Source organism: Sciurus vulgaris, assembly GCF_902686455.1.
Source record: "Sciurus vulgaris genome assembly, chromosome: 5".
Classification (NCBI taxonomy): Eukaryota; Metazoa; Chordata; class Mammalia; order Rodentia; family Sciuridae; genus Sciurus; species Sciurus vulgaris.
The window spans coordinates 49638016-49710104 of NC_136465.1; the positions used below are offsets into that span (position 1 = coordinate 49638016).

Below are 72089 nucleotides of genomic sequence, written 5' to 3' on the forward strand. Positions count from 1 at the left end.
GGGCAGGAGGCATTCAAGGGCTGGCAGTGCCTTCAACAACTTTTTGTTGTTGTTTTGTCTGTTTGTGGCGTGCTGGAGATCAAACCTAGGTCCTCATACATGCTAGGCGAGTGACCTACCCCTGAGGCACACCCCAGCCCAGTCGTCTTTTGAACAGCAGTTATTAGGTGTTCATCATGCCAAAAACTGTTTGAGGACTGATACGTTGCTGCTGATGCACCTAATTTAGCGATGTCTTGGATTTGCAGAATGAGTTGACTTCTGAGACCTTCATCTAGGGTCAGGGAAAACAATTCGTGACTGGTGGAGTTTAACAGTAAAAGTTAAAAGACAGGGCAAAATGGGCCAGAGCCCCTCCCAGCCTTAAACATCTACTGCTGCAAAGTACCCTTCTAGGTAGTGTCTCTTCAGCAGAGCACAGATCCCTGCAGAAGGCAAAGCAATTGTGACAGGTACTGAGGGGCTGGAGCAGGGGGCACGTTGGGTAATTACAGGCCTGGTCGAATTACATCAAACTCCCCAGATGCCCCTTAGCACATTCACTGCATCTCTGCAGTTGATTCCGATGATGTCTCTTTCTGGGCTTCTGTTTTCCCCTTTTGTGTCTGTTCCAGATGGAGCTTCTCTCTCAATTTCTCTAGTTGGTAATGAAGTAAGATCCATTCAGATGGGTTTACTCGGTCCTCCTTTTTGAGGTTGGGTGATCCTGCATGAGAGTTCCTTGGTCTCCACTGAAACATTTCACTAAATTAGTCTATTTTTCCTTGCCTCATTGTCTCTGATTGTTTTCTGAGTTGCGACTATTTCAAAAAAATATGTTCCATTTTTCAGGTCTTTATTTCTTTTTCTTTTTTAAAGATATTTTTACATTCACTTGAGAAAAGTCTTTTTTAAATGTATGATCCCACTTTTTTTCTTTTTTGACAATGGTGATGAATTTTATTCAACAGTCAATGAAGCTACAGCAAAATAAATAAAGAGTAGTTGAGTAGTATCACCATCTGTTCAGGTCTTTACTTCTAATGAATGTATCCTGATCTTTAAAAATGCTCTTGGTCTTCTGTAGTTTTCTGAAAAATCTCCTTTCATACCTTAAAAGAAAAATAAACAAGACCTTATGCCATTTGAAGTTATTCAGGAGGTATGCAATGGCGACCTTTAGAAAACAGGGTTTAAACTAAAGTTCAAGCCAACTTTAGATCAGGTCTATGATGGTCCCAGGCACCAATAGAATTGTTTTTGAGAGTTGAGGTGATTTAGGGTTGGCCTAATGGGCAACTGTAGTTTGGATTCTGCCCTAGAGTTATTTGTTTATTTGAGGTTTGCTGTGTATGTGCAGCAGTGTGTGGAACTGGCTTGCAAATGCTGATTTTAACTTCCCAATTCCTTATTCAGTGATGTCACATTGAAATATTGAACTTGGCTACACTGAGAATAGTGTAACTATAGACATTGGCAAATGCTGCAAATCATGCTTGGGGGAGGGGGCAAATTGGAAATAAGCAATTGTAAACATTTCCCAGATAGCACTACATTAGCTTTTCCTAATGAATTTCCCAGAGATGGTTATTTGTCCCTTGGTGAGAAACATACAGAGGTAATGGAAGAGCCAAATTAACCAGGCTAGTTATTCAACCTGTTGTCTTGAAGTAGTTCCAGGTGTGTTGGTCACTGGCTTACTTGATGCCTCCACTTGGATAGTCACAGGCACCCAACTTAACACGTCCAAAGTGGTTACTCTCAGTAAACTGCACTGGAAGCCTCGCTGTGCTCTCATACCTCCTCTCTCACCTCCTCTGCTCCAATCAAATTACGTCCTCCTGACAACACCTCCTGGGGATATACACATTTCTTCCATCTACATGGTATTTGTATTCTCCTCCTAACTACTGGTATCCATCTCTTCTGCTGACTGTACCCTCTTCCAGTCCATTCTCTTGGCAGAATATTTTGAGAATGCAAATTTGCTAATATCATTTCCAGGCACTAACCCCTTTCTTTATGCCCTCCTCCCTACAGAATAAAGTCTAGACCCCATTCAGTGCTTCACAAGGCCATTTCCATCCTCAGAGGCCTGCCTTACCAGCCTGGTCTCTAATTCCTGGGGCAATTTCATTCCATCATCCTACATCTTGATCATACTGAACTCACAAGGCCTGGAATGGACTGGTTTCCTTCTCACATGCTGGTCTCTCTGCCCACAGCTACTTGAGCAAAACAGTGAAGGAAACTGCTTAAAGAAAGTCAGACCCAATTAATTAAGGTGCAAATGGAAGATAAGAATCAGTTTGATAAAATTGGGACTGGGCAGAGAGATCAACATGTAAGAAGGAGAACAGCATTCCAAGGATGGTGATTTTGAGAACCTTAGTTGAGTGCACAGGACCCTCTATGCTTACAACATATGCTATGTCCAAGACTGCTCACTGGAGGCTCTGTGGATATCTCTCTGTGACCCCAAAATGTATATCCCAAATAGGAAATATTAAGAGCCCTTTGGATCTAGCTGTAGTTTTAAGGGCTCCCTGGCATTGAGACTGCCCTCGGACACAGAAGCTAAGACAAATACAGACAATGTTCAGTTTAGTTCTTTCTGACATGTTATAGCCCATGGAAAATACTTCCATTATTCACCCAGAAGTCTCCACATTTAGGTTTAAAGATCAGGGCTAGGGTGGTGTGTAGCTCTTTAGTAGAGTGTGTGCTTAGCATGACTGACATTGGATTCAATCCCCGGCACTGCAAGAATAAAATCAAATAAAACTCAGGGTTTTTATGGAGATTGGTGGTGACAGAAATGAATCATGAGTTTCTGTACATGGGACAAATGCAGAACACATTTGGGGTATTACTGCTACATTTTCAATGAAAGTGGCAACATTTGAGACCTTGTTTATTTTAAAGGATCATATTTGGATTAAAATGTGAGTGGATCAGGTATAACCAGAGAGTGGGCATGTCAAAGAAATACTGGAGCACTTCTCATAATGCTGGCCAGAGAGAGGTGGAACTGGATTAAGGTAGATTGCTGGGTCAGCCTGCCTTCTTCCTCCATGCCGCTCACCATCTGCCACCTCACTGCATCCACTCTGGTGTTTAAACAATTTCCCAGTGCGATCCTTTAAAATAAAGCTTAATATATTCACATCTGGTGGTTTTCCTGCCCTAGTTTATGCTTAGTGTTAGCCTTCATTTTAACAAACTATTTGGTGATTGCTTTGTGTTGCTTTGGAAGAGTTTCTGGATCAGGGATTTGTGCCTCTGTTTGATTGCATTGTGATTGCATTTGCAAGTGACAGAACAGAAAGGAAATCTGAAGTCTGTTTTTATCCTGTGTCTGTGGGTACCAACCCTGGCTGCAGATCAAAAATCAGCTGAGCAATTTTTTTTTTTTTTTAAGTACAGATTGCTGAGCTCTACTCCAGACCTAGGGAACAGAAGCCCAAGGGAGGGAGCTGGGCATTTAGCTGAAAAATCTCCCCAGGAGATTTTTGCAGGAGGTGCAGTGGCACACCTGTAGTCTCAGCTAATTGGCAGGCTGAAGCAGGAGGCTCGCTTGAGTTCAGGAGTTCAAGGCCAACCCGGGCAGTATAGCAAAATCCTGTCTCTTAAAAAAAAAAAAAAAAAAAAAAAAAAAAAAAAAAAAAAATCAGGTGATGCTGATGTGCGGCTAGTACTGTGAACCATGGATACATGTGACTTACAAAAGTCCTATCAGAAATGATCAGCGTGGCCTCTCTTAAAGAATCCTTTCTTCTGTTCTAGCAGATGAGGTTTTTGCTCTGAGTGTTCATAGTATTGAAATATCTGAGTTTACTGTCTAAACATCATGAAAAATGGCTCAATAATAAGGGACTGTGGCGCACAGCATTTGAACTGGAACTGTCATTCACACTGGTTTCCAAAGGTAGAAACTAGTGGCTTCCTGTGAGAAGTCTGTTCAGTCACAGTGTACAGAGAATATTTGTTCCTCTCTTTCCTGCAAAGAGTAGACAGAACACCAGCTTTGGAATCAGGCTGAGTCAGCTTTGAGTCCAGGATCTAACAACTTTTTAGTTGGCCCTATCTTAATTTCCATAACTGTAAAATAGCATAGAATATTTTTCTTGCAGGATTGTTCTGGAGCTCTAAGTCATGCCTGGCATGTAGGAGTTAGTTGCTAATAAATGATTTTACCCTCTTCTCTGGTATAATGCAGATCCTAGGGTTAGTATGGAGTAAGATCCTTGTTTAATGATTTCTGTTTTAAAGCACCACTTTTTTTTTTTTTTTTTTTTCTGATCTGATTTTCCCATTTTATATTTTCCTTAATCATTTAAAAATGGGAATGAAATAGTTTTTTCCCCTTTGGGATGGTAACACTTTTTTTTTAGTGTCTTCTCAAACTAAAAGCATAAAACACCTCGTTTAACTAAAGCAAGCTTCTGGGCACACAAAGGCCACCTTAGATATCCAGATTAGGCTTCTTTCTGTCTCTGCCCATAACAAGCCCCTCCTCCTTCACCTGTGTGCCTCACTAGGGAACACAGTCTCCTCTCCTCTTCTCACTTTGCTCTGCAGCTTTTTAAAATTGATCTTCTGAACCTTGGGGCTTTCTCTAGCACAGCTGCCTTTCAACAAAACTCCTCCTTCGCAAACACTCCCAGGAAAGGTGTTACACACCTCTGCAACTAAGTGAACTGGTTAGATTATTTTGATTAAAACTCTTTTCTTTGACAGGGCAAAATCCCCCTCTGAGGGAGAGGGGAGTCATTGCCATTGATTAAAACATTTCATTTTCAATGAATTTACATTTATGAATTGTAATGTTAGGCCATTTCTCTGGATTTTATTTAAAATAAAAAAAAGCTGCTACATGGTATTATTCAAATACCCTACAACCCTAGAGTGACGTGTGTATTCCTTGTAACCAAGCAGTTTTGACAGATGGCAATTTTAGAAGATGAGAGGAGGTTACCAGATGGAGAAGGGTAGGAGGGGTGTGGGTGGGTGTCTGGGGTGAAAAACCTTCCCAGGAGAACACTTTGGATAGAAAATTAAAAGTGTGGATAAAATGAACAAAAAGATGGAAAAAGGCAGGAGTAATTGGGGGCCTCAAATTGATGAGTATGTGACCAATGATTTGGGCTGAGACTGAAATAGCTGTAAGTCATATTAGAAAAGGGAAGTGCATTAAACTTGAGGCTGTTTAGCCAGAGAGCCGCAGAGCCAAATGAATAAGATGGTTTAAGATGAGGAAATACTCAGAAAAATCTACCATGGAATAGCACTCCTCTCTCCTTGTCAACCAAAATGAATGTGTGACATCCTGGAGTAAATTTCTAAAGGAAAGGAAGAGAGGGAAGAGGTGGGGAGAGACAGAGGAAGAGAGACTAATTCAAAGAAAAAAAATAATGAAATTCAGAACTTGAAAAAATTTAGAGAAGGGATAGAAAGAGATTTTGCTGACACCAACAGTAAGTATGTACACACACACACACACACACACAAAGTTGATAATATAACAGCCAGGAAATCCATTTTCTTTGCAATTAATGCTATAGGAATGGTAGTGCCATCAGGAATGATTACATTAGTGACAGTCAGACAAGGTCAGAAAGCTCTGACTTGTGGATGAAATGGATCCAGATTCCATCTCAGTTCGGTTGGAGTTTCTATTTCCCTTTTCTGCCTAACAGGGATAGCAGTGCACCCCCACTCAAAAGGTGGCCAGAAGGGTGAAATGAGAGATTCCACTGAACATTTAATAGGTCTGTGGGTCTCAGCCAATGTGTAACGATGCACTGGTGTCCTCAAATTCTTTTTAGGGCTGTCCCTTATGCACTGTGAGCCTAACAGACACCAACTATTTGCCAGATTTTGAAATCCAGTCCAACACTTAGGCTAATGGGACTATGACTTGCTATGATTTGCTATGTATTGTTTTTTTGTTTTTGTTTTTTTCCTCTTGAAAAAAAATTATGTGTTTACTGGGCCATGTGAGAACTTTGCCTCCTGAGCTGTCAAGATGGTATTCAGCTCTTTTCAACGGTAACAGAGAGTAGAAGGGTATGGGGGTGGGAATCAAGTAAATACTGTGAAAATCATGGATGCTTTTACAGACAACTTGCTATTAAATGATATGTTCAAATGGAGCACTGGATAAAGTAGCCACATGACTTCTTGAAGTTCCTACTAGTTCTCATGGCCAAAAATAAATTTCTTGGGATGCTTCATATTGCTTTGATTTCATCATGACCTTCCCTGAAGCCTATGCTTAAATTTTTTTTTTTTTTTTTTCGCTTTGGGCCTAGCATTAAGCATTTATGGCCTGGTGTTATCTGTAACCTGGAAAAGGGGAATTAAAGTTGCAGATGGAGTTAAAGTTGCTCATCAGCTGACTTTAATATAGACAGATTATTCTGGAACATCTGGATGGGTCCTGTTTGAACACAGCATTCTAAAAAGTGGAAGAGGAAGGCAGAAGGGTAAGTCAGAGCAATTCAGAAGGACCCAACCTGCCTTTGCTGGCTTTGAAGACAGAGGAAGGCACTATGAGCCAAGGTATGTGAGTGGCTTCTAGAAGCTGGAAAAAGCAAAGAAAATGATTCTGCTGTAGAGTCTCCAGAAGGAACAGTCTAGTTGATACCTTGATTTTAGTCCAGTGAGATTCATTACAGACTTCTGACCTCCTGCATTGTAAGATAATAAATTCTATCATTGAAGCTACTAAATTGGCAGTAATGTGTTGCAGCAACCATTGGAAGCTAATACAATTTGTGTCTCCTACAATGTTAGCTCGGTCAATACAGTAGCATCAGACAGGGGTCTGGGTTCTAAAAATGAGGCCCCGGCTGCTCATAGAGGTCCTGGCTGGCGCCTTCATGCCAAGACCTTCCCAGCTAGTGGGGAGATGACCATGCAACTAAGGACCTCTGGCTGGAGGAGCATGAACTGCCTCCTGGAGGAATTTCTCTATCCTTCCACACCCTCCAGCACATTCGCACTTCCTGTTTTGGTCCTTCATTTATCAGAAATGTCTTTCCCTTTCTGAGAAAAAGCCCACTTGACCATGTAGAGAAAAGCTGTTCAGGAAGCACGTACCAAGGTTTCATTTTGAAAACCTTAACGTGAGCACTGAGGTTGGAAACCTCAAAGACCCCCAAGTTCAGTAATGGTTTAGAGAACTAGTAAGCATGAAATGTCCTAGGGTAAACCTTCAGAAACTAGTGTTCAAAATATATATTCCAAGTCAGGCACAGGAGTACATGCTTGTAATCCCAGCTACTCAGGATGCAGAGGAAGGAGGATTGCAAGTCTGAGGCCAGTCTAGGCAATTTGGCAAGACCCTGTCTCAAAATAAAATTTAAAGATGGCTGGGAATATAGCTCAGTAGTAGAGCACCTCTGGATTCTGTCCCCAGCACAACAATAAATAAATACATGCATAAAAAATGAGTGAAGTCTTTCAAGAGGCCGCTGTCGCCTGTGGTCGTTTTCCGTCAGCTGTGGTCAACCCTACCATGTTCTTCCACATCGCCGTTGAGGGCCAGCCCTTGGGTGGTGTCTCCTTTGAGCTGTTTGCAGACAAAGTTCCAAAGACAGCAGAACATTTTCGTGCTCTGAGTACTGGAGAGAAAGAATTTGATTATAAGGGTTCCTGCTTTCACAGAATTATTCCAGGATTTATGTGCCAGGGTGGTGACTTCACACACCATAATGGCACTGGCGGCAAGTCCATCTATGAGGAGAAGCTTGATGATGAGAACTTCCTCCTGAAGCATACAGGCCTTGGCATCTCGTCTATGGCAAATGCTGGGCCAAACACAAACAGTTCCCAGTTTTCCATCTGCACTGCCAAAATGAGTGGTTGAATGGCAAGCATGTGGTCTTTGGGAAGGTGAAAGAGGGCATGAACATCCTGGAAGCCATGGAGTGCTTTGGGTCCAGGAATGGCCAGACCAGCAAGAAGTTCACCATCACTGACTGTGGATGATTCTAATATACTTGACTTGTGTCTATCTTAATCACCAAACCATTCCTTCTGTAGCTCAGGAGAGCATCCCACCACCCCATCTGCTCGCAATATCCCATAGTCTTTGTGCTCTCGCTGCAGTTATTTGGGTTCCATATTTTCCTTATTTCCCTCCCAAGTCTAGCTGGATTGCAGAGTTAAGTTTATGGATCATGAATAAAAACTAAATGACAAAAAAAAAAATGAGTAAATAAATAAAATGTGTATTCCATCCTCCACTCTAAAAGAAAGACAAGTAATTTTTGAAAACTCCTTGGGGTTAAAGACCTGCTGTTCAATCATATTTTTCCTCCTGGGATTCACTTTCATAGAACTCTCCCTCCTTAGCATCTTGTACCTGGAGTGGCCCTGAGGTTTATGAAAGGGCTGGATTTCAGCCTTAGGGTTGTATAAGTGTAATGCGGGGCATGTTGGAGTCATTTACATGAATGAGAAGCATGGCTAAGGGCACTGGGAGGCTCTTACCTAAATGTGAAAAGAAGGATTTCAGGTTATCTAGTAGAACCTCACTGCCTGGCCACAGGACTTCAGGCAGCACCAAGTTATGTTTGACTGATGCTGGTGGGGGTGGGGGTGAGCAACTTCAATACTCTTCTAGGAGGAACAGGCCTGCAGGTCTTTCAGAATGTCTTAGTTTTCAGTGGGTTAATGATAAAATTTTAGATTTTCAGGGAAAACTGAATTTTGAGTAAAGCAGAGACCCTGGAGTATACCATAAGGGGAGGCAGAGAATTACACAGTAATTGTATTAATGTGATAAATGATAAATATTAGGAGTTGCTTTCTCTCTCTCTTTCTTCCAATTTCCCCTCTCTCTTTCTTTCCTTGATTTTTCTTCTCTCTGCAGGATCAGAAGCTTCGTGAAGAGAGATGATGCGTTTTACTTCCTGTTTTCCCCTGAGGGCCTCACCTTGTAAGGGGCTCCCTGCATCTTAATTATTCTACTCTCAGCTATGAGTCTTTTTTGAATGTATTTCATTTTCTGCTTTAACTCGAGGGTGGAGTGACTAGTTTATATTTTGGAAGAACTCCTGAACACAGGGCAGTTAAGTCTTTCACGGAGAAATATCACACGGAGGGGAAGATTAAGGGCCAGGCTTTCAGGATCTCCTCTGACTATAAAGCCAGAGCCTATTTGCAAAGCCCGTGGGAGTACTTCCAGAGGCTCTGAGAAGAAAGCCAGCGTTAACCAGAAAGCCCTTTAATGCTGTGTATTATTTGTTACGGGGGGGGGGGGGGGGGGGACACGACTAAAAAGAAAGAACTGAACTGACGGAAATATTCCCTTCCCAAGTGGAAGGCGTGCTTCTCCTTACCGCTGTGAGCAGTGGCAGGCGTCACCAGGCCTGCAGCAAACATCCGGGAGCCTCTGGTATTAGGCAGGATGTTCGGATGCCAGCTTCATGGAGGAAAGAAACAATGGTTGTTTAATTTGCTTTTTATAGCAAAGCCCATTTGGGAAGAATGAAGACAGGAGGATCTCAGAAGGGCTTCCTTTCCCCGAGGCTTGGCCCATCTGCTCCGTGGAGAGGCGATGTGCTGATTCAGGAAGCCCCGCCAGGGAGCCCGGGCGCGCCTTGACCGGGATGCTGCTGGCCGGCGCGCTCGTGGCCGGGAACAACTGGCGTGCTCCCGGGAGCAGGGGCTTTGCTAGGGCTCCTTTCGAAGGGCGGCACAACTAACTATTCTCCGGGGATTACTGGAACATATGTTCCGTGACCACCGTAAGCATCCATTTTCTAACAAAGCCTCTTTCATAGGCTCTTGTTGGGGGAAAGAAAGATAACCGATGCTCACCCCTGCAAGAGCTTAAGCATTTCAGAAAAATTAACCAAAATATTTCTAAGTATTATCTTTATTCCTTTTAAAACAGGTTCAGGAGATAAAATGTAAACATTCATAAATGCGTTGGGTCATTGATATGAATATAAATTTTTAAACACCACGAATTGTAGCTACTATTTTAGTGTTTTAAATACTATATTGGAAATTCTGGAATACCCACCTTCTAGAAGCTGCTGTGCTTTTTGAGTTCATGAAACTACGTTTCATTATCTTTTACCTTCTTTTTTTCCCCCCTTCTTTCATTTTTTTGTCTGGTGTTGGGGACTGAACCCAGAGGTGCTCAACCATTGAGCTGCATCCACAGAACTTTTTAGTTTTAATTTTGAGACAGGATCTGGCTAAACTGCCCAGGCTGGCCTTGGACTTGCAATTCCCAGCCTCAACTTCCAAGTAGCTGAGATTATAAGTGTGCGCCACAAAGCTGGACATCTTGCACCTTCTTTCCCTTTCTTATTGCTTAAACATTTTTTTGGAGTCAGTCTAGAAATGCTTTCCTAGAACCCACCCCCCCAACCCCCATCTACTGAAACTAATAAATGCTATTGTCACAAGCCAAATAAGAATCAGCAAGCTCTGGAAAGAACCTGAGTTTCCTATGAACTTAACTGATAGCCCTTCAGGCTGTTCACAGACTTGGTTTTGTTTTTTTACCTAGAGGTTCCTGCCAGTCTTGCTAAGGATTTTGCATCAGTAACCTCCAGATAAGGAAGGCATTTTAGACTGTGAGAGGCTGAGCCAGGGGTCTTTACTGAGTGGCTCTGATTAAGTTCAGGGTTTGAAGGTGCCAGCAAGATCTTTCTGGGAGAAGATCTCTTCGTTGGGAGCATAGGCCCCAAACTCGGTAGCATTTGCCACACTGGTTGACAGTGTTGTGTCTAGCATGGACTTTCCCTCCTCAAGGTGGAGACAAAACCAGTTGAAGTGCACTTCCTCTTCCTCATATTTTCACTTAGATGCACAACACATACCCACGTGAGTACCTATGCAAGATAATGATCTTTTCAGTACCTTAGATGACATCATTTGGGGATTTGTTGAGTGAATATCAGCCGCCACCCAAGTGCTATTGATAAAGAGGAGATAACAGAGTGAAAATATTTGTCATACAAGTCTCACTATTATTCTTAGTCATCTACATTTTGAAGTGGTAGTGGGGTAAAGTATACTCTCATGACTGCTCTAGACATAATGCATGGAAAATTCCTAGGCCATTTAGATGACCCTTCAAGATTCAGAGGGTTAGGGATCCCTGCTAATCTTCTGGTCTTCTTTTATGTCTCTGTGTGGTTCCTTCTCTGGACATACAGAGTGATAAATGAAGATCTCAGTTTTGGAGAGATGTTTTCAGAGAATCATGCCTGATTGTACAAATTCTATTTCATCTGGCTACATTCCTCTCATGGGTGAGTCCTGCCCAAGCTGCCAGTCATTGATCTTAGTACTGACCTTCCATGGAACCTACAGCAGGGCACTTGAAAATATTTTTGTGCCTCAATTTTCCTTCTTTATTAGCACTGTCCAATACAAATAGAAAAAAGATACACTAAAAACAAAGCCAGCAAAGCACGGTGGCACACACCTGTAATCCTAGCAGCTCGGGGGCTGAGGCAGGAGGATTGCAAATTCAAAGCCAGCCTCAGCAATTTAGTGAGGAACTGAGCAACGCAGTGAGACTCTGTCTCTAAATAAATACAAAATAGGGTTGAGGATGTTGCTTAGTGGTTGAGTGCCCCTGAGTCCAATCCCTAGAACCCTCTCCCCCCAAAAAAATGCCAGACCCAAAAGACAAATCCTGTATGACCTCACTTGTACATGTAACCTAAATAAGTCAAACTTCTGGAAACAAAGAGTAGACAATAGTTAAAAGAGCCTGGAAGTCAGGGGGAAATGGGGAGATAAGGGTGAAACAGTGTAAACTTATAATAAATTATAAGATGAATAAGTTTTGGGGATCTCAGATTCCACATTGGTGGTGAAGGATTTGTAAAGAAAAGGACTAAAAAGAAATAAGTGGAATTAATTTGAATATGTATTATTTAAATATACTTCCAAATTATCATTTTAAAATCTATTTTAAAATTGAGACATTTTACATTTTTTTATTTCATGCCTAAGTCTTTAGCATTTATTGTATATTTTATACATACAGTACATCTTAAGTCAGCCTGACCACATAGTAAGTGCTCAATAACCATGTGTGTCTGGTAGACAGAGCAGATCTACATAATAGAGGACGTATCTTTGCTTTTTGAAGAGTATTATGTAGTATTTAGAGCTCATTGAATATCTGCTTTAAATAATTTCACAGGTACAAATAAGAAATCATAGTGGTGTCAAGAAAAAAGATGAATAGGAAAAAAGATGAATAGGTTTTTTTTTTTTTTTTTTTTTCTCTCTTTATGGGCTGGAAGCTCAGGAAAACTTCAAAAGATCAGCTGGTGGGCTGGGGATGATGTAGCTCAGTGGTAGAGTGCTTGCTTAGCATGTGCAAGGCCCTGGTACTGATAAAAAAATAAAAAGAAAGAAAGGAAGATAGGAAGGAAGGAAGGAATAAATAAATCAGGGAGGACTCTGTCTTAGTCTATTTTCTGTTGCTGAGATAGGGTAATGTATAAAGATTAGAGGTTTAATTAGCTCATGATTCTGGAGGTTGGGAAATTTAAATACATGATACTGGTATCTGGTGTGGCCTTCTTCCTTCACCATAACATGGCAGAGGGCATCCCATGGTGAGACAGAGCAAATATGCCAGAGAAAGCTCACTTTTATAACACAGTCACTCCTTCAATAACCCATTAATCCATAAATAGTTTAATTGATTCTCGATGACTTATGATCCAATCACCTCCCAAAGTCCCAACCTCCAAATACTCTGAACAGATGATTTTGGGGATTACATTTGCAACCTATGGATACTGGAGGAAATACACAAACCGCAGTAGGATCCTGTGAATTACAAGAGACCACTGAGGCAAGATCTCGAATAGGTCAGGGAAGTCCGATATGGAAAGGTGGATCCTATGGAACTGGCAAAATCAGCATATTAAAAACCACGAGCATACCCTGTGATGACCCATTCTACTTTGAGAGATATTTTACCATTTCGTCCAAGTAGCCACTTAGATGTTATTAAGAAGTAGTCTTAATAATTTAATAATAACTCAACTCTGATTGAGTTGCTCAGAGTTTGAGTTGGTACTTAGTGATTGAGGCATGTTAAATGAGATGCTGATATGAAGGGTTGGCCAAAGAGACAAGTATAGACAGGAAGGTGATAACTTTAAGGACAGCCAGCAAATCTATCATTGACTTTGCAGTCTTGTCCAAGGCAGAGGGCATTCTTGCCTGGTGGTACACCTGGTGGCATTCTAGGCTGCTTGGAGAAAGACTTGTCAATGGAGGAGGCTGGCTCAGCCAGCAGCCTCCATCTGGTAAAGATCTCTATCAGGTTGACCCCATACCCTCTGCTTGGATAGCATGAAGATCTAACCCTTGTCTGATACCTACTGTGTGCTAGGCTTTTCAACAATTCTTATGTAAAGCAGATTGTATTAGTTTTCAAGGGAAACTGTAACAAAAGACCACAGACTGGGTGGTTTAAAAAGCAGAAAATGATTTTTTAAATTGTTTTGGAGCCTGGAAGTTGAAGATCAAGGTGCAGGCAGTCTGTGCGAACGTGTCCCTGGCATCTCTTCCTTTGCTTATAAGGACACCAATCATATTGTATTTAGGCTGCAAACTGATGACCTCATTTTAACTCAATCACCTTTTTAAAGACTTTATCTTAAAATACAGTTACATTCTGAAGTCTTGGGGACTGGGAATTCAATATATTAACTTTGAGGTGATACAATTCATATTGTGGATATTTCCTATTTTTAGGTGAGAACACTGAGGTGCATTCAGGGTAAGTGACTTGCTTGGGATCAATAAACTCAGTGAAATTTCACTTTGGGTCTCAATTTGGTGTCCTTTACACATGAACACTTTGTCTCTTGAGCCAAAGTGGTACATTTAGCCCTAAGACATTTAGAAAATTCACATTTTTTATTGCCTACCAAGATTACCGGGGGAGTGCAAGGTGACCTACGGAAGTGGTGGGAGGCACAGAGACAGCTGATGGGATAATGCAGCAGAAGCAGTTTGGGGATTGTAATCTGGGTGTGAGTCTTGGCCCTGTCATTTACTGGATGTGTTGCCATGGTCAAGTGTGCACTCTCTCTTAGGTTGACTAATATTTATTAAATGCTAGTGCTTGGCATTGAGCATTTATCTTCTCATCCTATGTTCACAACCACCTATAACCATCCTATCCTATATGGCTATTAGTACTGTATCTACATTACAGTTGAGGAAAGAATCTCAGAGAGGTGAAGTGACTTATCCAAGATTATGAAGCCAATAAGGTCCAGAACCAAGACTACAGCCAAGTCTGTGGATTCCAAAGCCCGTTCAATTAATCATTACCAACTTCAAAAATGAGGTTCAGGGTTACAAAATCTACACAATCTTAGTTTTATAAGACAGGAAATTCTGGGATTTAAAGTAAAATCTCACAGGTTTTAAATGTTGACTAATGCAAGTTAGGGAACTTCGAGTTCACTGTGTTTCTCTTACTTCCAAAATGGGAAGGTTGAACTAGATAAACCTGAAGTTCTTTGCCTGTTCTGATAGTTTGTGAAACTCTGATGCTGTTTTGAATTTATGAAAGATTTTGGTGAATATGGCAGAACTGCTCAGCATTTGGGATTTGAATGATTGGTTTTGAATCTATGCCTTGACACTTGGTAGCAATATGAGAAGGCAAATTATTTCATTTTTCTTAGTCTTAGTTTCCCTGTCTGGAGGCTGGAAATTATACTAGGCATTAATGTGAATGTTGAGATAATATTTAAGTACCTGGAGAATGCCTTGCTGGGCAATCAGAAATTTTTTAGTGCCACCAACAAACACAATGTCCCTCTCCATAGGATAGTGCCTTTGCAAGAAGAGGGCCTGAATGGTAATTACTACCTGAAAGTCCCATGTACCCAAGGGTCTGCTATTTTAACTCTAGTTTTGGAATCTTCAAGAGTTGCTTTTTTAAAAAAAAATCGCCAACTCTTTTGTGGGAGGGATTAACCACTACCTTAGCAGGCATTACTTGGGAATTTTTTTTTAAAGCAGGGATTTGTACTCAGGGGTGATTAACCACAGAACCACATCCCCAGCCCTTTTTTAAAAATTTTTTATCTTGAGACAGGATCTCAGTAAATTGCTTAGAGCTTGCTAAGTTGGGGAGGCTGGCTTTGAACTTGTGATCCTCCTGCCTCAGCCTCCCAGGTACATTGCTTGACACTTTTTATTTCTCTCAACAAGAATTCAGTGAGCTCCTAATGAATGTGGTGAAGGCAAAGTGCTTTTCAAGCTCTGGAGAGTTTTCGAGATGCCACTTCTAGAGGGTACAGTGGAGTTGGCGTGGGATGGTAAGGAATCTGCCTTTTCACTCCTCTCTGGGATGCTGAGGCACACAGTCTGCAGACTATAAGGCCTGGTGTAACTTCGCTATATGACAGCTGGTTACCTGCCCACCTAGAGGAGCCTCCTGAACTGCTCTGGCCCCTCACTGGTGCAGCTTCCCCACAGCTCAGCCACACCTGGGCAGACCATCAGTCAGAGAAGCCTGCAAGGCAGCCAGGCCAGGGAGGAACAGCAGATAGATTTGATCGTCCTGACTGGATTCTTTCCAGCAGAACCAGCCCATTCATTTTTAATAACTTAATAACTTAAAGGAATAAAAGAGGATCGTTTAAGTGTCCCGAAATAAGCAATAACAGCTTATCATACATATAACATAGAACATGGGAATATGAGGTGTACTGACCCTTCAGGACCCTAGGTACCATAAATAGCTCAGTGTGCACAGGCTGCCCTGAAGGGTTTCCTTTCCTACAGGGACCCTGGGCAAGCGGACGGTTTTGCCAGTAATGAAGGCACTAGTATACGTGTGGCCAGGCACCATCAGTCATTTCTCGGCTTCCCACCCACGCACCCCTGTGGGGCGGATGTGTAGGTATCCCCTCTCCCTTGCTGAGTCAAGCCCTCAAAGAATCAAGAGAGAGGATGTGGCCTGAAGCCCCAAGCCCAAGCCCAGGGTCTGATACCTGTTTGATTCAGAGAAGCTCCAGGTGGCTGTACTTCTGGTGGTTGGAGCTGGAGTCTGGGCTGCGACAGGTTGGGCAGGGGTTTTTCAGGCAATATCTAGAGGAGATTTTGGGAGGGTCCAAGGAAACCACAAGGTGTACTCTGGAGGCAGATCTGAGGTGTGGGGGCAGAAACAGCCTGGGGGTTCTCTCTTTCCTTTCAGCCTGAATGCAGCAAATACCACAAGCTTTTTTTAGAGACTAGATAAATTTGCATCCTTCTCCCCAGCCCCACCCCCAAGCCAGAGGAAGTGCTGGAGGAAGTAAGGTATTAAAAGAATATGGGGGAGGGATGCTCTGGTCCAGGAAGAGGGACTCTTCCGCTTGCTTTCCTTGTAGCTAGAAAGCCCCCCCAGTCCCTCACCTTTAAGATCTTAACCCCCTAAGGATGTGGCTCAGTGATATGCAAAGTTAGAGTCCATTATTTATCTATGAAAGCCCCCACCTCTAATACTGAGCTTCAAAAGGATCGTTACAATTTGCCCAACAATTCAGTTCCCATTCCCTGGGATCACTAGTGAATAGCAGCAGCTGCTCCTTACCCTGAAAGTAGAAAATCCACCCAGCAGCACCTGGTGTGTTGATCACTCTGAGGGAGGAGGATTGAGGGCCTCCGTTGGGCCTTCCCTCCTTGCCTTGGGAGGGTGGACGAGCTGGTCTTTGATGCCTTCCTTATTTCTGCACTTCCACCCAACTCAACTCTCCTTCAGAAATCCAGTGAAGTGATATATATTTAAAAGACAAATCTCAAATTATGCTGTCTATAGAACTAAATCACTGCGAAGGAAGCAGTTAAATTACTGGAGGACATTAGAGGTCACGGTGTGGAGAAGCCCATAGTAAGTGGGAGGAAACTACTTTGGAAGAGACTGGTATCAGTGCTAAGAAACTTCGGGTATATATCCAAACTATTTTTCATCAAACTTGAAAATATAAACCTGTATGTCAGAGATTGTCAGAAGGGATTCCCTGATCTCCTACTCTCCCTGTATTTAGTGGGAGTCCTGGATTACCAAGACCTCTTCTTAGCTTGATTTCCATTAGGAATTCCCTCATGCTGAGCAAATCTGAATTTTAGTAGCATGTGGTCCCATTGTGGCGCACTCAGCCTTCCGCCATCCCATCTCCTTTGAGGTTCCTTTCCCTGATCTCTGGTCCTCATTCATTACAACCTGGATTGACTCCCTACTTGCTCCAAATTCCTTCCCCCTTCCTACTTCCTCTGAGGCCTTGCTGTATAGACCAGCATGCCAGAAAAGTCAGCTTTTGCCCCCAACTTGTTTTCACGAGCCCACCAAGCACTTGGCAAAGTGAAGACTTTCCCATGAACACCATCTGTCCTTGTTAGTGTGCACTGCGGGGAGGGGGCATGGAGGAGGAAAACAGCCCACTACACACATGGCAGGTATATCCCAAATTTTTGGTCCACTAGAACAACTTGAGCCTGTGACACTGCAAAAATTCCAATCTTCCTCCACCTCTGTAGTTTTGAGGCTCTCTCAGGCAATGTGGAGAAAAGCCCCTAACTCATCATTTTGCTCTCCAATCCCATTCCTTGAGTACTCTTGCTGGTTAACTCTGGCTGTTTTGCCCTAGCAACCAATCTATGCTGCAGAGGCCCCCTCCACTCAGCTTCTCCTTCCCGTTCCCCAAGGACTGACTAGCACATTCACTACTGACCATCTCACACCTCCACCCTAGCCTGCTCCCATCTTGTCCAGATCAGCTCACCTCCTGCCCAGAGTCCTTTTTTTTTGGGGGGTGGGTAACTGGGGATTGAACTCAAGGGCACTCAACCATTGAGCAACATCCCCAGCCCTGTTTCTTGTTTTATTTAGAGATAGGGTCTCTCTGAGTTGCTCAGCGCCTTGCTTTTGCTGAGACTATCTTTGAACTCGCGATCCTCCTGTCTCAACCTCCGGAGCCTCTGAGATTACAGGTGTACGACATGGTGCCTGTCCTGCCAGAGTCTTTTCCCCCTCCCTGTCTCCTGGCCCTAGCCAGAGGAAGCAAAGTTGCCTTCATGACATAAATAATTTCTGAAAGACCTCCCAGTCCAAAGTGAAGATAGATTTTTCACTTAACTCCTTAGTCTGAAGCAATGTCATTTGGATTATACCCCTGGCTTTTCCACAGCAAGACTTGCTGGGAAAAGGAGGTTGTCCCCATTCAGATTCTGCAGAATTCTACAGAAACTGAATGCAGAAGCAGTCACAGCTTTTTTTCCACCCCCAATGTTTTAATTTTAAAGGTTTTAAATATACAGAAAACTCATAGACTAATTCAATGAATAAATGCCCACATAACCTGTACCTAGACTAAACAAATGCCAGGCTTGTGGTGTGTTTGCCTGGATCCTTTAATAAGAAATTGCAGACTTGATACTTTATCCCTGAATACCTCAGCTTGCATTTCCCAAGAATAAGGGCATTTTATAAACTTCGACATCATTAACGCCTAAGAACAAGAACAGCAAGAAGTACAAACATCCAACACAACAGCTTTTAAGATAGCACTTTCATTATTTTTTTCTGATCTTCTTCCTTCACTCTGTAGGCCACGCTTAGTGGGCTATGTTGTCGGTGCTTGGGGAGGCCAGGCATTCCCCCATACAAATGTGGAAACAAGGTTGTGGATCAATGTAGGATCGACTCATGATCAGAGCAGAGATGTGCAAAGTTATCTTAAAAGGCATAAACACTGCCATCCAGATTGAATGTATTAACATATCTAAAGAAAAACCCAGTTCATCGGAAAGGGCCAGAGGCAGATATTTGGACGTTCATCATGTGCAGCTAAGACTTCCTGCTCTTCAGGATTTAATCAGTCAGCTGGGGATTTTAGCTTTTTGTTTGATAAAACAAAATACATGCTTTTCAAAGGAAATCCAAAAATGTCGATCAATGTCAGTGTGTTCTGAATGGAGCTCAGTACTTCTGATCCCTGGGAGGGAGGAGAGGCCCAGAGTGAATATTCCAACTTACCAGAATTACTCTCCCTGTGGCTCTAAAAGTGGGAGTAGCACCTCATTTTCTGGGGGTACACTCCATGTTTGGTGAGCTGTCTCCATTGTGAACATGTTAGAAAAGGGTGTCTGTACGGGGGTGGGTGGGGTGATGGTGTTGGATATTGGCGAGGCATCCAAATATGCATATTTTTGACAGGACCCTTAAGTATTCTGAGTAACACTTTGAAAAGCTGCTCAGGGTGGGAGACAGGTAAAGTACATTTCTACAAAATACATAGACTCCTGAACTTCACGGATGGTGTTACATCCTAATAAACCCATTATAAGCTGAAATATCCTAATTGAAAGTGTGTTTAATACCAAACACATGTGTTTGATACCAAACCTATCAAATATCATAGATTGAGCCTAGCCTGCCCGAAAGGTGCTCAGAGCTCTTACAAGAGCCAACCATTAGATAGAATCATCTAATGCAAAGCCTGTTTTATGTAAAGTGTAATTAATCTCATGTAATGTATTGAATACTGAGTTGAAAGAGAAAAACAGTGATTATATGGGTGCACTCACTATTGCAAAGTGGAAACATCTTAGGTCAGGAACATCTGTACTTTTTTTTTCTTAATTGAGGAGAGCTGGCAGTTTCCCTAGGAGGGTTTGAAGGTGACTTTTGAGGGACTCTGGGAAAGAATAGAGGAATTTCTGTTTAAAGGACCAATTTGTAACTATTTGGGTTTTGACTGGATGTGTCATGATGGTTGTGGGCAATACTTGGGTCACATGCCTAGTGGCCATGTCAGTCTGGGATTCTTTTACTTATGATAGTGTCTAATGAGGAGTCATGCCTAGATCTTTCTGGAAGAGAGCATGAATAGCCTCTGTTTGCTCCCTCCATCATGTTTTTTGATGGGTCCAGCAGGGCAGCACGCCATGTCCTGCTGCCTAGAGGGAGGTTTCTAGGGCTCATGGATACCTGGGGGAACCTGGGTCTTATCAGTGGCCACCAAAGTGGCACACGGTTTCATCTTTCATTTACTCCAACTGATCACATGAAAAACTTAAATTATAAGCCTAAAATTATCCATGTGATTAGTGTAAGGAGTCTATTCATCAGCTAACAGTCTGATAGCCTCTAAAGGAAGCCTCAAAACCCAGAGAATAAGAGCTGTAATGTGAAACTCAGGAAGATTTTTCTAGGACATCTGCCAGCTAAAAAACATCATCCAAATATGGTGTTTACTTCCAAGGGTGAGGCAGGGAAGAAAGGAAGGAAGGATGGATGGAAGGGTTGCCATTAAGTCGTTTTTTAAGGAGTCTCTTTGTCTAGTCGTGAAGTTTGTGTTCTAAGACTTAGTGGCCCCTTTGCATCATGGAGGACTGTGAGGACTGGGACTCAGTGTATAGGATTTCTGTTAATCTTGAAACATGACCCCAAAGTACTATTTAATCTCCTAAGTGCTGTCCACATAAGATTGGAATTTAGCTAAAGATTTAGAATATTCTGGACTTATTTGAAAAGCCCTCTCTAATAAGAAAGGCGAGTTGGTGCTCATAACCCAACACCCTTAAATATGGGAGTCTCCCTAATTCCCTTCCTTCAGATTCCATTTTGGACAAGCAACTATTATAGTTTCCCAGGCTATCATAGCAAAGCATCAAACTTGGTGGCTTGAAACAACAGAAATTATTCTCACAGTTCTGGAGGCTGGAAGTCTGAAATCAAGATGTCCTTGGGCCCATGCTCCCTCCAACACCTACTGGGAAATTCCTTTGTTCTTCTACCTTCTGGTGTTTGCTGGCAATCAGTGGCATTTTTTGGCTGTCACTTCTATCCCTGCCTCTGTAGCTACGTGCTATGCTCTCCCTGTGCATCTGTGTTCTAATCTCTTCTTATGAGGACACCAGTCATATTGAATTAGAACCCACTTTGATGACCTCATCTCAACTGAACATCTGAAAAGACCCCTAATTTCTGAATCAGGTCACATTGGCAAGTAGTGGGCATTAGGACTTCAACATACTTTGGGGGACACAATTCAATCCATAACTGCATCCCTGAGATTATGGTGTTGCTTCCCATGGAAACTTCCTATCAGAAAACGATGTCTTAGTCATACATAATTGAAGTATTCTAGTTCCCATGTCAGGGATTTCTTATTAGAAATTTATAAATTCGTCTCAAGGAATGGTTTGGGTTCCCATGGAATTGAACTATATAGCAATAATGCATAGATTCTATATGGATCAGGGTGTTCCATTTTCAGGTGAATGTCTCTTCAAAAGCTGATCAGTTGGCTTTCTGCTTCAATTTATCTGTTTCAAGGTGCATCCTTGAAATTCTGACTGGAAGAGGAGCAGCTACCACCTCTGTGCCAACAAAACTACATTTCTGAATTTAAGAGACTGATAAACAGACTTGGTACTAATTTACCAAGATAATGGCTATTGCTCTAAGGAGCCAAGGCGGGAAGACGGTCTGGGCATTCCCCAGGTTAAGAGCCCCATGTGGTCAAACGTGAGGGCCATAATTTGTCTTATTGTGGATTTCTAACATACTATGCAATATATTATACTTCTAATATATAACTACATTAGCAATTCAAAATTAGGCATGTATGTTATAGAAGATAATAGATATATAAATAAATTATGTAAAGACAATAATATTATAATGTTACTTAATATATTTATATAATATATTTTAATGTTTGTTTGTTTCTGTATTGGTACTGGGGATTGAATCCAGGTACTCTACCACTAAGCTACATCCCTGCTCCTTTTCTCATTTTTTATTTTGAGAGAGGTCTCATTGAGTTGTCTAGGCAGACCTCAAACTTGTGATTCTCCTGACTTAGCCTCTTGTTAAAATTTTGATACTGGGGATTGAACCAGTATCAAATACTTAACCATTGAACCACATCCCTAACCCTTTTTAATATTTTATTTAGAGACAGGGTCTTGCTTAATTGATTAGGGCCTTGCTAAGTTGCTGAGGCTGACTTTGAACTCACAATCCTCCTGCCTCCGCCTCCTGAACCACTGGGATTATAGGCATGCACCACTTTACCCAGCTTGGATTTTTAATATATGAATTTTCTATAAGAAAAAACATCTTGAAGAGAGCTCAGTCCCTTGGTTAAACAAACAAAACTCCCAAATAGAGACAAAAAAGATTTAATTAAAACCAAGGCTATCTCAGATCTTCTGTAAGATTCAAATTTCATAGAAAGAGAGAAAGAAGAGTTTTAAAGGAAAGTCAAGGGGATTAGTATAGAGGATAAAGGTGATAATCTTAATACCTTAGTTGAAAGAACCCAGATCAGATTTTAGCTGATTCCCTCAGGGTCATTATTTTTTTCTTCTCTAAATTTAAGCCAATCAACTATGGAATGGTGGAATGAGACGGACATCATTATGGTGGAATGAGACTGACATCATTACCCTATGTACATGTATGATTACATGAATGGTATGAATCTACATCATGTACAACCATAGAAACGAAATGATGTACCCCATTTGTGTACAATGAATCAAAATGCGGTCTGTAAAAAATAAGTAATTAAAAAAATTTTTAAGCCACTTAACTATGGAAGAGATGACAGGCGGTGAATTTGGCACCTTCTATGGGATGAAAATGGAAACACATGAACCTTGTTCAGAGGAGGCAGAAGAGACTTTTTTTTTTTTGCGGTGCTGGGGATTGAACCCAGGGCCTTGTGCTTATGTGCTTACAAGGCAAGCACTCTACCAACTGAGTTATCCCCCTAGCCCCAAAAGAGACCTTGATGGGAACCTTGTGCTTAGGTGAGGACTGAATGATGAATGATGCTGTTTCCATAGGAGGGTTTGGAAGTGGGAACTGGGTGGAGGAGAGTCGGGGGGAGTTCATGACTTAGGGTGTAGAACAACGGCTGACCTGTCTGAGGGGAAGCACTGCTAAGAGTTTAGCTGATTACAAGCAAGTCTCCTAGGAACCCTGCTCACACTTGAGTGTGCCCAAGAGTATGGGCAGTGGAACTTGTTCTAATACAGTTCCCTGTTCCAATTCAGCAGGTCTGGAGTGGGGCTCAAATATTTACATGTCTGTCAAGGTGTCACAAGTGCAGATGGCTGTGGGCCTGTTTTCTGTAGCACTGTACTTCAGAAAACACTTAAAATCTTAAAGTATTTGGAGAGCAGACTTTTTCCTGCACTGATTTGTTCCGTGATGTATAAAAGAGTAGTTTTCAGGCTGTGTCTAACCTTGAGATATTTCATTTTATAAATTAATAGTTTGCCATGAGTTAATCCATTATGAGTACAAGTACCAAGGTGGAATGACTCTGTACCTTGTTTGTACCCTCAAACAACCACCATCTACACAGCACGATCGTAAGGTGCAAACAGAGAAATAAATTAATTGTGCTAATAAAAAATGGCCACCTGCAAATTTGTCTACTTAAATCATAAGTATGTGGGTACATGGATGTATCAAACCCATATCAGAGAAACTAACCCATTAGTCTCACGAGATATGATCCTCTCACCTGAAACACATAAAGGAAAGGTGCCTGAGACTTCGGGATGGCACACATGACCCTTCATCAGACCATCTTGTGAGTTTTACACAAAACATATAAACATCTTTAAACAAAACATAAAAACAAAGGTCATGTATTAATTAATTGACAAAGTATTGTCACCAGACTCTTGCAGGAACCTAATCCTGTGTCTCACCTAGGAACAATGTCTCAGTCATGGAAAATTCAGTAATTGAGACAACTATGGAACAGATCTACCACAAATAACAAGAATTTATTCTACTCTTAAGATTTTTAAGCCATAAGGATCTCATTGTTAAGATATTTCTTCTAACTTAACTATCATGTGTATACACAAATGATGGAAATAGTATACTATAGTTTTTGATAATTATTAAATATAAAAAGCAAAAAAAAAAAAAAAAATCATATCACAGAAGAGAAGACCAAAAATCAAACACTGCACCCAGAGTCCAGAGGAAATTTTATTTCCTCTCCCCCACCTCTCTAAAATTTCCTACATCCCCCATTTCTCTCTCCATATGATGAAGGGTACCCCACTAGGTTATTGGGTACTCACTTTTAATTCTTGTGATGCCCCATTCTTATGCATGTAATAGATATGTAAATCTTCTCCTTTTAATCTGTCTACTGTCAGTTCATTTCACTAGACTAAATCATTAGAACTTCAGAAGGGAAGTTCCTTTGGTCCTCACGAGAATATGGCAGGTGGTTTTAAATAACTGTCTCTTAAAAAAGAAACGATTGGGTTACTCTGACTGTGAGTTGCTAGGACCTTTGAGAAAGAATTGTTTTTGTCATCCTCTAGTTTGGCATTTCTCCCTGATACTTAGGGCATTATGATTAAACAATTATATGAGTCATAACTACCCTTTTCTATATGCCAGCTATAGATCAGTTGGGGTGCTTACTATTTATAGTGGGTTCATCCTTCTTAGACACCTGTTGGCATATGGTATTGTAGCAGGATGTGGACAGAATCACAGGATATCATGGTGCTTCTGTGGAGGTACTCTAGGAGTGTAACTATTACTTGAAATCTTAGAGAAAAATAATTTTTATTATAATAAACATGCATAGATTATATCATAAAAGGCTATTTTTTTTTTATAAACTCCAAGTCATAAGTTTTTAAGAAATTTTGGGTTTGTAAGGGACTGTTTAATGGATGCACCTCTAGACTTCTAAAGTGGATGTGTTCCTTCACTCTTCTTGCTGATCATGGTAGTGGAGTGGAAATACTTGCAATGTGTTCTGAAAGAGCATCAGCAACTGTGCTGGTTGGTTGATTTCCTTGCAGTTCTTTGGCTCCTCCCTTTGAGGGCCAATCAGAGTTGCTGTGATTCTGTGTTTTGCCCTTAAAGCTGATCTTCAAAGCAGATATCTTCCTCTGCACCATTGAAAGTCTATTATATTGACCTTAAGTGCCCAAACAATTGGTCTCTGCTGGCAGTCATTCTCCCATCTTCTTTCCATTCTTTGTGTCATGTGGAGTTTTAGTTTTTAAGAGTATTCTTTTTTTTTAAATGTATTTATTTTTATGTGGTGCTGAGGATTGAACCCAGTGCCTCACACGTGCAAGGCAAGTGCTCTACCAGTGAGCTACAACCCTAGCCCAATTTTTAAGAGTATTTTTAAACATTTGAACACTAAGGAGCCATGCCAGGTATGAATAATTGGCTAGAACTACCTGAGGTAAGAATGGCAAGCCTTGGGAGGGAGTCACAGACTTACACACTGTCAGCAGGGTGGGGAACTTTGGTGGCTTTTACTAGTGTAACGCCTTCATGTATGGGTAAGAAAGCTAAGTTCTACCAAAGAGAGAGAACAGGGATGCAATATCATGACATATCTTTTTTGATAGTTTCCACTCCTTGCCTGCCTTGCCTGCTTATGACTTACTTAAAGGGTAATCATCATCCCAGGCTTACCCTGTCTCTTGATGCCAGCTTGTGGCTGCCTTTGCCATCTTTGTCCCACTTGGTAGTTACAGGAGGAACATTTGAGTCACATGCTTAGAGTGATTCAAGAGTCAGTGGCCAGAAGTCATTTTGAGTGACAACATTTAACTGAACCAAGGAAGCAGATGTAGTACAGTGGTCATAAACTATACCAAACTTTTGTCAACTTTGATCTCACTATGAAACCACATACTTCTGTACTCCTGTTGTTGTTGTTTTTTTTTTTTTTCCTATGCCCCAAAGAAATAGGGTATACCCCAAAAAGTCTATTAGAGAAGCATGTCCCTGGGAGTGGAGAAAGGTAAAGACAAGCCCCAGGCCTACTCCTCCTTGTCCTACTGTCCTGTTGCACTGCCTCTTCCCTGCTGCTTTGACTGCCTAGTCAACTCCAAGTCGTCCTTCCAGTCTGCTCTAGTACTACCTTCTCTCTGAAGTCTTCTTTCTCTAGGTGACCTGGAATGCTTCTCCTGGGTTCTCTGCAGACACATCTCCATTATGGCAATTATTTTAGGGTGTTATAAATTTTTTTTCCTTGTGTGTGTGTGTGTGTGTGTGTGTGTGTGTGTGTGTGTATGTATCTTCTTGTTAGAGTATAAGCTTTTTGAGGTCAGAGACTAGGCCCTTCATGGTCATTTCTATTGATAGACCTGGCACACAGTGTGCACTCAATAGAGATAAGCAGGATACAATAATACATGAGCTAATTCTTGAAGAATTTGAATAAACTGGAGACAGGTAAATAAGGCAGCTCAGGCAGGTAAAACAGAACAAATGTTAAGTCTAGAATAAGGTGCAAGGCATATGCTAGAGTAGACAAGGCAGCTAGGCAGCTAGGCAGAGAGTCTGCATTGCCATATTATTAGATGGATTTTGTGCAGTGGGTGGTTGCACATTGTGGAGTGCCTTGAAAAACAGGTAGAGGAACAAGCATATTTTGTCTTCAGCAGTGAGATGGCAATGGAAGTTCAGAAACAAAACTCTCGTCCAATTTGGGTCTTAGAGCTCTAGATACCAGGTTTTATCCTTGATGTTGTTTTTCACATTATTTTCCTGAACCTTCATGGGTAGATGTATTAGTTGGGTTCCCTAGAGGAGCTGAAGTGATTCATTAAATTGGCTTAAATGAAAAGACTGGATAGTCCCACAGAGGTCATCTGCAGGCTGGAGAGTGGAGGAACCAGTAGTGGCTCAGTCCAAGAAGCTGGAAGCCTCAGAAGAAGGACCAATGACGCAGCCCTCATCTGAGACTGAAGACCTAGAAGTCCCCTGGAGACTCCCTGGGGCAAGTCCTCATTAAAGCCTAGAGAATCTGGAGTCTGATGTCCACTTCTCATGGTAGCAGCAAAAAATGGGCCTGCTCAAGAAGAACCAAGTTTGGGTGAACATATGAGATTGCCCCTTCTGTTGTTCTATCTGGGCCCTCAGCATATTGGATGGGGCTGTGGGGTCTACCCTCTTTATTTCACTGACCAACATGCTGATCATCTCTGGGAACAACCTCACAAGCTTTACCAATTTTCTAGGCATCTCTTAACCAATCAAGTTGACAATCAAGATTAACCATCACAGCAGATCAGACTGCATTTTTGCAAAGATTGTGTATCATCTATCACCTATTATCTATCTATCTATCTATCTATCTATCTATCTATCTATCTATCTATCTATCTATCTATCTATCATTTATCCCATCCCACATGCTCTTTTCACAATGTGACATTGTTACTCTTCCTAACAGGTGGTAGGGCTTAGATTCCCTCCTCTTGAGCTTGGGTACACCTTCGTGGTAACAACTTGACTGGTACAGTGTGGTGGATGTTATGTGAGGCTAAATCATAAAAATGCCATGTTTTCTACCTTGTTCTCTTGGTGTGCTCGCTCTTGGACCTAGCTACTCTGACATGAGGAAGCCATGCTGCCCATGGAAAAGCCTACATGGAGAGGGGCTGAGACTCCTAGGCCTAGACTGCTGATCCCATCGTACCTTGAACACTGCCTTAATCCCCTCCTCCTCCTCCCCCTCCTCCTCCTTCTTCTTTTGTGGCACTGGGGATGGAACCCCAGGGCCTTGTGCATGCTAGGCAAGTGCTCTCCCAGTTACTCACATCCCCTGCCCATAGCACTGACTTGTTGGGCTTGTGAGTCATTCTGAAAGTGGGTCTCAATCCACCAGTCAGATTACCCTAGTTAATTGTGCAAGAGTAGAAAAAAACGTTTTTCCACAAAGCCCTAGTCTAAGGGCAAATTTGTGAGCTAAATAAATTATTATTCTTCTAGGTCACTAGGTTTTGGGATGGTTTATGAAGCAATGGATAACTGGACCATATTTTGGTACTGGGAATAGGTCGCTGCTAAACCAAAAAGCTCAAACATCTAGTATTGGTTTTGGGTTGGGACAGCAGCCCAAAGCCTTGAAGAAAGTATTAGCGAAGGATCAAAGGAAGGTAGAGACAGTATTACTGGAGGCTAGAGAGAAGGGGACCCTAGTTATGTAGTAGCAGAACATTTAACAGCATTGTCACCTGCAATAATGTAGAAAAAAAGGAAATGAACCTAATAAATTTGATGCCCTAAAGAAGTTTCTGAATAGAATGTTGGAGTTTCTATCTGCCTTCTTTTAATTGGCTTTAAAAAAAGGAAAATGAAGAAAAATGAGCTTAAAAAGGAGCCACTCAGTTTTCAAGCAAATTCTAGAAGAAATATAGGTAAGTTAGGGCTTTCTGAGTTAAAAAATAAGACTTTATTATACCAAATTTCTCTGGTAAGCAAAATATTCCTATGTGAAGAAATGACGTCTAGTTAAACAATGAATTCATGGTGGCCTCTGAGATCCTTTGTTAAGACAATAGAAATATGTAAGGTGATGCCTCATCTAACCTTTCAGACAGACAAAAGACTTTGTAAGAGTCTTAAAGGCATGATTCTATCCATTTAAAACAAGAGGACATCCAAAATTCTGAAGGCATTGTCTTCAGAAACCTCACCAGGTATCCAGGTAGAGAGAGAGAGAGCTTGTCTCAAAGATATTTGTGGTGTGACATATCTAATGTACAGACTTATTAATTGATCCACCAAGCACCTATAGGGTTTTTCAAAGAATCAGTGCCAGTGTGGACTGAAAGGGACAGAGACTGCACAAGATGAAAAGAGATCACGAATCCCAGAACTTTTACTGAAAGGAAGCAAGTTGAGAAAACCACTCCACTATAAACACAGGCTTACCTTTTGGCAAAAAGAAAGAAAATTAAGAGAGAAGAATTAAGTCTTCGAGGGGACAGTGCACAGTTTCCAGGTAGTAGTAATGAGCTCTTGTCAAAAAACTGGCAACATGTGCCCAGCTGGATTTCAGAATTGCTGTGGTTCGGACAAGGCTATGTGCCTCCATTTCTCCCTTTTGAATGAGAGTCTATAGTGGTTATCCTGTGCCTGTCCCACTACTGTATGTTGGTGTGTGTTGGGGCAGTGCTGAAACCTTTAGTTGATTGGTCCTTTGGGCAATGAGAAACACTTTCCAAAGAGCTGTTCTCAGAAGATTCAAGCCCAAGGAGTCTCATCTGCACCTAGATTGGATTTGGAGAAAGAAATCCTAGGCTTCCAAATGGACATAGTATGATGAGACTTGGGGGTTTTGGGAGTTTGGGTTTGGGTTGAGCATTTGAGTTGAAGGATAGGTATAATGTTTGTTTGTTTGTTGGTGCTGGGGATTGAACCTTGGGCTTTGTGCATGCAAAGTGCACACTACCACTCTACCACTCTCCGTATATATCTATCTATGTAGATATATATCTATATATGATATATATCATATATATTTGACCATCCAAATTAATCATCATATACATATAGATAGATAGATCTGTATCTATATCTATCTTTCTATCTATCTATTTGGATTATCAACTTGGTTGGATTGGGAGACACCTAGGACTGAGACTTCAGTCCTCAGTGTCTATGAGGATGTTTCCAGAGATGATTGGCAAGTGGGACAGCAAACTGAGGGGGGAACCTGCCCTGAAAGTGGTCAGCACTGTCCAATAGACTGGGGACCCAGATGGGTTAAAAAGCAGAGGAAGGAAGCCACAGTACGTGAAGGCTGATTCTTCTTGAATGTGTGTCAATTGCTGCTACCATCATGTGTACATTGGACTCCATCAAATTCCTTAACTCCTCAAATGTAGATGCTCATCAGTGATTATTCAGGGAATTTTTAGACTTCCAGTCTTTGACTGGGTCTGCATCATTAGTTCCTCTTGTCTGAGGGTCCAGCTTCTGGGACTAAGCAGCTATAGGTTTCTCTGACTTTACAGCCTACAGATGGCCATTTTGGAACTATCCAATTTCTGATCATGTAAGTCAATCTAATAAATCGCCTTTATTAACATATATACATATTCTGTTAATTAAGTTCCTCTAGAGATCCTTGACTAATATGGTATTATTTTGTGGTGTTGGAGATTGAACCTAGGGCCTTGCACATGTTAGACAAGTTCTCTACTAATAAGCTATGTCCTCAGATCCATGTATAAATTTTTATGCCCAGAAAGTAAGTTATGACAGTCTGGATTTTCTAGAGAGGTCCACAATAATATATCTACCCCATTTGCTCTTTAAAAAAAAATTTCTAATTAGTTATACATGACAGCAGAATGCATTTTGACACTATATACATAAGAGGAGTATAATTTCTCATTCTTCTGTTTGTACATGGTGTAGAATCACACTGGTTGTATAATCATACATGCACATAGGATAATAATGCCCAATTCATTCTACTATCCATTTGTTCTTAATATGTGACTCTGACACACCTCCCATCCAGTGCTGGCACTGTGTCTTTTTCCTTGGACATGAGTGGTAATTCATAACTACCTGTACCAACAGAGGATGGTGAAGGCGACCCTATATAACTTCTGAGGTGAGCTCATGAAGGTGCCATATTCTCTTGTACATTGGCTCTTGGAACCTATACACTATGGTGACGGAAGCCAAGTAGGCTAGGGAGAGGTCCACGTGGAAAGGAACTGAATTCTTTTGGCAGAGCTCCCATCCTAACACTAGCACCAGCTTCCCAGGTTTGATAAGAAATATCTGGGAAGTGCTCCTTCAATCCCTAGTTGAACCACCCTAATTGATAATGGGTGAAGCAAAGAAGAGCCTTCCCTACAACCTTGCTACAATTAGACACTTGTGAGATAAATGGTTGTTATTTTAGCTATTAAGCTTTGGAATGATTTACTTGCAGAAATTTACATTTAGAACCATAGGAACTAATTGGTAGTACTGTGAAGTTCACATAAGTAGGTGAGTCTAAGGGAGCCTGGCAAGATCTCAGGCTTGCTATGACTCCATCTTCCACTCCTCTACCCATGTCCTTTGTGTTCTTAGGTCTTCTTAGGTCTTCAGGTAGAAAGAAACAAGTTCCAAGTAGTTATTCTCAAAGAACTCAATCCAGGGAGCATGCAGGAGAAGTGGACTTGGGCTGGATGCCACTGAGGCAACAATAAGGAGAAAGTATATTCGCTCTGCTTAAAAGACAGCATCAGCATAGGGTCAGAGCTCTTTAAATGTGCTTGGAGGCCAGTTTCTTTAAGATTGAATTAAGTTAAAAGAGGAAGTCTGCTTGGATTCACTTGAAATAAAGCTGCTGGGATGAAATCAATGTAAAAACAAGACTTGAGAAATGGTAACAGCGGAGGGAAGAGAGCAATCTCCGGTGGAGGCTTGTGTTGCAATGTGGAAAAAATTTTGTAATCTGAATGAAACACTGTGATCACAAGCACTGGAGGTCAGCATTGACCACTGAGGAGGCACGTGGTTGGGATGATTCTGACCCTCGGGCCTGCGGGAGTTGGGGGAGGTGGAGGGTAGAGAGGACAGCTTACCAGGCAGAGTCACGAGTGGACACACGTCAGCATTCATCAGTGGCTCAGCATTGATAACACAGGAGACACCAACTTGCATTAAGATATGGCCTAAGGAGCCATAGAAACTTTCTGTACAGACTCCTTCCTACCCCCAAGCCTTAAAGCTTTAAGTGGTCAGGTCTACAAAGTACAGTGTAAGGGTCCCCTTGTCCTCTGGTCCACTGTCCTCCTGGTGACATGTTTGTGAAAACCCTGGCAGAATAGAGGCCACCTGGACTCTTACTATCCTATGGTGCTGCAAACCCCTTGGGCGTAGTGAGAGCGTCTTTGACTGAACATCCTTGAGAACTGCCTGTTGATTGCCTGGTCTTCCAGGCATGTGGACAGCAGAGGAGCCAAGGGCAGCATCAAGGCAATATCTCAGTGGGGGACCCCAGCCAGCTCTGCCTGTCATACCCCCTGTCAGTTACCTCTAGTTAACGCAGTGTAGTGACAGCAGGAAACCCTCAAATGTCACCATGAAATTGGGGCATTTGCAAGTTAAAAAAGACCTGCATCATCTCATTCAACCCTCTTTTTTCACAGTCAGGAAAAGGGATCAGAATAGTTACACAGCTTATCAGAGTTGGTGGCAGAGTATGGTTCTGCCCTTCTTTCCACTACAGCCTTAACGTTGTCATGACTTTAAGGTGAATCTAATGAGCTCATAAGGCAGAAAGCATGAAAGCAGACCGTAAGAGGTGGCAGGGTGGGCCCCTTTCCCCTTCGGTCCCCTTCTCTTTGCTCATCCTTCTCAGGGTGGAAGGAAGTGGTTTCTGTACTCTCTTTACCTCTTTGTTCATCTTCATTGCACCTTGTGGTGGGGAGGGAGGCTCTTAACATAATTACTCATCTAAATATTGCTGTGGGATGCCTTACAGATGAAAAAAAAGAGACTTGTTTGTGCAGTGGAGATCCCTCAGTGAAACATAGACATCTAGAATGTGTGTCCCCTCAATCCCACGAAGATACATTAAAGTCCTAACACTTGATACCTGTGAGAACTTATCTGGAAATAGGGTCTTTGCAAATGTAGTTAAGATCTTAAATTAAAGTAAGGCCATATTGGAAGAGGATGGACCCTTCATCCAATGCAACTAGGAGAAGAGAGATAGACACAGAGAGGAGGACACCATGTGACAACAGAGGCAGGGGTTGGAGTGATGTTGCCACAAGCTGAAGAATGCCTGGGTCTACCAGAAACTGGCAGAGGCAAGGAAGGACCTTCCCTAGAACCTTCAGAGGGAGCAAGGTCCTGCTGACACCTGGGTTTCTGACTTGTAGCCTCTACAACTGCGAGAAAGTAGATATCCATTGTTTTAGCTAACTGGTCAGTTGGCACTGTCAGGAGGGCCCTCTAAAACTCATCCAAGTGACAAAGAGGATTTGTTAGCTGGAACTCAGGAAACTGCAGCAGGATGAAGCCAGGCCCCGGGGGGCAGGTAGGGGAAGGTAGGAGAGGAGGGCAAGGGGGGTCATGGGAGAAGGACTCTTAGGAGCCCACATTAGCTTACCAGGCACTGACTAAAAGATCAGCAAGGGGAATAGTCAAGAAATGCATGGGCTGTGTTGGACCCCTTTCTCTCTGAAGATAGGCTGAACCCATTTCCTTTCCAGCCACTGTGATGTCTAGAGGGGACGGAGAGATTAATTAAGTTACTGAAGTCATCTTTGACTGGTCCCTTCCTCTTTGAACTTGTACCTCATTATTGAGCAGCTGACAACCTTCAAGAACCATTCCCTGACATTTCACTTGTGAGCCAACCTGAACTCCCTAAGAGAATGACCTTCATCTTCCATGTGCCCTCCTCAGGTCCCTGTCAGTACTATGAGTGTGTTTACCATGTAGATGTCTCTCAAGGCATATTTACTGTTTGGTTGATTTGGTATCACAACAGGAATATAGGATATGGTGTTTGGGACTGATTTACTTAGTAAATATATCTGGTAAATCTGTTTTGAGTACAACTGACTCTTCATATCCAGGGGTTCTCCATCTACAGATTTAACCAACCTTGGATCAAAACTGCTTTTTAAGTTGGGCACAGTGGTGCATGCCTGTAATGCCAGCAACCTGGTAAGTTGAGTTAGCAGAATCACAAGTTCAGGACCAAGGGTAACTTAGTGAGATCCCATCTCAAAAGAAAAAAATAAAAAAGGCTAGAGATGTAAAATACCCCTGGTTTCAATCTCTAGAACATGCAAAACACAAAAGCAAAAAATCTTTTAAAAATTTTGAAAGTGTATAAAATTTTCTTTCTTGTCATTTATTCCTTAAATGATACAGTATAACAACGATTTACATAGCATTTACACTGAATTAGGTATTGCAGGGTATCTAGAGATTTATAGTATATGAAAGGATTTCATAGGTTATATATATGTATACCACACCACCTTATTTGAGCATCTATGGATTTTGCTATGGTGGGGAGGGGGCGGGACTGGAACCAATCCCTGTTGGAACTGAGGGACAGTTGTGTAGTGATATCTTTGTGCTTCTGGGCAAAAAATAAGTTGTGTGGTAAGCAGATTACAGATCACATCTGCTCAGTATCCTCAAACTGTGGATAGCATTGTCACTGAACATTGCGGAACTTTCCAATTTGGGCTCTTCTTGTTTGTACTTTCAAATCATTACTGAGTTTAGAAAATGTCCTTCTAACCATTTATGTTCCCTGTACCCACCTTTGCCCCCACCTCAATCCCTGGTTACCCACTTTTCTGTAAGGATGATTTACTTTTTGTTTTCAAGAGTTAAAGGAGCAAGATGCTGCCAAGAGGTGTATGTTGACAAGCTTCACTCCTTCCTCCATCCTTATTTTCCTCTCCCTGGACCCTGAGTTTTGTCATAGGTTCGTATTTAGTTTTCCAGAAATTTATATGAAGACACTAACACAAATATATATATATATATATATACATATATATATATACTTATACTCTATTTCTTATATAAAAGGAAGCATCCTATGTTCACTATTTGACATCTTGTTTTATTCATTTATACTTTATTGAGATAAAACTTATACATAGTAAAATACACAAACAAGTGCATAGGCCAGTGTATATTTTTTCCTTCTTAAAACTAATTTTTGTGTGTTTTTTAAAAACAGCTTTGCGGAGGCACATTGGCAAATAATAATAAACTGCAATAATATACATACACATATTTGCATATGTATAGTAAACACATGTTTTACCCTCAGAAGTTTCTTTTTGCCTATTTTCTTATTAGCTGATAAAACTGAACAAGTTGATGAGTTGGGCTAAAGATATCTACCACCAAGTGGATTGCACCCTCCTGGTTATTTCTTAGAGGCTTCTCCAGTTTCTTAAAACCCAGAAGGTAATAGAACTCAAGTCTTTACTATTCTTAAGTCTTATTAATCACCTACATTCTGAAGACTAAATATTTGGCCTTGAGAGACTTTGTAAGATTAATTTGAAGGTCTCAGTAGTAGAAAGTTTATTTTGTCAATCTGTAAGACTTCTGATGTCACACCTTCTGGTCCTGGGCAGTTTGACTCAAAGAATAGAGGACTTTTGCAAAAAGAGAACTTTCGTGGAATTTCTGGATTTTTTTTTCTTTGGTGTGTGTATGTGTGTGAAAGCCATAATTCTAGGATGAAGGAAACAAATGCTTATTAAGCATCTTCTGTGTCAGGCACTTTATATAAAGTAAGTAATTTAATCCTCAACAATAACCTGCAACCGAGAAGGAATTATCATGTTTTACAAAGAGGACATAGGATCTGAGTAGAAGATGAAACCAGAGACCATCTTTTTTATGTCTTGAACCCTTTACCCCTGATCCCAGGTTAAATTAACAATTGAAAGATGAATGGATACATAGATAATGGATATGTAAGTACATGTTAATAAATCTACCTACATAGCAGGAGGTGCCATATGTTGCATTTTTACATTTCGAAAGGACTTAGGGGACAAAATATAACAGAACATGAAGACAAAGTGATCATAAAATACATGGATAAGTGCTATTGATATAAACTTACATACATTGAGTTGTCCCCAAGTGTTTTAATTAACAAGGACCCAGAAGTTCACTTAAGAACTGTGCTCTGCACTTTGGTGGAGAAATGAGAGGTAGCATCTGTTGGCAAAGACAATATCATGTTGCTGAAGAAGAGAGGTGTTAAGTGGGAGATTGTGTGTTGTGACTGTCAGGGACACCTGGTTCTGGAAAGGGACTGACTGGAGGTTTGGATTGGAGGATGATAATGCATTGGGCATCTGAAGAGATAAAGCCTTAAAAACAAGACAGAGAAGTATGGACAACTTACTCTGTTTCACAGAGAGAGCTAATAGCTGAGCTAGGACTAGCTCTCAAGCATGCTGGACAGTTACACATCTTTACTAAGCTTTGTATTCACCAAAAGCTGAGATGTCTATTTAGTAAGAGCCTCAACTAACTGCAAGAAAATGAGGACCAGAGTATCAGTCAGAAGCCCCCAGGAAGCCAATGACCTGCTCAGAAGGGGTGACTGGTAAGAGTTCCAGGCAGTGGAACAGGTTCAGAGAAAACCATCAAGGATGGAGCAGTACCAGGACCAGCAACAACAAAAAACAAACAACAACAGCAAAAAAACCCCCAAAACACCACTGTTACCTATAAGCAGGAGGGGCAACAGGGCAGAGGGGTATGAAACTGGTGAAAGCAGCAGCTGAGGCAGTGTGCCGAGCTGTAGATGGGGGAACCCAGGTCCTGCTGTATGCAAAATCAATACTCCATCCTCGCTCTCCCAGCATCTGCTACCGTCACTGGCAAAGCCAACAGGAAGCCACAGGTCAATGGAGCTATTTGGTGGTAGTCCTTTAGAGGTCAGCCTCCTGGGATACAATGCTGAGAGGAAAGAATAGAGGGTGATCCCAGAGGGACAGGTGGAGAATATCCAGAGCAAAACCTGTGCTGGGGGATCTGGGAAGGCTTTTCTGGGCTGTGCATCAAAGGAGCTATTCCAGGTGCCCTTGAATCTCGGAGTCTTAAAGTCACTCCCTTTCCTAATCCAACAGCTTGCCCTGGTTCTCAACTGAAACTCTTTAAACCCGGGACTTATTCTTTTTGTTAGTCCTCTTTTCCTGCAAAACACAGATCAAGTGCCAGCTGTCTAGCTCAAGCCCTTGCTGAAGAGGTGGTGATGGGTCTATTCTTAGTGATCACATTGCAGTGGGTTAGCAACTTGAAGTTCAAGGTAGTGGGCTCCAGATAACTCTGAATGCTGCTGCTTATTGGCTTGAAAGAGGTCTTCCTCATTAACTCAGTGTCTTGCTGGAGAGGCAGCAAGTTTTTAAATGATAGTGGCTCTATTTCCGACTTGCTTGGAAGCTATTATTAACTATTATTCCAAACAATACACTTGCATATTTGACAACCTGGAAGACAGATTTAGCAGTGCAAATTACAGACAACTGCTCTTTTATAATGTTACTGCAATGTTCCAATTTCTAAGAAATGGAAGATTAACCAAGCCAGCTTTAAATGTTCAAAACAATATTTTATGTAAAAAACCATTTCCCCCCCAAAGACACATAGACCTGTACAATGTTCCCAGAGCTCTCTGGAAGATAACTAATGTTCTTTCAAAGGAAGGGTAAGTTTCAGAACATCAAATATATGCAAAAAACCCTTCAGAGCTGAAAGTGCCATCAATTTACTAAGGAATTATGTTGAAACTAAGGGAATTTAAGAGGTCATTTAAATGATTTAAACACCACGCTTTCCCCCTCTTCTCCAAAAAACCTCAAGACAGTGCTTGTAAAGTTAGGCTGACCTTTAGCATATGCGATCTTAATGAATGACATTTCTCGACTTCTGACTATATATCAAAACCATTATTTAAAGTAATCATTTTCTCATCATGGTTCTAGCACCTACTTGTGAATAAGGACATTTGACCTTTGAAATATTCCATGGGTCTGAATCAGTTAAATTTATTATGGCTTTGTTCCTGAAGACAAGAGAAACTAAGAACACTTTGGATAATGGAGAATCTGTTAATACAACTGGATTCGAATTACAGTTATTGAGATCTTACTGTAATTTCAGGTAAGTTGCTTAACCACTCAGCCTTGGTGTTCTCATATCTAAAAGAAGAATAATGCTACTATTCTGCATGCTTAATATAAACAATTAACAGATTTTGGTGTGCACAGTGTTCAACAAGAAGTTTTAAGGTATTTTTCCTAAAGGAACTTGTTCCACAGAATGTGGTAAAAAAATCCAATCACAGTAGTTGAGGAGCCTTCTCACAGTTCAGGGTTTCAAAACTGAGAATGCAGTATTGGCAGAGGACCTAGGAGATAAGAAAACATTGTCATAGGTATACAGTCTGAAAAAAATGCTATGGTTTCTGACAAACCAATCTAGCATATGCTGACTTAAGGGGATTATGCATCTATTTCCAAACTCATCCCTTGGGCTATACAATGAGGTTGCCTGGTATTACCGGACCAAGTAGCTCAGGTGCCAGGATAATTGGGATAGGATGGTACTAGTACTTTTTCTGCAAAGCCATTAGTATGATGTGGCTGCTGCCCATATATAGGGAAATGTCACTTCTAGACAGAAGAATGTTAATATGACATTGTGTTCTTGCTCTGATGATGATGCTCCAAGATTTAAATAGCTTCAAACTTAAATGGTTTTGAGATGACAGAAGCTTTATAAACTTAGAGTCTTTACCCCTTCCCCACAGTGGTCTTCAAACCTCTCTGTCTAGCTCCAGAGATTTGCTGAAATTAAATCTTGGAGAGGAGAATAATTGGTTCTTTATATTTTCCTAATTTTTAAAGTAAATTCTCACAAAGTGGGTAGCAATCATTTTATAATTTATATAACTAGTAGTCATAAAAATATTTGCTTTAAAAAATCTTGCAAATAAAGTATTTTTGAATATTTTAAAACATTGAAGTTTATATATATGTGTATATATGTGTATTTATATTACATGTTGGATATATACATACATATATATTATACATATATATGTATTAGTTGTTCATGGACCTTTATTTTATTTATTTATTTATGTGCAGTGCTGAGAATTGAACTCAGTGACTCACACATGCTAGCAAGTGGCTCTACCACTGAGCCATAACCCCAGCCCCTTTAACAGGTTTTATGTGTACTGGAATCATGACTCTAAATAGGGCATAGAACAGAAAGAAAGAAGAGAGGAGTTCAAAGAAATCATCCCTAAAGGGACAATTAATAGTAAATTGCCCAGATTCTAGAACCTTCTGTCACAGTCCAAATCTGGACTGGAACATTTTAGAGTTTCATGAGTCTCAGACAAGTTAATTAACTTAGTTCTGCCTCAATTTCTTTGAAAAACAGGGACATAAGAATGTTATGAGGGTTAAATCAATTATTATATATTAAGTGCTTAGACGAAGTGTGGGCAGATAGTGATCGTGACTTAAATTTTAGCTGTCATTATCACCTCTCCTAGAATCATTCTTAGGATTCTTCCTTCCTTCCTTTCTTTCATATTGGGATTTAAATCCAGGAGTGCTTTACCACTAAGTCATATCCCCAATCCTTTTACTTTTTGTTTTGAGACTGGGTCTTGCTAAGTTGCTGAGGCTGGCCTCCAACATGCAATCCTTTTGCATCAACCTCTTGAGTCACTGGGTGCCATAGTCAATTTGAATTGTCAACTTGATTGGATTAAGAGATGCCAAAGATGGAGCATCCTGACTAATACGCTGGGATTACTGGAGTGAACCACAGTGCCCTGCTCTTAGGAATATATCTAATGGTTGACAATTCAGCCTTTATTATAGATATTATTTTAAACTATTTTATATTTATCAAAGTTGTACATGGCCTAGTTACAAACAAAGCAAAACAAAAAAAAAAGTTTCCCATTTCTAAAGCCAATCTGTTCCAGAGGTAGTCACTTCCAATCCATTCTTCCAGCTAATTATTCTAGTATTAATTTGCTGGTTCTAAATAATATGCATATTATTTTTTATTTATCAATTTTAGGTATGCTCTGTGAGTTTCTATAATAACAGTGAAGTTTAGCTTTTGCATATTCCTTATTCCATTTCTCTTATTCTATCAATGTTATTTTATCAAATTTATGTTAAGTCATTTCTGGTGTTTATTATGGGTGTGTATCTACTGTTTACCTCTGAGCCGGTGGTATGCTATAATTATATTTTGTTTGTTTTAGAAGCTTTTGTTTTTGCTAAAGATAAAGTTTACCTTGTTTTTTCATTCCTCATATTTCTTTAATCCCTTTACCATGATCATTCAGATCTGTCACACACTTTTGATTTTGCTTTTCAAGTGTTCAAATATTTTTTGGATGATCAGTTAGTTCCACTGTGCTCCAAGACTTCCCTCCCTGGGCCCTTTATCCTCCTGCTCTAATTGTACTTCATTGTCCCCTTAAGCTGTTGCCCAGTAACCTTCTAAAATTTCTTTATACCTTTCTTGTGCTTATACCTTTATTTATTTTACTGCTTTATTTTTCTGGAGCACATCCTCTGGAGCTTACTTTAAAAAAAGAAGGGTAATTGGAGGTAAAATACTAGACTGAAAGGTCTTCATTCTCATATTTGATTATGCATTTAGCGGTAATAGGAATTCTAGGTATCAATATACTTTTCTTAAGCATTTTGAAGATAGTATTGATTCAGTTTCTCTGATTTCCCCCAGTGTTGCTGTTGATCATTCTGATGCTTTTCTGATTTCTTTTGCCTTCTTTGTGCCTGTTTTGTTCTCTATAAATGCTTTTAGTTTTCTCATCCTCCTTCTTTCCTAACTCCTCTTCCTTCTCTTGCTCCCTTCTTGCCTGATATACTGTGGATCATTGTTTCTTCTTTCCTTAGGCAGAACACTTTGTAGTTACTTTCAATCTATAGACTCATTTAATTCTGGAAAGTTTTCTATTACTTCTCTGATAATTTCCTCCATTCTGTTTCTTTCTTTCTTTCTTTTTTTTTCTTAGAACTATTACTAAGTGGGCATGGTGAAGCACACCTGTAATCCCAGTGGTTTGGGAGGCTGAGACAGGAGGATCCGGAGTTCAAAGTCAGCCTCAGCAATGGCAAGGCCCTAAGCAACTCAGTGAGACCCTGTCTCTAAATAAAATACAAAATAGGGCTGGGGACAAGGCTCAGTGGTTGAGTGCCCCTGAGTTCAATCCCTAGCACCGAAGGAAAAAAAAAATTCTTACCTTTATGCTTTGATTTTTCCTCTCTCTCTTTTTTTTTTTTTGTTGCACTTTTGGGATGTTTCCTCAATTTTTTCTATTAATCCCTTTCTAAACACTTAAAAGATAATGTTTTTACAAAAACTGCATGGTTCTGACATAAAACCAGACACATAGACCGATGGTACAGAAGACACAGACAAACCCAAGTCCATAGTCATCTGATCTTTAACAAATATGCCCAAAATATAAAGAGAAAAGACAGTCTTTTAAACAAATGGAAAATTGGTTATCTATATGTAGAATAATGAGCCCAGATTCTTATCTCTCACCTTGCACAAAAGTGAACTCGAAATGGATGAAAGACACAGGAATTATATCTGAAACTATGCAAGTCCTAGAAGAAAACATAGGTTCAAGATTCCAACCTATAGGCACAGACAATGACTTTCTCAATAGGATCCCTAAAACGCAGGAAATAATGCCAAGAACTAATAAATGGATGACGTCAAATTAAAAACCTTCTGCACAGCAAAGGAATCAATTAAGAATGTGAAGAGAGAACCTACAGAGTGTACAGAGTGGGAGAAAATCTTTGCTAGCTACTCTTCTGGGAGAGGATTAAAGATATACAGAATACATAAAGAACTCAAAACACTTAACATCAAAACAACAAATAACCTAATTAATAAGTGGGCAAATGAATTAAACAGACACTTCTCAAAAGACGAAAAACAAAATGACCAGCAAATATGTGACAAAATTTTCACCATCTTTAGCAAGTAGGGAAATGCAAATCAAAACTACACGAGATTTCATCTCATTTCAGTTTCAATGGTAGTCATCAAGCATACAAATAATAATAAATGCTGGAAGATGTGGAGAAGAAGGAACACTTTTGCATTGTTGGTGGGATGGTAAATTAGTACAATCACTATGGAAATCAATATGGAGTTTCCTCAAAAGACTAGGAATGGAACCACCATATGATCCAGCTATACCACTCCTCAGTATTTATCCTAAAGAATTAAAGTCTGCACACCATAGCAATACATGCATACCATGTTTATAAACGTAAGACACAGCAGAATTCACAAGAGCCAAACTATGGAACCAACCTAGGTGTCCATCAACTGATGAATGGATAAAGGAAATGTGGTATATATACACAATGGAGTTTTATTCAGTCATAAAGAAGAACGAAATTATGTTATTGAGATCTTGAGAACATTATGTTAAGGAAAAAAAAGCCAAACTCAGATATTCAAGGGTCATATGTTTTCTTTCACATATGGAAGCTAGAGAAGAAAAGGAAAACAGTGGTGGAGAGAATCTGATGAAAATTGAAGGGAGATCATTGGGAGGGAAAGGGGAAATAGTTTGAAAAGATATTGGCCAAATTATATTGTATTACTGAGTGCATGTACAAATATGTAACAATGAATCCCACATTATGTACAATTATAATGCACCAGTAAAAATATGGAAAATGGATGTTTTAGGTTTTTGAATGAATAATATATGCTTATAGTTCAAATCTCAATATTAGAAAAGAGAATGTAATAAAAGTAAGACTCCTTCTGTCCCTCGCTTCCTAGACATCCCTTTAACCTCCTTGCTATGGATACTTAACATAGTACAGGATAAGAAATAGGGTTGGGCCTGAAAAACAGGGGTATTCCATATTGGATGGAGGTCCTGGCCTTCTTTCTTCACCTTGCTCCTGGAGTACAATCATCTAGGTATATATTCTCCTGGAAACAAAATGGTTGGTCCCTTGGATACAGAGCAGAAACTTGGCTATAAGATCACTGGATTTTTTCTCCAGGATTGGTAAGATTGCCCAAAGTAGAACATTGTATTACCTTGTTTAGAGGATGTAATTATAGCAGATAAAATTTTGAGAAAGAGTCCTAGAGTGGTAGGTGGGAGTTATCTCCATAGTCAGTAATCTAATTATTATTTTATTGTTCTGTTTTAATATTGTGCCACTTCCATCAACTCTGCTTGGTTCCAGAGACCTTTCATTTTACTCTCTTTAGAGAATTTTAAAACTTTCTTCTGCTGAGGTAAAGGAGGGAATGTCATCTGACTGAGTTGAATAAAGAAAGGATAATTTAAGTTGTCTTTTCTGTTCTTAGGTGCATAAATTCTATTAATCTGTTTTCTTGTATGCTGATACTTCCTTATTATCTCCATCCTACTGATGTTTACCTATTGGATATTTCATTTCAGATATAATACTTCTTGGTTCTAAAATTTCTTCTTTTAATAGTTTCTATATCTTCGCTGAGTCCCTATCTTTTTATTCATTATGACTATATTGTCTTTATATTATTGAACATAGGTATAATAGTTACTTTAACATTATTGTTTAGTACCTCAAACATTCAGGTCATCTAAATGTCAATTTCTGTTAATTATCTTTCCTCTTGAGAATGGATCACGTTTTCCTGTTTCTTCATGTGCCAAATAATTTTGGATTGTGTTCTGGGCATTGTGAATGTTCTGTTGTGCATAATCTGGACAAGAGTAGTTGTTTTCCACATATTTGTATTAGTAGGCAATTTGTTTATTTGATTGGAATAAAATAGAAAACTCTGATTTGGGGGTGGCAACTCAAATCTTCTTCTAGTTCTGATATACTTAGGTGGATTGTTTGCATTTTGCCCTGTGCATGTGCAGCTTGGGGATCACCCAGATATTTGGACAAAGTTTATAATTTGTGGAGCAGGTATAATCGGTGACTCTGCTTCTCTGACCCTTTCCTTTTCAGTATTGCCTAATTATTTTCCAGTGTCTGTCGTTGCTCTGAACTCTTCTTGCTGGTTCTTCAGACCCTGAAAGACTGCAGATTTTCTACTGGAGTTCCAGTAGTGCCACCTGGCCTTGTTTCCTTAGTCCAAGAAACAAAATAAACAAAAAAGGGAAACTCACCCTGCTGCCTTGTGACATTCCCTTCTTCCAAATGTCAATTGTAGAATCCGCCTGCTTTTGTTCACATAGTACATTTAGATAGCTTTTTGTTGTTGTTGTTGTTCAAATTTTATTATTTTACCTGTGGGGAAGGGAAGACCAGTGGGAGCTTTCTCTTCTATATCAGATGGGGACTGTTTCTAGCAATCTTATTTGACAATTCCATTTTCAGTCATTAACTCCACCTCCAAAGTAACTTGGTGCCACTGATTTGATTTCTGGTTTTCTTTCTTTTTCTTTTCTTTATCCTTCCTTGTTTTTTTTTTTTTTTTTTGTTTTTTGTTTTTTGTTTTTTAGCGAGCACAGATAACATGAAAACAAAGTGGGAGACAAAGTGGGAGATAATGGAAGATTGTGGGGCATGGAACATTCTAAATCAGACAGAGTTCCTGCTGCTCTTTCATTTAACCTGAAAGTGGCAGTGGTTAGGATTTTTTTTTTTTTTTTTTTTTTTTTTTTTTTTAGCTCATGTGAACTCAAATAAGAGCATTCCTTTAAATCCGTGTTTTAGAAAATGTGGTTGAGGGCTTTTGACATCAACTGAAAATGCAGATTTCTGGGCCTTTCCTGAATATCCCGGAATCAGAACATAGGGAGTGAGTCTGAGAATATGCAGATAGAAGTGTTGCTTGTCATTATTGCTGTCTTAAGATGCCTTATTCATAATTGCCTCCTGGTGTTTGTTTTGCTTTCTAGTTACCAGGCTGCAGGAAGTGTCCTTGCTTATTACAAATGGGTCTGATATTGATAGTTTGAAGCAGCACCTGATTTTAAGTCAGGAAACATGTTACAGGATGACAAATAGAAATAGTTTGGAAGCATTCTGCATGATAAGAAAGAAATTGTTTTTCTTTTTCCAGGATCAGTTGGAAATGGGATTTTGAAATAAGACTTGGTGCTAAAATGTGGAGGTGCTCTTAAAATCTGTACACTGCCAATTCCTGTCAATGATCCATGACCCTGTGAGCAAAATGATTCCTTTTGAGAGATTGCCTATATCCCTATTGTCTCTGGCTCCTTTCACCTGCATTTGGTTTAGCAGTTAACCGAGTATCCCTGTATGATAATAAACTCAATAGAGTCAGTTGCTTCAGAATCCATCATATACACTGGAAAGCTTTGTGAAGATTATTTCATTCATTTCTGGAAGTTAAGTTTTGCCCTTATGTTGCAGTAAACTCAGGAGCACAGAAAGGATGCAATCGATTAGATCAATTTAATTAGGAATTGACTCCATCCTTAATGCATTGTACTCTAGTCAAACAACTTAGGTAATAACAGTGGATTTGGTCTAGAGAAGTGAATCTTTATGGAGAAATCTGCAGAAATGATAAACATTATCCTTCTTAGGGAGCTCAGAAGTTCCGTAAGTTTAAAAATTTGTAAAGTAGTAGCAAAAGTACAACTAGGTGGTATCCTGGCTTTTTGGACAATCACGGGTCAGTGTGTGTGACATTGGACATGAGTATACAACTAAAACTTTGAAAGGGGAGTGGCCCTTAAGGGGCTAAATCAGTGGGAAGTTTCACAGAGAAGATGGGATCTATGCAGGACTTGGAGATGAGTAGAGGGTTATGGGTGACATTGTAGACAAGGATACATCAGGAGCTGACACAGGAGTGGTGATTGAGCTGCTGGCAGATGTAGAAAACTGTCAGTCCTGGCTGGATCGAAGTCATTGTGAGGGCTTGGAGACTGAAGGTTTGCTGGAGCAAGGTCAGGCTGTGGAGGTTTCCGGAGAACTTTGCAGGCAGAGGAGCCTGGGTTAGATGTTAAAGCATTCACTGAAAGGAATGCTAACCTCTAGGATTGTTTTTTTTTTAGTGTATCTCAAGTTATTCCTCCTCTCAGTTGTGAGTATGTGAGTCACCAAAGACAGCACAGCACAGGCCGTGAGGTTTTCTTTTGATTCCAGTAAGAATGTTAAGAGAAGCAAAGATTACTTTTTTGTAAGATGGAGTCTTTTCTAGAGCAGACGACGGTTGCCAATGGACTATGTAGATGAGGGCAGAAATAGTGATCCTTGGGAGTGAACAACTTCCTTAGCACTTGATTCTTCAAGAGGATAGAGTTTAGCTAATACTGAGAATGTTGGAATTCTCTGTGTAAATAAAGTTTCCCTTCCTGTGTTGGAATTTCCTGTTTTCCTGCACCTGGCTTGGATACTTCACTTATTTGCATAAGAATGAACATGTGTGGCTTGGGATTTAACTCAAAGAGGAACTTCCAGAAAATCAGCAGTTGGAAGGGACTTTTGTCCCTGGTAGTACACTTTCTCAAAGCATTCTTTTAGCTGTGAGTACAAGCACTATTTTCTAAGGAAATCACCCTAAACAGCTGCAATTAAACTATAGAAGAATATATGGACATAATTGAACAAGTTTTTATTTCCAATCAAAATAAATTCATATCGCTTTAGGGTTTGAGTTGAAACTTTTCTTTTTGTTCACCGATCCAGAATGCAAAATACTTTTTTGTTTTTCAGAATTCAAAGTAATTTCTCCCTCTGATCTTCTACTCTTTTTTTCCTGAAGACTGTTAAGTTTAGATTACTTGAAATGGCACTAATCTGGTCTAATTGAAGATTTGGAATTCTTTAAGCCCTCATGCAACTTGTATTTATCTGGGACTCAGAAGGGCAAACTATTTCTACCACAAGGTTTTCTCTGAACTTAGGGCACACACATTATTTTCCACTTATACAGTATAGTGTAGCCCTGAGATTTAGATTTTCAATTGCTTTTTAAATTTTTTTTCTCTTGATTAGTCCACTATTCAGATGGGAAAATTGAAATACTAGAAAATAAGCATTGTGGCTCATTTCTAGTTACACGCCTCTTTTTGGAGAGATAGAGCTAGAAATAAAAACAGCTTTCCTTTTCCAGGTCAAGACGATGTGACTTCTACTATTTGGCCCTTTTGGAGACCCTAAGCCAGTGGTTCAATACTCTGGGGAATCTGAGCCTGTGGGGGTCTTAAAAAGGAGACAAGAGGGATTTTTAAATTATTTTCATTACTTCAAAAAGTCCCACAGACATTGCACATTTCCCAAAATAAAAACTGCATTAATTAACAAGAATGTCATGGTATTTTTGCTTTTGATTAGAGTTAAATTAATTCAGTTTGATAACATTGATCATCAAGCTGATCTGAAGCTTGTGATTATAGTTATATACGTCTTACATGATGAAAGGGTGAAAATCGGTTAATTATGTTTTAATAAATGCAGCTTATTTGATAGGAAGGAATTTGTAAAACCTGAAATTATGTATGAAAAAAATATGATATGTTTTTGAAAAGTCCCCATGTACATCTTGAATAGGCAGAGTGCTGAGGCACATGAAATTCTGAGATATATCTATTTCAAGATTTTTCTGTAATTGCAAGATTCCATCTCTCTATTGTTTCAGGCTGCCTTCATATTAACAGTATAAAGTCAAATTGCTCTTTCTTATATTTTTGATGCTAATTATGATTATAGGTCATTGACTAGCTAATGTTCATCATTGACAGCTGTTTAGTATTGTTTGTGTCTTGACTTTTTTTTTTTTTTTTTTTTTTTTTGGTACCCAGGATTGATCTTAGGGGTGCTGAGCCACATACCCACCTGTTTTATTTACTTTTAAGTTTTTGATACAGGATCTCACTAAGTTGCTGAGTGTGAATTTGCGGTTGTCTTGACTTTTCTAATTCCAAGTTAACAAGCTGAAGTATCTGTGGTTGTTGATCCTAGATTTTGAAGAAGGTATTTGAAAGCAACCATACAAGCTATTCTACTGAGAAGCAAAGAGAAAAGATATGTTTATTATTCTGCTAAAAGTCAATGGATACCATTTGCATGTGCTAACACATTAATAAGGGCAGTTAAGCCAGTTTGGAAGTATAAATAGAAGCATAATATATTTTCTGATCTCATCTGAATCATTAGGCTGTCAAAAGACACTTCTTTGAGGAAGTAGACAGCTTGCTGCCCTTAACCAATGCAGGTTGGGATTTTCATATCGAGCTCTGATCACTGTGGCTTGGGCGTCACTTCTATGACTCACCTGGTTGAAGCAGCTTTAGCACACAGCCCAGGGTTCACATTGCTGAAGGGCAATGACTGTAATCATTATTTCCCCAGGGCATGCCCTTTAAAGGTTAAATTGGTGGGAAGAAGGGAGAGGCCCTGGGGCTTAGGAGCATGTGATTTCCTAAGTTTAAACCACATTCCTACCTAGTATATTCTGATTCTGGAGATCATTAGGGCTATGTCTTGGTTCTAAGGAAACACCAGTCATGATCTCCACTGCTGTCTCCTTGCAGGTGCCTGTGAACTAAGAGGCAACACCAGAACTTGCTTAAGTGTCACTTACAGGAGTTATTTGTGTGATCGCTGCATGTCTACTGAAGCAGGTTACACAGAACATGTGACAGCAACAGAAGCTGCGTCATCTCTCCAGGTTCCTCACATGCAAAGAAATAGGGTAGGGAAGATGGTCCTGTGAGGACCTCCCAGGTTCTGACTGACCTTCTAGAACTCTAGGGTTCCTTGAACAATAAACCTCAGCATAAAGATGGTCCTACTACAAACACTCTTACGGAGTTGGCATCAGAGTTAGCAAATTTACATGTGACAGGACTCTAATTTGGGCGGGGGGGGGGGGGGGGGGGGGGGGGGGCGAGCTAGGTTGGGAAAAAGTCTTCCATATGTGGAAGACTACTCTGTTTTGTTCTCTGTGCCAATGCAGCAAAGAACAGTGTCTGACACTTGTGTCTTGTATTGGAATCTTTTATTCCAGCACTACAAAGTGTTAATGAGTAGATTTTTTTTTTTTTTTTAATGGTATAATTGTCCAATGTTCCTAGCCATACCTTTAAAGTTCTTAACTTTCTATTTGTCTTTCTCCAAGCTCTCTCCTTTGCATGAAACCTGTGGGACTTGGCATCTATGAGCAATCTGCTTAGTACTTATTACTAAATTTAGCTGTCACTTATTTAGAATTTACTCTGGGCCAGCCTTCATTTTTCTAAGCTTATCTTATTTAATCTTCATAATAACCTCATGATTTACTCTTATCCTTATTTTACGTATGAAGATGGAGACTTTTGAGAGACTGAGTAGTTTGCCTGAAGTGGTATAAATGTGGAAAAACAGGATTCAGACTAAAGTCATTTTGACTGGAAAGCTTGTGCTCTTAATCATCAGGCCATGTTGTTTTCCATTCTTCTGTCACAAGGGTGAATGTGGTGTGCTCTTTCACTCTGAGAGAATAGGTATTAGCAGGTCTCCTCTGCTTGAAGGCATCCAATGCCATGGAGAGACTGGGTTTGGTGGTAGGGTAGGGACTCGCTTGCTTCACCAGGAAAGTAGAAATACGCAACCAGTACCATTTACAGAAATTTTAAACAAAATTCCACATTTTTTAAAAGCACATTCAAACAAATGATCTATAGTGATCTCATTAGATGGTCACTCTTGGGGGCAGGGAATAGGGGTGGGAAGTAGGGCTAAAAGATAAAAAATGAATACATAAAATACAAGGTGGTTCATAAGAGCCTAATGATGATAATGTGGTGTCAACTGACAAATATAATTAATACAACCCTTTATACTTGAGCATCCCATCTTCCTTCACCCCCTTAAAAAAAAAAAAAAAATTAAGAACCAGGGCAAGGGAAAAGCAGATCAAGTTAAGACAAAGTGTGGAATAACAAGGAAGACAAGAATGAGCACCTCCTTCCTTACATTCTGGAATTACTAATTTAGTCCTAGAATGAATTTACATCAATGTAAATTCTAGCAACACACAGGTATGAGGTCGGCCGCATCAGGTATCTAATTTTTGCCAAAGCAAAAAAGGCTTAAAGTTTCATCATTCAAACAAAATGTGCTTAGAATGTGCAAATGAAAATGTACAGTTAATTCGCAGATAAGAAAACCAAAGTTTAGAGTGGTTGAAGGACTGGTCTAAGATGGCACAGCAGCTTTGTGGCGGACCCCACATGACAACTCAGTTCTCTTCCCCATTGGCCACACTGCGTCTCCAGGCCCATCTGCCTCAGCTGGTCTGAGGACAGTTCCTGCACAGTGAACTGGGGTGTATGTGTTTGACCAACTCTTCTCCCCTTCACTGCCTTGACTCAGGATAGCCTTCAATAAGGTTAGTATTCAGTAAATGTTGGTTAACAGCAATAGTCAATTTTAAGCTGTCCAAAGTTTTCAGACTTTCTGGTAAGGAAATGGCTTATACTGCATTTTCTGGATTTCTGAGGCTTTCGTTTTTATTCTAGTTCTGCTCTGTTGTTTAGCTATATGAATGTGAACCTGTCACCCTCATCTTAGTTGAGCATTCTCATTAGGCCAGAGGGTTGGTTCTGTATCTCCAAACAGGCCTTAGAGTGAAGATTCCTATGGTAAGGGCTCTTCTGAGACTCCAGAACTAACATTCCTCAGGAATACAATTAATAGGAGAGCTCATGCTCCTGTAAAGGTGGCCACTATGTAGCTGTCCTGCATTTCAGCTTTTCCACATGCAGGACTCCTGTGTCATTTTACCCAGAAAGAAGCAGAGAGAAGTTCACCAGGAGCAAAGTGCCATGCCTTGCAGGTGGTTTTCTCTCACTGGACAAAGAATAGGAACACTTAGGTAGTTGGTTATAGTAAGTGTCAGGACAGGGAATAAAGTTTTGTGATTGTTTGTCCCATGTGGGGTCTGGCTGTGAGTGGATGGGGAAGTTTCTCAGAGGAAGAGGGAGTTATGCTGGATCTGAAGGAAATGAAGTTCAGCAATATAGTTGGGAGTCATAAGCACACCAAGATAGAGGCAAGAGGGCCTGAGGCTTGCTGGGGCATCTGCAAGGAACTGTCACTAGCGCAGAAGATGATGGTGTTCAGGTCTCAGTTTCTAGGCTAGTGTAAACTATGGAGGTGACTGACTAAATGTGTTATTTACAGCAGTTTTTAGTCAGTAGGTATTTGAATAGGTATCTGGAATTGAAAGTGTGAGAATATGAACTACCTTAGATGGTTGGAGTGGAACCCAAAAGCAGAACATAGCTGTAACAGGAGAGTCTACATGTGCTGGGTGCCTCCTGGGGGTGTTCTGGAGCTATCAATCACTCGAATGTGATTGTGAACTCACCAGGAAGTAAAAGGAAGACATCCAATCTTCTGAGAGAACACAAAACTTTCTGTGCACAGACTGAGTATTTGAGAATTATGTGTGGAGATCTTTGCCAATCATAATGATCAAAAAGTCTATAAAACCCAACTGTTCACGCGGTATAACTCTACATCATGTACAACCAGAAGACTGAGAAGTTACACTCCATTTCTGTAGTTTGTGTCACATGCATTCTACTTTCATGTATAACTAATTATAAAAAATTAAAAAAATGAAAAAAAAAGAAAAAAAAAAAAAAACTTCAACATTTCTAACAAGAAATAGGATTCTGAAAGAAGTAAAGCTACCAAGAGTCTTTTCTGCCCACACTGAGAGTACATGTGTAATATTTGAACAATTATGTCTTATAAGTTCATGTGGCCATTGGAGTCAATGAAACTCTAACAGAATTCACAAATAATTACCATCTCTTGTTGGGCTGCCCTTCTATTTAGCAGGTGGCTATTTTTTTTTTTTTTTTTTTCCCAGCAGGAGGGAAGTGGTAGTAAGGCAAATGGGATCACAACTAGACTACTTAAATTTTCTAAATATTCTGTTCTGGAGACTATTTTACCAACGGTGACAATCTATTATACTTGTGATGCATTAAGCAGTTTATATCATGGTTTCAAATACATATTTAGCATCTCACAATACTTACTGCTTTGAGGTTATCAGAGCTGGCACTGTTAACTCCCCCTCCTATTTACAGAGAGGAAAATTGAGGCTTGAATTGTGGATGTGAGTTGCCTTGGGAATTCATGGGCTACTAGTAAGTTATAGAGTTGATTAAAATTCAAAACTCTGATCAGTGTTGTTCAAGCCTCAAGATGGTGCTCTTTTGCTATACCAGAAAAAAAAATTCTCAATTTTAATTCTTCATTAGTAGCTCGTTCTGTTCCCCAGGTCTTGAGATACTGCTAACCTCCAACAAAACTGTGGTCAAAGGCCAAGGCATGCCCCAACTCCCCTGGATAAGAGTCTCAGTCAAGGAGCACACTACCCCACTCACACATTCTTATTTGCACAGAGAGGATTGTATTACAGGGTCATCTTTGTTCCAATCCATGCTTCCGGGTTCATTTGTATACAGAGAAAACTGTGTTTGGGATTTGCAAAACCCAACTGAGTATTTCCTTGTTTCATCACTGGCAGATATTTTAACTCCTGGTATACTAGTTTTTAAAACTTGGGTATCGGAGTGAATCTGAGGGAAAGTTTGAAAAAAACGAGGGGATAATGTTTCCAATAGGGGTAGGTGCTCAATGATGTTACTTATTGACCTTCGTTTAGTAAGGATGGAACAAAGCTATTTTGGGAGAGAGAGAATGCACATGAGATTTGCTGGCTGTCTAAAAGGTGGGGACCCTGAGTCATTTTTCTTTGCATCTTGCTCTCATTCCAACCCAAAATAGACTGGTCCAATAAAGGACATTATAGTCTTCCTGGATTACTAGGATTCCTAGAACTTGCTTGCCTGGCCCCTTCATTACTGGGTTCTGTTCCTGTGCATGGTGAAGAACTTTAAATAACTTTGAATAATTCCCCTAGTTTGAATTTAGATACGCCATTCCAAGAAAGCCATTAAGGGATTGGGTCTCCTCCTCTGTGAATCAGCTTCAGGGGAGGTATAAACATTGTATTGAAAACAGAGATATTAGTAGCTTTATTTTCTCCTAAGGATCCTCTGCTCATTGAAAAAGAGACTGTAAAATATTTTCTTCCAGTGTCTCCTCTTCAGGACCTTAGTATCTTGTGCCTTGTTTGGGGCGATGAGATAATGATCATCTTGCAGATGTGGTGATGCCCAAAGAAGCTCGGAGATGTGGACCGGGGAGACTGACATGCAAGAAGCCAGGAAGCCAAGTGCCTCCTTCCTCTAGTCTACATTCACCCTCGGTCCCTACATCCTGACTCTTCAATTGAGAAAAACTCCGGAGAAAGCACTTCCCAAGTAGGACCATGGTGTCAACCCAGTCTATGACTTAACACTGTCACAGCTTTGATTTCCTGTGCAACACCAACAATAGGAACCAATTAAGTTTGTTTTGAGGATTTGATTAAATATCACATATAGAATGAACCCTCTCAGAGCTGGGCTCCTGAGGATTGTTTCTCCCTTGGCTTCCCTCCTTTCCTTCTCAATGATTAGACAGATACAATGAATCTTGAGTTCTTATAATATCCTTTGACCCTCTCTCTCTCTCTCGCTCTATCTTTTTTTTTTTTTTTTTTTAACCTATATGACTCTTTTGCTTCAAATCTCATTGTAGTTTCACCTACTCTGTGAATCTTCTCTAAACATCTGCCTGGCAGTTGCTTCTGTGTTTTTGGCTTTCTTAGCATGTTGGAATGGTCCCTGACTGAGTTTTTTATCTGAGAATGGAGATATGGGGCCCCAAGGTGGCCCTAGATCTGTTGCTTCACATGGGAGGATCCTTACATTAGAAGTTTGAGGTGCTAAGGTACTTAGGGTGACAGAGGCAAGAGATAGCAGCAATGAAGGGATTTGCAGCCCAATCCCTCTGGAAAGGCATACCCTCCTTATCTCTGTACTGTTAGCCTCCCTGTGTGTGTCCTGCATCTGAGATTTAACCAGCTCTGAATTGTATATATGTAGTTGGACCTTCAATGGTTGGATCTGCACTGACATATACATATGTTTATTTCTTGTCATTATTCTTTAAACAATACAGTATTTAATAACTCTACATAGCATTTACTTTGTATTAAGTATTATATGTAATCTAGAGATGATTTAATGCATATGGGTGCGTGTAGGTTATATGCAAATACTGCATGATTATATATAATTAACTTGAGCATTCAGGATTGTGGTATCCATGGGAGGTCCGGGAATCAATTCCCACTCCCACTCCAACAACCAAAGGGTATTTCTGCAGGAAGTGATTGGCTATATACAGTGAGGTTTGGGGTATTATTATTATTATTATTATTATTATTATATTTTTTTTCAGTGCTGGGGATTGAATCCAGGGCCTTGTGCTGCAAGGCAAGCACTTACCAATTGAGATATCTCCCCAGCCCTAGGGTATTATTCTTTATTGCCACAGATTGGGAGACAGATTGGGGGACATAGGAAAATAAACCCTGAATAGAGCAGCCTCTTCCCAGTGGAAACCAGGAGGTTGCCCAGCAGAGCCCCAGGAGAACAATAAGCCCAGCGTTGTTCACAGACGTGAAAAGACATCCCAGAGGGTCACAGTGCTGAGAAATACTGGGTGGGGAGGATGAGAAAGCAGAATTTCTGACCTCATTCATACTCACCAGTTGATTATGCTTCTAAATAATGCAAACAGCCCAACTTCATATTATAAACCTGCAGGACAGTAGGGGTAGAGGCTTAGAGGCTGGAGAGGTATGTGGAGGCTTCCTGTTGAGCATGGATTGCCTGACAGCACTGGAACTCCATGGCCTGTTGGCGCTTGAGCTGCTATTTCTGGATATTCAAATAAAAAGGAAGAGAACAATTACTATTTGTTAAGACTGTCTACACTGAGAGCTGTTATGCTGCAATTCCTTCTTCAAGTCTATCGCTCATGGTTAAGGTCATTTTCCCCCCACTCTCCTTTCTGCACTCTTTATGATCATGGAGGATTTCTGCAGAAAAGGAGTTGTGGAAAGGGTCAGTTTAGAATTGTGCCAAGAAACACCAATGACTTATGGTCCCCATGGGGTCTAAGAGAGTTTTAACTCAGGCAGTGTCTAACTCAACAGAACTAAAACTAAGGTGGTATCTGTCACCAAGGGTTATTCATATTTGCGTTTGACTTTCTTAAAGGACTGACACCTCCGTGTATTATTAAATCCACTCGTGCTAACCTAAGAGATAACGGGTCTGAACTTACAAGCATTCTGAAGGAGCCTGGAAAGTCTTTTGACTTTTTGTTATTGCAGGATGCTCAAGTGCCATGGCATCATTTCCAGTAGTAACTCAACTTGTAAGTCATCCAGCTTCTGCCCCAAGGTCCTCGTCTGTCAGGGAGTCAGCTGTGAAGCCTGGCTGAATTTTCAGGGGGGTGTCTGTCATCACTCAGCTTCTGCTAGTGGCTTGGATAACTGGCAGATGGACTGAGAGAATGGGCATAGCCTACTCGGTGGTGCCAGGATGTGCTCCCAGGATGGAAGGCTGCCCAGTGTGCATCCATGTCCAATTCTAAATCAGGTGACTGGTAGCAACCCTTCCTTTATACCAAGAACTTCCCCCTCTCTCTCTTGGTAATGGCATAGTGTTTTCTGTGGCTACCTCACTCATTCTCAAACCCTTTAAATGTAAATGACAGGGAGATGCAAGAGCCCAGTGGACAGTGCCTTAGGTGTTGTCACCTTCTGTTACCCAGGTGAAGGGCCTGGATTTCATTCAATGCCCCACATTTGTGGCACACTCAGAAATTCTGTGTGGCCTGGTGGGCTGAGCTGGCTTCCTGCTGCGTGGGCATGATATTTCCACTGCCTGAGGTAGCCAATGCCCCCTGGCTGTGGCTTGAGATGCCCTTTTGTACCTTACCGTGCAGGATCCTGGAAAGAATTGTCCTCTGACAGGCTTTTCATTCACAGTGTGTTCTCAAGGCCCTGCAGCTCTTTCCTGAAGCCTTTCTGACTTAAGGAGTAGCCTCTGTGATGCTCACAGCAGGGCAGTCAGTAACTGTGGGTTGAGACATTAGATGGATGGAACAGCTTCAGGGCCACATACCCTGGTACAGTGCCTGCCAAGAATGTGCGAGGCCCTGGGTTGGATCCTCAGCACTGCAGAAAAAGAAGAAAAGCAAATAACCAACTCTATGGAGTTGGTAAGTTTGGCTTCAATAGAAGCTACACTGAAATTGTAGGACAAAGCAGATACATACCTCTCTGTTGTACCATTACAGCAATTCAGTGAGGGATGGCTTAGAAGCTTAGATGGGTCAGGCAGAGTACTGGCAGTTGGATGGAAGCTGGAAAAGTTGGCAGGTTTAACAGTTGCTCTGTGCCACACTCTGAACTAGACATTTCAGATACACTATTTCACTTTATCTGCACAACCATCTCGTGTAGGAAATATTGCTTTACTTTAATGATGAAGAAGTTGAGGCTTAGAGAGGGGAAGTCACCTGCTTGAGATCACACAGCTAGTATATGACAGAGCCAAAATTACAAGCTACATTAAACCTTCACTGCTTCCATCACCCCATAACTGGCCAGATACTGGGCTCAGGAAGACATGAGGATGAGCCAGTTCCTCTGGGATGCCTGATTCTGAAGTCTTCAAGGAGAGATTTCACTCATAAGAATCAGAATACCCTACCTTTATTAAGAGTTGTACAGAAAGGTCAATACAGCATTGTGTTAAAGCAAAACACTAGGCTGGGAGTTCCTAACTGAGTAACTCTATATAATTTACCTCTATGTGCTCTATACCTAGCACAGTGTGGATATTATCAAAATCAAGCACTTTGTACTGAAGGAATTGATATCTGTTGGTAATTATGATTCATTCATCTTTGAAGCAATGAACCCCACATCTCTGCTTCATTTATTCTTTCACAGTATCAGTATCTCAGAATATCTCCCTTGTTAGTCACTAAAACTGTTTGAAAAATGTTTCGGTGAGCTGGGTGTGGTGGCGCACACCGTAATCCCAGGAACTTTCAGGGCTGAGGCGGAGGATGACAAGTTCGAGGTCAGCCTCAGCAACTTAGTGGGACCCTATCTCAAATTAAAAGATAAAAGGGACTGGGATAGAGTTCAGTGTTAGGGTGCCCTTGGGTTCAATCCCCAGTCCAAAAAAAAAAAAAAAAAAAAAAAAATTAGTGGTATACTTCTCTTATTTAAAAAAAATCTTAGAATCTCCACAATATAGGTGGTTTTAGCAAATAGTCTTCCAGGTAATAGATATTATCAGCATTTGATGCAGAAGGTTTCAGTATTTCATTCCTGTTCCTGCCTGGGTTTCCAAGGTGCACGTTAGAACAGGTGAGGGAAGTCCTTCTTGAAGTCAGTCACATGCATCAGGGATGGAAAAAGTTAGAATCCAGGGCTCAGTGGTAAATAGGATGTTTCTTGGCTAGGATTTTTAGATGCAGGCAGTAGAATTTACTCTATCTAGTTCAATCACTGAAAGATTTATTAAGGGGTGTATATATCTCAAAGAATCATTGAGAGGGATGGTAAGCAGATTTTAGTCTCAGCAGAAATTCCAGGAACAACTCCTAAAACATCATGGCAGAGCTGGACTGCCAAGGGAGCTGCTTCTTCTGCCTCAGGAGGCAGTGGCTGGTTCCAGAACTACCTTGCATTGATTTATAGGGAGTTTGCCAATCAGAATGCCATCCCTGTAACTGCAGGGTCTAGAACTACACCTATCTACCTTGGTCTATATCAGAAAAAGTAATGCCTTGCGGTCTGCTTTTCTTCCCAGATAACTCAATTCACAGTTGGAGAGAAACACAAGTTCAACTGAATCCTAAATCACATACAGAACCTTCATTATTATTCTGAGAAGTCTGACATCTACATCCCAGAGAGGGCAGGGTGAGAAATGAGCACACTAATCCCCAGGAGTGCCACCATCCACCACTTTTACACTCAATATTCATACACACCTTTTCCTAGACTTAAATTTCTATTTTGAAAATAACTTTTATTTATTTATTTTATGTGGTGCTGAGGATCGAACCTCACATGTGCTAGGCAAGTGCTCTACCATTGAGTCACAACCCCAGCCCTAGAATTAAATTTCTAAGCAACAATAGCAACAACCAATGTTTCCACCTATATTCATCAGGTTTCTCCAGACAAACAGAACCAATAGTATATATTTATTATAAGGATTAACTTACGGGATCATGGAGGCTGACATATCCCAAGATTTGCTGTCGGCAAGCTGAAGACCTAGGAGAACTGATGGATTAGTTTCAGCCCAATGCCAACAGTTTCAAGACCCATAAAGATGATACTTCAGTTCCAATCTGAAGGCAGGATGAAATCCTGTGTCTCAGCTCACAAGAAGTCAGGAATTCCCTCTTATTCACGGGAAGGTCAGCCTTTTTATTTTATTCAGGTCATCAAGTGATTGGATGGAACCTATTCACATTAGAGCTGGGTCTCTGCTTTATATAACACCAAATCAAAGGTTAATCTTATTGAGAAACACCTTCAGACACATTCAGAGTAATGTTTAACCAAATATCTGGGCATCCCATGGTACATAAAATTAACCACCATGCTGCTTAACCAAAGGTATTAGCTTGGAACTTATAAAATTGCTGATATTTTACTCTTTGACTTAAAAATATCAAATTCATATGGTTTAATAATTCATATGGCTCATGTACTGTGTCAAGCATATACCCACACTTTACTCTCTCCAAAAGTCTTACTGGCGAGAGCACCCATCTCTCAGTCTTTCCTCCTCTAGTTCATTAACAATGCAACTTTGTTATCCTCTAACCTATGAAATAAATTAGAAAGAATATCAACTTTAACAGTAAAAGAAAGAGAAAGATAAAATAAATTGTATACAACACAGTTATATAAATTGTATGATAACACAGTTACAGATAAGGGTAGAGGAGAGAGAGGGAGAATGAAAGAAAACACAGGAAACTCTTATGACCTTCATTTTTGCAAATGCTCAATCAAGGTTACATTTGGTATTTGTAGTTTTTTCCCTCTACTACATTGCCCTCACATGACTTCAGTTGCTCAAGATTCTTCACTTAGTGGGTGCCCTGAACAATTATTCATGAGGAGTTCAGTCCTGGATCTTCTTGCCTCTACAAGGTTGTTATAGACTTTGTTAGTTGTTGTCATAGATACGCTCATTTTAAGAGACATCTCTCAGAGATCTATTTCTCTCTGCCTTCATTGTGTAACAATCTTTTTTCACCTTGATCATCAAGACCCATCACCCAGGTACAAGATAACTCCTTTTTGACCCATTGTTACAAAGGCAGGAAAAACTCAAAGCAACCTCAACTTCTACTTCAAGGGGATCATTATTACTTCCTCTGAAGAATCAATACTTTTAAGGATGCAGAACTTAAGTCTCAGGAACAGGAAACAAATATTTTGCAAATGGGAAATCATCTATGAGAATGAGCAAGAGTTTACTGCTTGGTTCCTGTAGTATTCTGGCTATGGGAGAACTGTCACCATTCATTTGCTGTTAACTCGGATCATATGCCACAACTCAGGTAGGTGTTATCTGCTGGCTAGTGCTGTCGTTGGATTTTTGTGGTTGTTTCCCTGTTGCATGAAGCCATTTGTTTCTGGGTTAAGGGCACTTGGTAAGATCAGTGAATCCTGTGAGCATGAGCACATGACCTTACTTCTTTTCCTGTACAATACGTTCCTTTGAGAGGAGCAATACAGTGATAGAGAAGAAGGCATTCAGTAAACACATAGAAGGTTCTGCTGGCAGAAGAATGGCAGGCAAGGTAAGCAAATTCATATCATGCGCTTTTTAGCATATGTCACAGTGAGCACAAATTCTGCTCTACTACTGTATGGATTAGATATGGTGTGGGTATGTTCCCCAAAGTTTCACATGCTGGGAGCTTGGTTCCCAGTGTGATGATGTTGAAGTAATGGAACCTTTAAGAGTTGAGGCCTAGTAGAAGGTGATTATGTCATTGGTGACACCACCCTCAGAAAGGATTGCAGTTCTTGTGGGTCCTTCATTACTTCCCTCAAGAAGGCCCCTTCCCTGCCATATTGTGAGGTAGCTAGGGGACTCTCACTAAGATGTCAGTCTAGTACTGTTTGGACTCTCCAGCTACTATAATCATGAACCAAATAAGACTCTTAATTTTATAAAGTACCCAGTTTCAGGTCTTTTGTTATAGCAGCAGACAATGGACTAATACAATAATCCAATAAATAAACCCCCCAAATAGAGTTCAATTTTATAATCTTGTTTCTCCACTCCTAATATGGAGAGAAGAAATTGCAAAACCCTCAAGACAACTATGCATACAGATTGGATGTCATACTGTCTCAGATGGCCTTGAACTATGGATCAACAATTCTGTCTTTGTCCTCAGTCAACTGTTCCTCTCATCCATTTCTGCTTTTTCAAACCATGACGACTTTTTTCAAACTCAGTACTTAGTCTTTTCTCTTTCACTCTTAGAAGATGATGAACTTTCCTCCTCCTTTTGGGAGGTACTGAAAACCCTTAGGCCACATTCCTACATGTCAAATCACCTTTGGCTGTTTTTCTTCTAGAATCAGAGAAATACGTTTAAGGCTAAAATCTTCACCTGAATCCTAACTCTCATCTCTTTCAAATTCTTACTTCGTCAACTATCCCCTTTGGAATGCTCAACCTTAACGTTTCCATAGACTTCATGCTCTGGATTTTTCATGTGCACAGGTTTTACCCATCTGAAAGTAATAGCCACAATTTAAAAATTGGGGAAATCCTTTTAATTCTACATTGCCTTCTGACCACCACCTGACTCCTTCAGTTAAAGCCTTACAAAAGAATGGTCTGTAACCAGCATCTCACTTTTCACTGATTCCTCAAATTTGGTTCTTTATTATCTGAAACTGACCTAAGGGTCATAATTTTGGATCCACTATATGTTGGCCAAACCCAATGGCCTATTTCATCTTTGTCATATTTGCCATCTCTATGGTAGCCAAGTGTTGATACTTCTTTCTCTCTCTTCCTATTACTTTCATGACTCCACATCCACCTGGTTTCCTTCAGTATCTCTATGGTCTCTTGTTTTCCTTCTATTCCCCACATCTTAAATGCATTTTTTCAAGGATCACCACCTTTGGACTTCTTTTCTTTTGTATCTGTGCAATCTCCATCTACTCTAGAGATGTGCATTCTGCTCTCCTGTTTTAACTATCCTTACAAGCTGATGACTCTCAAATCTTATGCCTTTGGTATTGACTTCATGAATTACAGATCCATCTATCCAATTGCACATGAGACATTACTGGATTAATATGGACACCTCCAAATCAAGTTTTAAACTGAAATCATCTTCCTAGCCTACCAATGACCAATGGCACTGATAGGGGAAGCAAAGTTGCAGTGTACAGTGCTGTGGTGGAAGTGTGTAGGGGAAAAAGCAATCTGAAGGTGGTTTCACAACAGTCTGGAAAACATGGTCCAGTGAAAACAGACCAGAAGATACAAGTTCAAGGACACAGTCTACAGGAAACAGGGTTGAAGACACAGTCTAGAAGACAGACTAGAGGGCACTGATTCAAGGACATAGTCTAGAAGACACAGGCTCTATGGATGGCACAGAAACCAGAAGAGTTGTAAGAAAAGAGGCATGGGAAGAGGAGCAGAGGTCTAGGCTGCAACTGAATCTGGGGAAAGGAGAAGAGTTAGAGGTTTCACACCTAGAGTGGTCATCTGGGCTTGATGAACTAAAGGACTACTTCCATGGAGGTCATCTGGCAGCATGAGGGAGGAATATGAGGGGTAGGTGCTGTACAGTGTTAGGAAAGTGAAGCTTGATAATTACATAAATGTATAAACTCATCTCCCCAGTATCCCAAATTGGGATCAATGGTGGAAACACCAAAGCCTCGGGATGTAAGAATCTTTTCTTGGAAACTTTATAGGAGAGGTATCAGGTCAGTAGAAAGGGCTACTGATACTCATAACTCAATTGTTTTTAAGATTGAAATCTTAAATCACCAATGTGTATGTGGCTCTTTGAAGACTGGGACCACAGCACCACTGCATTTATTGCAACTGCTTCAGCACCCAATACTGTGACGGACACATTGAGGGTTCTCAATAGAGAATATTTGAGTGGAACTGACCCAATAATTGTGTCTATTGTATAACTAATTCCTGTTATCATCTCTTTCTTCTTTTCACTGAATCAATTGCATTTTGCTATTAGAACTAAGGAATGGCTGGGGTTGAGGACCTGGTAAAGAAGGGGAGAAGAGACAATATCCTATTAAATAATTGAGAATTCTCCCCTTCCTACTTTCTTTCCTTCCCTCCTTCCCTCCATGAAACTAGTTAAAAGGCATTCATTTAAAATAGAATTTACTGGAAAATGCATACAAATGGAAAAGCACATGTAACTATTCTGTGTTATGTTTGCTGTGTTAGATCGTAGAGCAGATAAAGGTATCAGTGAAACTCCCAGCACCTGCACTTGGTGTTGGGTTATCACCCCATGATCCCCATCAATGAACCTAACCACACTTGTGAAGAAGCTCTGATCCTCTGAATCGCTACTCGAATGGTGTGTCAGCCCCCATGGAGCACCTATGGCATTTGCCTCTACATGAACAGTGTGGAATTTCATTTTTCTCTGTCTTTATTACTAGGGTGGCTTCTCTCTATCGCTGACATGTCGGCCTACTCCTGTCCTGCCCAAAGCAATCAGCATAATTCTGTCAAAGGTGAGATTGGTTTCTGATTTTTATCTCTGAATTGTGTAAGGAGAGTTGGCATTAACAAGCCTTAATGCCCTCGTATGGATCTGTGTTAAATGCACTGCAAGGTGAGAAGGGCTTTAATCTTATAAATTACAGGGGCAGTGGACTTAAACCACAGAGCTGGAGGGAGGCTGGTGGTGATGAAGGTGTAAAATGAATTGGAAATTAACTGAACAATTAAGTGTTCTCTCTTCTCTTCCCTGCCTCCATTTGCTTCCTCCAAAGTGTTTCCTGGTAGACCTGTCTATGCTCACGTTCCCTTCTTGACTGTCTAGGCTGCTTCTGGAGAACCATGGTTTTGGTGCTGACACCCTGAATAAATTGCTACCAGGCACAGTGGTGTTGCCCCGAACATCTGGATGTTCAGAGTTATGATCCTCTATGTTTCCTGGGATATGGCAGCTTTAAATCGAACCCCATCCCAGGAGATCCAAATGACACAACCAGAGCCTGAAGGAATAAAGAGACAAAGCCCTTCTGGTGCAATTTTCCTGCCCTGATCAGAGGTTAAGAAAACAAAACCCAAAAAAACTGGAGGGGGAAGGAAAGATCTTTCAGAATCCTAAAGTCATACTTTGTAATTCTGACCTTGTTTATTTGGGCTTTTGCCTGTGAAATCTCTTCAGTTCAGGTCAAGAAGGCTTTCTTTTTTTCGTTGCTCTTTGACAATGAAATATTTTCCTAATATTTTCCAGACACTAGGCAAGAAATTAGAAATACAAAGATGAGTAGTATTAAAGTCTCAGTCTTTTCGTTGAAAGATAGACTTGTAACTAAAGAAATCACAATATTGTTAATGTATAATCAGTGGCTTTATGCTTTATGAATCTCCTTTGAATGGTCAGAAGACATGACGCTCCAAAAACTACACAGGGATCCTGGAGCGATGTGATAACATAATGCTGTCCATATGACTATCAGTGCAGATTCCCAGAAGAACCTGTAGAGGAAGTGTCGAGCAATAGTGTGGAAAATTCTCAGAGGGCTATGAGGACAGAGGGACAGTGGCTACAGAAGTTCTCTTTGAGCAGGGCATTGAAGGATAAGCAAGCTTTCAAAAGTCAGAGAATAAAGGACACTATCCTTTCTTCCAGGCTCACCAGGGGAGCCTTTGTCCCAGTGAAGTCATTCCGTGACTCTTGTACTCAACAGAAATATGAATATCTTACCATAAATAAGAGCATATTTTAAGGAATTATGAGAGCATGTGCCTCCCTAGCCCCCTCCTTCCAACTTTCAGAGGCCTCTTCAGGTCTCTTAGCTAACTGGGCTCCTGCTGGCTTCCTGGGAGGCCCGCATTTGCAAAATCCCCTCGAAAATGGCCAGAGCATACAAAGCTCCAAACGATAAGCAGGGTCTCCAGAGTGAGACTGTTGAGTGCTGTATAAATATCAATTCCACTTCTCAGGATACGAACTCTGTCTAGGAAGTATAAAGTAGTAGAATAAGAAGACTCAGGCAGTAAGTCCCAGAGTTTGTGGACTGGAATCAGACCAGTGGTACTGGTATCACGTCCTCATGGTGTGTCATGAATTACACTAAGGACAGCCGCCTCTCCAGGAACTTATGAGCAGGTTCAAAAGTAAAGATGTAAATACACAAAAAAGGAAATAACAATGCAAGTCTAAACAGAGATCTCGCAAGATATTACTGATTAAGGATCAAGTTAGTGGTAGAATCTCCGTGGAAAGGGAGGAAGGGGGCAGTTAACACTGGAGGATTTTTCTGGCCTCTATTTTTTTTTTTCTTATTTTGATTCATTGTACACAAATGGTGTACAACTATCATTTCTCTGGTTATGTATGAAGTAGAGTCATACCATTTGCATATTCAAACGTACATATACGGTAATGACGTTTGTCTCATTATATTATCTTTCCTTTCCCCATCCCCTTCCCACCCCTCATTTCCTTCTACACAATTCATCCTTCTTTCATTCTTCCCTTACCTCCCCACTGCCCCCGTTATGTATCATCAACCACTTATCAGAGAAATCATTCCATCTTTGTTTTGTTGGGGATTGACTTATTTCACTTAGCATGATATTTTCTAACTCCATCCATTTACCTGCTAATGCCATAATTTTATTCTTCTTTATGGCTGAACAATATTCCATTGTGTATGTGTGTGTATATATATATACACCACAGTTTCTTTATCCATTCATCTATTAAAGGGCATCTAGGTTGGTTCCACAATCTAGCTATTGTGTATTGAGCTGCTATAAACGTTGATGTGACTACATCACTGTAGTATGTTGATTTTAAGTACTTGGGGTATAAACTGAGGAGTGGGATAACTGGATCAAATGGTGGTTCCATTTTAAGTTTTCTAAGGAATCTCCATACTCCTTTCCAGAGTGACTGCACCAATTTGAAACCCACCAGCAACGTATGAGTGTGCCTTTTCCCCCACATCCTCGCCAACACCTATTGTTACTTGTATTCTTGATAATAGACATTCTAAAATTTCATTTGTCACCTATTTTTATATCCATCATACCATACTTCTGACAATAAGTACTTTGAGATCAGAATTTTATCATCTGAATAGATTTTCTTCTCTTCCTCCTTACCTTATCAGAAAATAATTCCAAAGAACAACAGTTGTGTGGAATTATCTGCAATAGTAACCCTGCATGATTACCTGCAACTTCTGTGCAGGGCACATTATTATGTTCAGAGAACTAACTGCTACATGCTGGGAGCTTTACTTATAAACAGGTTAGGTTCTTAAGGTTGTTCTTCAATCTAGTTGTTTGCAAGTTCAAAATGTCTCTAAACAAAGTAACATTGGACTTTTTCTTACCACCGTTAATTTCCTTTTTAATTTCTATGTTGGTCTCCGTAGTACGGTCTGTCTTTTTGTTACTGGAACCTTCAATATGTCTCAGTTTCTTTAATTATGTCAGCTGTTACGAAGCTAAAAACAAAATGTCTGTAGGGTGTGGTGGCCATGCAAACCTGTAATCCCAGCAACTCAGGAGGCTGAGACAGGAGGACCTTGAGTTCAAAGCCAGCCTCAGTCAAAGCTAGGTGCTAACCAACTCAGTGAGACTCTGTCTCTAAATAAAATACAAAGTAGGGTTGCGGATGTGGTTCAGTGGTCAAGTGCCTTTGAGTTCAATCCCCAGTACCCCCCAAACCAACAAATGAACAAACAAACAAAAAGCACAAGATGTCTTATACCCTCCATTGACAGAGGTCAAGTGGGGCTTGGTCTTGGTAGCACTTGGCTTTCTCTATATACAAGGCTCAAGGAGGAACCTTGGAACTCACAGTCACTTGTAGACATTAGGAGTAATCCCTGAGCTCAGGAATTAAGAATTAAGTCAGTTCCCTAGTCCAACTGTGCCTCCCATCTTTGGGGATCAACAGGGACTCTGAAGAACCTACCCCTCTCTACCTTTTAATGCATACAGCTTTATCACCAGTATCGGCCAGGGTCCAGCAGGACTATTTGTATTATGTCTTCTATTTATTTCAGTTATCACAGAAAACCCAGCCTCATAGTTAAATTCTTATTTCCCCAGGCTGGCTTTGAACTTGTGATCCTTCTGCCTCAGCCTCTGTAGCTGCTGGGATTACAGGTTTATGCCATCATGCCCAGCATAAATCCCAATATTCTCTTAAAAAATTTTTTTTAGTTGTAGATGGACACAACACCTTTATTTATTCACTTATTTTTATGTGGCACTGAGAATTGAACCCAGTGCCTCACACGTGCTAGGCAAGTGCTCTACAAGTAAGCCACAACCCCACCCTCATAAATTCCAATATTCCTAATGTCTTCTTGAGTCTCCCCAGAGAATGGTACCTCCTCCACAGTCTCTCAAGGAGTGGCCCTTTTTCTCCCGTAGCCTTTGTACCACTAGGCCTGCCTGGCAGAGAGCTGAGTTTTGTGATTCCCATTGCCTCCCTAAACGTCACCAAATTGGAATCTCATATCAGATTATTGCACATTATTTCACTCTATGCCCTCCACCACTGCTGCCATGCATTAAAGTGGTCATTCCCTCTGATCGTCAGGAGATTTTTAGCTCCTGGTTTGCTGTCACTCTCAAGTTTCTTTCTTAATATTTGGGGATTCTGACAATGATCTTTTCCGATGCTGTGGGCTCTCCATTTCTTGACTTCTACTCTTCCAATGCTTTTGTCTTCTTCTCTACTCAGCCACTCACTCCTGTGTCATTTCCAGATCATCCATCACCAATATCTGCAATTCCTCTTTATTTCAAACTTATGCATGTTAATCTCAGACCACCACCTCCTATCTGCCCAACTCAGTCTCAATAGGAGCATGACTCCAAGAGTTCATAACTTTCTGGCATCTCCCATCCACGTCACCTGCCTCTGTTCTCTGTTCTGTACCCCTTTGGTGTCCCCTTTTCCTCCTTACCTGACTTACACCCCATGACTCATCATCATAATCACTACTCTGCAAAAGCGCTCAGATCTCCTGGTCTCTCTGACCTAGTCCTGGTTTGACAAAGTTCACGTTTGACAAAATCACTGTCCACCTGCCCACTTCTGCACCTGTTCAACTGAACCTGACTGGAGAAAAGCCCAGCCCATTCATGAGGTTCACTTTAAAGTCATGACTATAATCCTCAGTTACACCTTTAATGCTGTCACTGAAATAGTATGTAGCACATTCCCAGTCACCCTCCCACCATCCTAAGTAATTAGTCTATAATTTCTCTTCTCTCGTCAAACTCTCCTGTCTCATCTCACTCTCAGCGGATGGCCTCGCTTCGTACTTCCTGAGAAAAGAGAATATCTGCAGACTACACCATCCCATCTGCTGCCTTCCCACGTCTGCACCTGCATCCCCCGCCTTCCCAGCCACAGATGGACTCTGTGCTCCCGTCTGAAGTCACCCTCGCAGTTTGTTGACTAGATCTTATCCCTGCTTTGCTTTCTGAAGGCTGTGGTTCCAGGCCTTTCACCTCGCCCTTTCACCCCACCATTTTTCCCTTCTAAGAAGGCAAATGACCCCACCTCCCTCAGCAGCTATTGCTGTCTTTTGCTGCTCTTGCAAGAGAATTCATGGAAGAGCTGATTATATTTATGTGTCCATATTCTGCCCCCCCCCATTCTCTTTCTAAACAGGCTTTCCTACCTATTACTCACCACTAGGGGCTCCTCTAATGGCCCCATCAAGTAACAGCCAATGTTATTCCTCATCTTGCTTGACTTGTCAACTGCGTTAGACACAGTGGGTCACTCCCTCCCCCAGGAAACAGCCTCAGTTGACTCCAGATACACATGCTTTTGCCTTTCCTCCTGTATCAAGGGTGCTCCTTCTTTGTCTCTTGACCTTTGCAGACTATCTCTTTTCAACCCTGGCTCACCTCCTTTTTCTCTTTTATTTTCCATCCATTTTCTTTCCCTTGCCCATCTCCCTTGAGTACCAAAGTTTTAAAAGTCATCTATGTACTGAAGTCTTCCAAATGTATAACTCCACCCTAGACCTTGCTCCAGAACTCAAAAACAAAACAAAACGACCCAAACCAACTGCCTTCTTGACATCTCTACTTGGAATTTTGTCCAGTGTGTTCCAAAGTAGTGTCCTTGACCCTTCTCTCCAAGCTGGTGTTCAGTCCAGGCTTACCACTTTCAGCTGGCAGCAAATCCATCTTTTTCACGTGCTCAGGCCAAAAGCCTTCAGATATTTACTCCAATACCTTCCCACAAGGCCAACCTTGACAATATTTAAAAATTGCCTGCTATTGTACTCCAGCTCACTCCATCTTCCTTCCTTGTTCTGCTTTGTTTCCATAACCCTCAACCTCACCTCCTTTTTTTTTTTTTTTTTTTTTTTCTGGTACTAGGGTATTGAACCCAGGGCACTTAACCACTGGGCCACATTCCCAGTCCCTTTTTATATTTTATTAGACAAAAGATCTCACTGAGTTTCTTAGGGTCTCACCAGTTGCTGAGGCTGGCATTGAACTTGTGATCCCTTTGCCTCAGCCTCCCAAGTTGGGCCACTTACCTCCTTTTATCATACTTTTTTGCTTCATATCATGTCAGTTGCTTATTATCTATGTCTTTACTTTCACTCTTGCTTCTGATAGATTGCCACCCCTACAAGGGCAGGGATTTCATTTGGGTCATTCACTGATTTATCCTATTCTAGATTTTACATCTAGAATAGGATCTGCCACATGGTGTGTGTTTAATGTATCATTGCAGAATGAGTGAAATAAACAAGTCAAGTCACCGTGGCTGGACCAAAGGCAGAGAATAAAATAAGCTTGCATGTCCAGCGATGTCGTCTCTTGGTAGTACACAGACTTGAAGTCACTAGGTATGATGCTTTGTACATGAGTATGAATAGGGTGCTTGTCAGTAGGGGAGCTTCTATGATTCCTTTAGATGAATTAGAAGGAACTCAAATTTAAGTTTAGCAATGGGGAGAGCTTAGCTCCCTTGCCTTATGTTCATTGAAAGTAACAAATGACCTTTTGTTATTACGTCCTATAATGTTCTCAGGCATTTATGAGATTACTCCTGTATACTGAGTAGAGTGCTGAGCATTGTACTATGGGGTTATTGCTCTGCCAATAACCTGGGGCAAGGGCTGATGGTGACTCCCTTCCTCCCTGTCCTTTTCCAGCATCGCATGCATAGATGTTACAATGGTGTCTGAGAAGTAGACTTCAGATATAGCTGACTCGTGGGCTGGTGAAGAAGTGACAGAGTGGAGCCAGTTTGCTCCTTCCCACACAGGTGTTTATGATCTGTTCCAGGCTGCAGATCTGAGCTGGCAACTGAACCTGTTCAGGTGTCCTGAACGCATGCACCTTGGAGAACTTCAGGAAAATTATTTACCTTGTTTTCTTGTGGCTTTCTCAACCATCCCTTCCTGTTTGGCTGTAGTGACTGATGGAAGTGATTCAAAATGGTGATCTGCCTAGATGGACCTACAGAATTCTGTAGGTTACAGTGGTCAGTCTTTTGGGGACAGGGAAAAGTATTTTGGGAAAATGGGATTGGATGGAAGAAAGGAAGGGAATTGTTCATGGAACCAAATGGAAATTCCTGGTATAAATAACTGTGGATCAGAAGTAGTGTGTGGGGCATACCCAGAGCTACGGCCCCTGTAGGGAAAGGGCAGCTTGGAGAGAAGGAGGTGGTGGCTCCACCTGTGGGGGCTTAGAGTCAGCATAGCCGTCAGGGCAGAGAGGGAAGGGGGAGAGGGACTTGGCTCACACACTGTTTGCTCTCTCACCACCATAGCTGTGGGCCCAAGTTTCTCAAATTGTAGACTTTGGACTACCTGCAAAAAGTTCACTTGGAGAACGTGTTAAAAATTTCAACTTGAACATTAAATCCCAATGCAGTATGGGGTAAGACCTAGACGTACGTCCACATTTAGGCACACTCCCTTGGTGACTCGTCCCTGTGGTGAAGTTTACAGAGCATGGTTTAGGCTTTGGACTACCTGTCCAAGGGGAGGTGACTTTTCTTCTGGGTTCCTTTTCCAGGCTGCACTTGGCAGATTTGTTCCAGGGGGGATGACTCCAGAGTCTGTCCTCAGCAGCTCCGACTCCCCAGTGTGGCACATGTAACCCCACCGAAGCCCCCCAAACTACTTACATTCAGGGCATCAGAAATGAAGTACTTCAGCCAGTCTTCCAAATTCAAGTTATCTGACACCCCCAACACCTTTTTCATTCTTTACTTTCCTCTCTCTCTCTCTTTTTTGCAACTGGGCTCAAAAACTCTGAAACATTCTTACCTCTTCTTGTCCTTCAGTCTTCCCTCCACCTAATCAGTTCCCTTGGGAGTAGATTGTTCCTTCATGTGTCTCTAGTTTTTGTGGAGTTCTCTTCCTCTCCATTTCCTGTATCTGGGCTTAGGTCCTCCTTTCCTCAGGCTGACAGCATTTGCCTGGGACTGTGGGAGGCAGGACTTTTTCTGCTAATACTAGAAAGTATTAATCCTGGGCAAATGGGGATGAGTTGGACACCCTGCTCCTGGGCCACTGCAGCAAGGTCTCCTCGGTCCCCCAGCTTATGATCTTTCCTCTTCCCAGGCCATTTCCTTACCATCTCCAATTGAATTTCATAATTTTGAATAAGTCATTATTCATTCCCCTTAAGCCTTCAACCTTGAAGGACTTAATTTGCTTTCTAATTAGTTTGAATTAATTCCAGAAGCATTCAAGTCCCCAATAATCTGACCCCAAACTGCCTGTCTGAGTCAGCTTGGGCTAACAACACAAAATACCACAGACTGGGGAATTTAGACGACAGGTATTTATTTCTTATGATTCTGGAGGTTAGAAGTCCAAAGTCAAGGGTTTAAATTCCTGGTGAGGGCCACTTCCTGGCTTGCAGATGGCTACCTTCTCTCTTTATGCCCACACGACAGCAAGCAAGAACTCTGGTCTCACCCCCTCTTCTTATAAGGGCACCAAGTCCATTCTTCTTTAGGCCCCACTCTCAAGACCACATCTATTTTTAGTTATCTCCCAAAGGTCCCGCTGCCAATACCATCACATTTGGGTTTCAGCATATGAATTTGGGGGGCTCCAAACATTCAGAACATACCCCTACATCACTGGACTCATCTTCCAGAACTCTGTCAGATAGCTTTTGTCTAGTACTTCTCATGGAACATCATCATTTCCAAACCACTGTCTATGTTGTTGTTTGGCTCTAACTACCTGCATGGTCCTATCTTAACATTCTGAAATCTTACTCTTTGCTATAATTTGAATGTGTTCCTAAATGTTCATCTATTAGAGACTTAATCCCCAGATTCATGTTCATAGTATTTGGAGGTGGGATCTTTGGAAAGTAATGAGGGTTAGGTGAGATCATGAGGGTAAATCCCCCATGATAGCATTAGTGATCTTGCAATAAGAGGAGGAGAGATCTGAGTTAGCAGGCTTGCTCCCTGTCACTATACGATACCATCCACCATGTTTTAATGCAGCAAGAAGGCTTTGCCAGGGACTGAGCAGAGGCAGGTGCTATATCCCTGGATTTCCCAGCCTCCAAAACCGTGAACTAAAGAAACCTCTATTTTCTGAAGTTCTCAAATCAACTATTTTGCTATTACAACAGAAGATGGACTAAGTCACCTGTCTTACACATTTAAGATACATTTAAGTATAGTTCAAATGTTTCCACCTCTTAGATGCCACCCTCCTGATCACACAGCCAAAATAAATGTCCATTCTTTCAAATCTTAACAATGTCTCCCTTATGCCACTTGTCACACACTGTCTTAGTGAATGTACTTACTTGTTACCTATCTTCTCCCCCTACTCAATACTATGTCCTTGCAAAACAGGGATCTTCCTTATTTATCATTATCACTATTATTATTATTCCTTGAAAATTTGTTTGTGATAGATGATTAGAAAACATGCACTTAGGTTGAAAGAAGAGATGGATTCTCTTCCATTATGTTTCATTAGATTACAAAGGTTGGCTTATGAAGAGGGAACATCTGAGTCACACTTCACTATGGAGATGGCCCTGCTAATCAGGAGCAGTTGCTCAGTATATTATGATTATAAGGTGCACATGTGCCATTTTGAGTTCCCCAAACAAAGAATAATGATTACTAAAACTTAGTGCACTTGTACTCTGTTCCAGACACTGTTCTAAATACCTTGTGGTCACTAACTCCTTCGACCTCACAGTAATGCCATGAGATAGTCCAGCATAGTGTTGAAATTCAGCTTCACCATTTACTAACTAGTATCCTTGGACCTGTTTGCCTCCAGTTTTCTAATTTGTAAATGAAGATGAAACTAGTACCTAATTCTGTAGCAATATTGCAAGAATTATTATAATTATTAAATCTACACCATTGTCCATTACTTTATAGGCCACTAATGAAGAAAACTTCCTGCCAATCAGACTCCAAACATTATAGGTTGTTACATGTGACCTGATTTTACAGATGTTAAAAAT

At 40.8% G+C, this 72089-nt stretch overlaps 1 long non-coding RNA gene and 1 pseudogene across 3 annotated transcripts; one reads left to right on the top strand and one right to left on the bottom strand.

Moving 5' to 3' along the window:
• Positions 1 to 828: 828 nt before the first annotated feature.
• Positions 829 to 57814, bottom strand: LOC306660705. 2 transcript variants are annotated; one of them, XR_013763721.1, is made up of 4 exons: positions 57562 to 57814; positions 55591 to 55677; positions 54011 to 54182; positions 829 to 1091 (listed from the first exon to the last, which is right to left on the bottom strand). It is a non-coding gene; the product is annotated as an uncharacterized lncRNA (long non-coding RNA). The 2 variants fall into 2 exon arrangements; XR_013763722.1 differs by lacking the exon at positions 829 to 1091 and adding an exon at positions 34323 to 37730.
• LOC306660956 (peptidyl-prolyl cis-trans isomerase A-like) lies at positions 7486 to 8175 on the top strand (annotated as a pseudogene). The gene has a single exon. The product of its transcript is annotated as a peptidyl-prolyl cis-trans isomerase A-like (transcript).
• Positions 57815 to 72089: the final 14275 nt, after the last annotated feature.